We start from the raw sequence: 72,089 nt of genomic DNA, 5'->3' as shown, positions 1-72,089 counted from the left end.
AACAGCAGGTGGTGGAGAATTTTGGTGCTGTCCAGAAGTAGAAGTGCTGGCTTTGTCAGCAGCTGCACTTTTATTGGTAAGGTCAGCATCAAGAGCTGACTGGTTGATGAACTGCTCAGTGGAGAATGGAAGTGGTTGCTCGGTAGTCTTATTTACCTGCGTAGGGTCAGTTTGGAGTTGAGCAGAACTTTGAGGTGGAGGCAACTCAACACTGTCTTTAGCAGGTGGAGTTTCCTTTGCTAACTCTTTAAGTTGAGCAGCAGGAACTTCGAGCACTTGCTTAGTGGAAGGTTGAGCGGAAGTGTCGGAAGAAATTTGACCCTTAGTGGCTTGTTCCTCAGCTTGAGAGACAAAGGCTTATTTTTCCTTTACTTGTTCCGGAGTGGGCTCAATGATGGTGGTGAAGAATTAGAACTGGAGCCCAGTTAAGTCTGTAATGGGGTCCCTCAGTGGTGATTCATCCAGCAGATCTATTACGCTGGGCTTTTGAGCTTTGCGTTTAAAACGCTTGTCCGCACTGCCTTTTTGAGTTTTGGTTGGAGGAGAAGGGTCAGCGGCGGGTGAGTCTGGTGACTCAGAAGAGAAATTTAGTCCTAGGTCAGCGTAGAGAGTCTCTTCAACCTTGTCCTTTACTGGAGACTTAACTCCTTGCTCATCAGTCTGCTCAGCAGCAGCTGTTTTACTCGGCTCAGTAGAACCCGCCTTATTAGCTTGAGTCAGTTCCTCAGTACACCCTTGGTCTTCATCCTGATCACAAGGTGTCTTTTCCAAGTCAATTTCTTGGCTTCGTACAAAATGTGAGTCCGCTGAAATCACAAAGTTAAGTGGGTTAGCGTCTAACGGCTTCAACCTAGAGATTTTCTTCCTCTTAAGCGGTTGTTCAAGTGTCTCCTCACTTTCCTCAAGGTCAGCTCTCTTCTGTTTCTTCTCAGCTGACTCTGGCTTTTCTTGCACTGGCTCAGCAGGAGCAGCTTTCTTTCCACCAACTACCACCCTAATTTTCTTGGCAGTCTTGTTAATATCTTTGGCTAGTTGGGTTGAGGATTGGTCAGCTTTTCTCTTTCTTTCCTGCCTAGTGCGCTCAGCTGGTGCTGCTTCAACCACAACTTTCTTTCCTTTCTTTGACAACTCAGCAGCTGTCTCTTCAACAACATCATCCTCAGCAGGAGCTTCTTCGACTACAGCCCCTTTCCCTTTCTTAGGTTTGATAGGCTGACTGTGAGCTAAGCCGAGTAGGATGCCCGTAGTGGTTTCAGTCCCTATCGTATTGATTTCCCCCTTTAAGCTGACTTCGTGATCCTGTAGAATTTTGCTGATGAGAGAACCCATCCTAAGGATCCCGGTGTTGCATTAGAAGGCCTCAATGAGAAATACAGGCATGATGAGTGGTTTGTAGTTCAACATGTGCCAGATGAAGCACTGTTCGAAATTTGAGGCTAAGGAGGAGGCGTTGACCTTAGGAAATAGATAGTTGGTCAGGATGTAGTGTGCTTGTCTCTGAGGCTGACCCATGTTGGTACTGTAGATTTCACCGTTGTGGTTCTTGGGTTTACAGAACTCAGCTACGTACTTAACCCGCTTATAATCATTTGTGCAACGTAGTTCTGCACCTTCTGTTTTAAGCTTTAGCAGGATAGCAAGGTATGAGGGGGTGATGGTGATGTCCTTATTTTTAACCATGGTGACTAAATGGTCATCGTCGTCCTCAGCGACCTTTAGATTTGCGTAGAACTCCTTCACCAGTTGTGGGTAAGTAGTTCCAGGGAGAGAGAACAGGTCAGTCCATCCATTCTTTGATATCCAGTCGCAGAACAGTTTCTCAACTTCAACGAAGCTCTTAGAGAACCATCGGGAGTGGTCGATTTTTAGGCCTTTAATGCTGTTGAAGACCTGATAGAATTTCCTCTCTTTGGGTTTCTTGTTTTTCTTTTCCTTCTTCTTTTTCGACGGAGTTGTTTGGTCAGTGTTAGGATTTTCACCGAGGATGTTGACCTCAGTCATAGCTTGGTCATGCTGACCATGTAGTTGTTCTTGAGACTCTTATTCCTGCTCAGCAGGAGAGGCATGATTAATGTCTGAGCGGTTGTCGTTGTAGTTCTCGCCGGAGTTATTCTGGGAATCGCTCGACATGGTGTTCTTGAGAATTTGAGAAATGCAAAAGATTTGAGAATTGAGAGAGTGTGTGTGTGTGTGTGATATGTTTTAAGTGTAAAGAGAAGTTAGTGGGAAATCATCCACAATTTATAGCCGGTGCGTGTTGATCTGATAGGTCGGAATGGCGGTTCATTCTCGAATAGATCAACGACAGTTATCTCTGGCATTAATGACACATTCAGTGCATGGTTTTCTAATCATTACGCTTACGTCATCCTAGGTGGCTACTTAAATACGCGTGCAAGCATTAAATTTCGCAAGTTGTCTTACTCAGCATCTAGGATACTAAACGTTTTGTGTTCTGAGTGCTCAGTTTAGCGTAGAAGGGATTCATATCATGTGAAGTAACTCAGCATTTATTAATCACTCAATATATATAGCAACTCAGCATACAGTGATTTCATAGCATTCAGTTTTACTCAGTATATGATAGTTACTCAACATGTAATGATCACTCGGCATATTATAATCACTCAATATTCATTTAGCTCATAAATTTATTGAAGAGGATTAAACATACCGATAACTTCCCTTAGTATGCTGAACTGCTCACGAGCCAATGGCTTCGTGAAGATATCTGCAAGTTGTTCATCCGTTGGGACATAGGTCAGCTTGATCTCACCCTTGAGTACATGATCTCTGATGAAGTGATGTCTTATGCTAATATGCTTCATCCTGCTGTGTTGGATTGGATTCTTTGATAAGTCAATGACACTTTTGTTGTCACATTTGACTTCTATTGTTTTCGTTTGAACTCCATAATCATCCAGCTGTTGCTTGATCCATAGGACTTGTGCTACACAGCTTCCAGCAGCAATGTACTCAGCTTTAGTTGTTGACAGGGCAACTGACGACTGCTTCTTACTAAACCAAGACACTAGACAGCTTCCAAGGAAATGACATCCTCCTGAAGTGCTTTTCCGCTCAAGCTTGTCTCATCCATAGTCAGCATCAGTGTATCCAATGAGTGTGAAATCGTTTGTGTTTGGATACCATAAACCTGCATTCACTGAGCTTTGCAAATATCTGAGGATTCTTTTTACAGCTATGTAGTGAGATTCCTTAGGGTCAGCTTGATATCTTGCGCAGTAACATACTGAGTACTGAATATCTGGCCTACTTGCCGTTAGATAGAGTAGAGAGCCGATCATACCTCGATACAATTTGCTATCTACTTACTTACCTTTTTCATCAGCACAGAGCACCATGTCAGTACCCATTGGGGTAGATATTGGCTTACAACTTTCCATATCGAATTTCCTTAATATCTTCTTAGCATACTTAGTCTGACTAATGAAGATGCCATTTTTGCCTTGTTTGATTTGTAGTCCAAGGAAGAAGTTGAGTTCTCCCATCATTGACATTTCAAACTCAGTTTGCATCTATTTGCTAAATTCCTTACACATAGACTCATTAGTAGCACCAACAGGGTATCTTTACCCTTTTTATTAATGAATAAGGTTGTGTCAGCTTTTCCTCTGACATAGTTCCTAGTCAGCAGAAAACTGGTCAGCCTTTCGTACCAAGCACGTGGTGCTTGCTTCAGGCCGTACAGAGCCTTTTTGAGTTTATCAACATGGTTTGGGAACTTTGGATCCTCAAACCCTGGAGGCTGACTGATATAAACCTCTTCATTTATAACTCCATTAAGAAATGCACTTTTAACATCCATTTGGAACAATTTAAAATTCATAAATCTAGCATATGCACACAAGATTCTTATTGCTTCTAATCTAGCTACGTGTGCAAAGGTCTCACCATAGTCAATACCTTCCTGCTGACTGTAACCTTGAGCTACAACTCTGGCTTTGTTCCAGACTACGTTTCCTTGTTCATCTAGCTTATTATGAAATACCCATTTTGTTCCTGTTGGGGTTTAGTGTCCTATAGACAATTGTTCTAGGATATAAACTTAATGTAAATGAAGTGTTCTTTATATCATTTGTTTTAATGAGATATGGTTTCATAACTATATAAAGGCAACCTCTTTTAAGAACTAAATAAAGTCTAATAAAAGGAAATCCCTAAGTTTGTTTAAAGTGATTATAAAGTGTTCATACAAGCATGAAGTGAGACGACACTTTATAATAAACTAACAAACTTAAAACCACCCCAAGTCAAGTAATATGTTTAGGATTGACATATCACTGCTGAGACTTGCATGTAACAATGTCTTCTGTCGAGACAGAAAGCTGATCTCATAAGCTTCAGATATGCAGATATCTGGACAGTTACATGGATCCAATGAAAGGGAGTTCATTAGGATTGGGGACCCGACTTGAGATAACAGGATGGGTAGATTCATCATTGTCACCTGTTTATCTCATTGGTATTAATGGGTATAAGTAATCCTCAGACTCAAAGGAATGTTAATTGGTGATTCTGGATTATGGAATGTGATGCTTTGATCCTGTTGTAACACGATCCATAACAGAGATGACTCTGGGGTGTGAACGGCAGATGTTGGGTATCACAAGAAGTAATTGCAGGATAATTATAAATTGGATTGAGCATTTGTCACTCCCGATAAATGGGAGATACGTCCAAGGATCGCTTGTAGAAGACTTGACTCTAAATCCGTGCAAGGTGATAGCTTAAGACTTGAAATGCAGATTTCACTTAACCTATCTAATTGGAGTTAACTCGGCATGTACAAGTAAAACGAACGTCTCGCTATATGTGACTTGACATTATCCATAGTCATAAGATTCAGTTCAAGGATGTAGTTGATAAAGGATCGAATTATACTGTAACTAATACGGAAAGGTCAACGACAGAATCAACCTGTCTTCTTATAGCTCTGGGGGAATGTTTCGGATTTGCTAATCACATTTCGCGTACTCATTTCGTTATGCAAAGATTAAATATAATTCTGAGAAAATTAATTTAATAGTTGCATACGGCTAGAAGCAATAAGAACCTAATGGGTCACACATAAGACTTGGAGCCCAAAAGAGAAACAGATGTTAATTAATTGATGGAAGCTCAACTGAGTCCACCAAGGCCCAGTAAATAGAGATGGCGATTTTTATGTATTAAATGCATAAAGAAATTAATTTGATTTTAAGCAATCCTAATTAGATTATGATTGTGAATTAAATTAATTAAAAGATAAATAAGTTAGGAGGTTTAATGAGATTAAATTGCTCCTATTATTATCCTAAAAGGTTATTATTATTATCTTTATATTTAGATATAATTATAGATAATAAATAAGAATTATATTCCGAATTAAATTCTTATTCAGTAGCCTAATTCTATCTAACTATGGTTTAGATACAAGAGAGTATATATACCCCCTCTATATGTAAATTTCGGCCAACCCTAGTCTGCTGTAGAAAGAGAATTTCGACCCCATAGTTGAGGACGAGATCGTTCACCGCTTCCTCCCGATTCAATTGATTTTCATCTCTTTCTCTTATTCCTTGATCTTGTGTTGATTTATTAGAGGCAATCTATTCTTGATTGCTTTTACACGGTTGATATCTAACTTGATTTTGGATTGTGTTTTTATCTTGTGCTCGGGAACTCGGAGTAAGAGTTGTGGGCACTTCGATTGCAACGGTAGATAGAACTTCAAAAGGTATTTCCTTCTATCCCTCTTTATATGAAATAACGATTAACGGATCTTGGGTTAATGGAAAAAGGTTAAAATTTTTATATTTCCGCTGCCATACGTTAGCCTATTTTCCATCAGTTCCTATGGTATTTTGACTCTTTGGTTTAGACACTAAGTCCCATACTTCGTTTCTCTTGAATTGATCAAGTTTCTCTTGCATAGCGTTTATCCAGAATTCATCGTGCTTAGCTTCTGAGAAGTTTTTCGGTTCATGAACTGAGACGAACGCAACATTACTGAGATATCTCCTGAGTTGATTTCTGGTCATCAGGGTGTTCTCAGCAGCATCAAGAATGGACTTCTCTACGTGTCCTCTTGGAATCTTGATCTCTTTTGGAAGTGTTGAGTTTTCAGGAGTTAGTGTTTCAACAGTCCCTGCAGGATTATATTGGTCAGCAAAGATAATTTCAGGTTCGTTCTTACCTTTGGTCAGCCCTTGAGATTGTGACTCAGTGGCTCTATTTTGGTCAGCGGAAGCTGAGCATGGGTCATATTCGGTAGGCTGACTTATCTTCCCTGCAGGGTCAGTTTCATCGAACTCAATATGTACAGACTCTTCTACGACCTGAGTTCGTTTATTAAACACTCTATATGCTTTGTTGTTTGTTGAGTACCCTAAGAAGATAGCTTCATCAGCTTTTGAATCAAACTTAGCAAGGTTGTCTTTAGTATTTAAAATAAAACATTTACAACCAAAGGCACGAAAATATCCAATATTGGGTTTTCGTCCTTTCCAAAGCTCATAGGGGTTTTTCTTAAGTATAGGTCTAACTAAAGCTCTATTGAGTATGTAGCAAGCTGTGTTAACAGCTTCACCCCAGAAATACTTTGGAAGCCTATTCTCACTCAGCATTGTCATAGCTATTTCAACTAAGGTTCTGTTCTTCCTTTCAACTACCCCATTTTATTGAGGAGTGTTGAAACACCTTTCCACATGATTTTGATTTGACAAAATTATTTAAGTAATGCTAAAAATATTCTAATACATTAAATTTAAAATGCTTTGATTTATTACACTTATGTGTTTGTTCAATGTTGAGTTTAATTGTGTATAAGACATTGAGATTAAAAAGCCCAAAGGCCCATAAAGTGGAAGTCAATCCCAAGTCAACACATCAATACCATTCGGCCCAAGAGTTCAAAACGAAGCCGTATCAACTAAAACGACGACTCAGCAAGAGAAGGATCGAGAAGCCTTCGTGGCAAAAGCTTCAAGAAGAAGCTGCTGAGTTGGACGACAAAGCAGTCTGGACAGCGGCAGGCAATGTTCAACTTCTAGACAAAGTATTCCTACTTTGGGAAAATTTCAGAAGGCGCAGAAAGCTGTCTCTTGGACTTTTCCTTAAATGGCGAAACATTCTGCCGAAGACTGACGAAGACAGAAGATGCAAGAATCCTATTGGCCAACGACGCTGAGCACGCCTAGAGTGACAACGATAGGAAGCCGTTTCCCTCCAACGGTTATTTCGAAATTCGAAATGACCAGGTGCCTCAAGTGTCACTATATAAAGGCCATCCATTTGCTTCAATCTACACAGAACTTCAAGTTGTCGAAACGCTGACCAAATTCATACTCGAAGATTCTGTGAGAAAAGCAAAGCAAATACCTTACACCAATTTCCATATTATTGTGTAAAAGTCTAGAGTGATTTCTAATCATCTAAAGTGTCTTAGCAATCATTGTTTAGGACAAACACTTTATCATTTCTAGAAGAATAGAAAGGAGAGGCTGAGTACTCGGTTATAGTACTCAGCGTAGATATAGGAGTGAGTAGAGGTATAGAGGAAGGTACTCTTGTTATACTCAGCTTCTATTTGTAAAAGGTTTCGTGCTCTACCTTTAAAGAGCTCAGTAGAGAATTCAAAAAGCTCATTGTGCAAGGTTTAACTACCTTGAGCTGATCCCCACTATGGCTGAGAATAGCACTCGGTTTCTCCTAGGAAATCTGACAACTCAGATTCTGCCTGAGGGTCTGTCCATAACTCGGCCTCCTCTATTCTTCGGGTCTAACTATACCTTTTGGAAGAATAGAATGAAAAATTTCATTCAGGCAACAAACATGAGCGCATGGCTATCTATAGTCCAAGGCCCATTTGTTCCTGTTGAAACTATTGATGGCCAAACGGTTGTCAAAGCTAAGACTAGATGGACAGAGGATGATCTCAAGAAGCTACAAAATCATGCTTCGGCTATAAACATGCTTCACTATGCGTTAGATGCTGCAGAATACAACAAGATTTCAGGTTGTGAGTCAGCGCAGGAGATCTGGAAGAAGCTCGAGGTTACCTATGAAGGAACCAACAAGGTGAAGGAATCCAAATTCAACCAGCACATGAGGTTGTACGAGCTGTTCGAAATGAATGATGATGAAGGAATCTCTGACATGAACGCAAGGTTCACAAACATCATCAACGAGCTCAAGAGACTTGGAAAGATCTTCACTGAGGAAGAGCAAGTCAAGAAGATTCTTAGGAGTCTTCCTAAAAGCTAGCAAGCAAAGAAAACTGTTGTTGAGGAAGCTCAAGACTTAACCACCTACAAGTATGATGAACTCATTGGCTCACTACTGACCCATGAGATCTCAATGAAGAATTTCGAGGTGAAGGAAAAGTCTGAAGACAAGAAGCAAAAGTCTCTTGTCATGAAAGCTGACTCCACTGATGGGAGCTCAACAGATGATGAAGAAATGGCTATGTTCACTAGAAAGATGAAAAGGCTGTTCAAAAAGAATGACAAATATTCTAAGAAGCCTTACAAGAAGTTTGATAAGTACAAAGCCGACTCCAGCGACAGCAAGTATAAGAATGACAGCTCAAAGCCCATTACATGCTTTGAATGTCATCAAACTGGCCATATCAAGTCAAGCTGTCCCACGCTGAGGAAAGAAAGGAAGAATGGCAAGAAGGAAATGGTGGCAACCTGGAGTGATAGTGATGATTCATCATCATCTGAAGCTGATGCCACTGAGTCAGCAAAGATCTGCTTCATGGCAGATGAGCTTGCTGAGCCTTGTGTTTCTGAGCATGCTTACCCCTCCATTGCATCTGACGATGAGGAACACTCAACTGAGGTAATATCACTACCCTTGCTCAGAAATGAAATGGTTAATGCCCTGAGTGACCTTTATACACTTGTCAAAAAGTGTAATAAAAAGGTTAGAGCACTCAGCAGGCGATGTGACGAGGTTGAGGAGGTCAAACTGAGTGACCTTCGATATATTCTCCAGGACACTTCGATTTTGCATAGTAATGTAGAAATCATGCAAAAGTTTGTCACTGAGGTCCAATCAGATTCTAAGAAACTGAGGAAGGACGTCACATCAATTCAGAACCAAATTAAGGTTCCGAATAAAAGAAATAATCCTCTGAACACTGAGTACCGAAGTACTAGTTAGCAGAGATGGAATCCTCAGCGGAATGTCCAGTGTGACTTCTGTGGGAAGAAAGGACACACCACAAAGGTGTGCTAGCACGCTCAGCACTGGGGTGCTGACCAGTCAGTGAGACATCCTAAACGGAAGGTCAGCTGTGACTTCTGTGGAAAGAATGGACACACTGTCCAAGTGTGTCGTCATAAAATGAAATATGATGCTTTACCTGTTGAACCTAACAAGCAAGGACCCAAAAAGAATTGGGTACCTAAAAGCAACTAGCTATATTGCAGGTGAGCCTGAGGTGTGCTGAGAAGTCAAAGATGTGGTACATTGACAGCGCATGCTCGAGGCATATGACTGGTGATGAAACTCAGTTCATCACGTTTGTGCGTAAACGAGGAGGAAGTGTAAGTTTTGGAGACAACAAGAAGGGTAAGATAGTAGGGTCAAGAACCATTGGTGGCAATCCTACTATTGAGTCAGTCTCCCTAGTCAGCGGACTCAAATATAACTTACTCAGCGTAGCTCAGCTATGTGACCATGGGAGAAAAGTTATATTTGATGACACTGGATGTAAAATATTCGAGGGTAAAACAAATGAGTTAATTTTAACTGCCCCTCGTATTGATAATGTCTTTATGCTGAACTTGGAAAAGAAGTTTTCAAAAACTGTATGCTTAGTGTCAAAGGAAGAAAATTCCTGGCTATGGCACAGGAGACTTGGTCATGTAAGCATGGACCTCCTGGCCAAATTAGCAAGAAAACAATTGGTTGAGGGTCTGCCAGAACTTAAATTTGAAAAAGATCAACTATGCCACGCTTGCCAAGCTGGAAAACAAACCAAACAATCTTTTCATAGTAAAAACATTGTCTCAACTAAGCGTCCATTAGAGTTACTACACTTGGATCTCTTCAGTCCAGTCCAGCCGCTGAGCTTGGGTGGAAGAAGATTTTCCTTGGTCATTGTAGATGACTTTTCTCGGTACACTTGGATCATCTTGCTGAGTAGCAAGGATGAAACCTTTGAGATATTTTCAAATTTGGTAAGAAAACTTGAAAATGATAAAGACCTTAAGTTAGCTCACATCCGAAGTGATAATGGTGGAGAATTCAAGAACCAACAGTTTGTTGAATTCTGTGAAACCAACGGCATTGACCATAATTTCTCTGCTCCTAGAACGCCTCAACAAAATGGGGTTGTTGAAAGGAAAAACAGAACCTTGGTTGAAATAGCCAGGACAATGCTGAGTGAGCATAGGCTTCCAAAGTACTTTTGGGGAGAAGCTGTCAACACAGCGTGCTATATTCTTAATAGGGCTCTTGTTAGACCTATACTAAAGAAAACCCCCTACGAACTTTGGAAAGGACGAAAGCCCAACATTGGATACTTTCGTGCCTTTGGCTGTAAATGTTTTATCTTAAATACCAAAGATAGTCTAGCTAAGTTTGACTCAAAAGCTGATGAAACTATCTTTTTAGGCTACTCAACAAACATCAAAGCATACAGAGTTTTCAATAAACGAACTCAAGTCTTAGAAGAGTCAGTACATGTTGAGTTCGATGAAACTAACCCTGCAGGTAGATACCAGCCGCTGACCGAGGATGACCCACACTCATCACCCGCTGACCAAGAAACAGCCACTGAGTCATTTCCTCAAGGGCTAACCAAAGGTAAAAGTGAAACTCAAATTACTTTCACTGACCAATCTACACCTGCAGAGATTGTTGAAACACAACCAGAGCAAGACATCAATCTACCAAAGGAGATTAGGATACCAAGAGGTCACTCAGAGAGTGCCATTCTTGATGCCACTGAGAATACCCTGATGACGAGAAATCAACTCAGGAGATACCTCAGCAACGTAGCATTCGTCTCAATCCAGAAACCAAAAAATTTCGCTGAAGCTGAGTATGACGAATTCTGGATGAATGCAATGCAAGAAGAACTTGATCAGTTCAAACGAAATGAAGTATGTGATTTAGTGCCAAAACTAAGAAGCTAGAAGACCATAGGAACAAGATGGGTCTTCCGCAACAAGCTGGATGAACAAGGGAACGTGGTCAGAAACAAAGCAAGACTTGTAGCTCAGGGCTACAGTCAGCAAGAAGGTATTGACTACGGTGAGACCTTTGCCCCAGTGGCAAGGCTAGAGGCTATAAGAATTTTATGTGCATATGCAAGTTATATGAACTTTAAATTGTTTCAAATGGATGTTAAGAGTGCATTCCTTAATGGAGTTATAAATGAGGAAGTTTATGTTAATCAGCCTCCAGGATTTGAGGACCCCAAGTTCCCAAACTACGTTTATAAACTCAAAAAGGCTCTGTATGGCCTCAAGCAAGCACCACGTGCTTGGTATGAGAGGTTGACCAGTTTCCTGCTGACTAGAAATTATGTCAGAGGTAAAGCTGATACAACCTTATTCATTAAGAGGAAGGGTAAAGATACCCTGCTAGCTCAGATATATGTTGATGACATTATTTTTGGTGCCACTAACGAGTCAATGTGCAAAGAATTTAGCAAGCAGATGCAAACTGAGTTTGAAATGTCAATGATGGGAGAACTCAACTTCTTTCTTGGACTTCAAATCAAACAAGGGAAAAATGGAATCTTCATAAGTCAAACTAAGTACGTTAAGGAGATATTGAAGAAATATGAACTTGAAAATTGTAAGCCAATTTCTACCCCAATGGGCACTGACACTGTCCTCTGCGCTGATGAGAATGGTAAGTCAGTAGACAGCAGATTGTATCGAGGTATGATAGGCTCTCTAATTTACTTAACAGCGAGTAGACCGGACATTCAGTTCTCAGTATGTTATTGTTCTAGATATCAATCTAACCCTAAGGAATCTCATTACATAGCTGTAAAAAGAATCCTTAGATATTTGCAAGGCTCAGTGAATGCAGGTTTGTTGTATACTCATGACTTCACACTCATTGGATACACTGACTACGGACGAGACAAGCTTGAATGAAAAAGCACCTCAAGAGGATGCCACTTCCTTGGGAGCTGTCTTGTGTCCTGGTTCAGCAAGAAGCAGGCGTCAGTAGCCCTGTCAACCACTGAAGCTGAGTACATTGCTGCTGGAAGTTGTGTTGCTCAATTCCTATGGATTAAGCAACAGCTTGAAGATTATGGTGTTCAGACTAAAACAATTGAAGTCAAATGTGACAACAAAAGTGCAATTGATCTATCAAAGAACCCAATCTAGCACAGCAGGATGAAGCATGTCAGCATCAGACATCACTTCATTAGAGACCATGTACTCAAGGGTGAGATCAAGCTGACCTATGTCCCAACGGATGAGCAGCTTGCTGATATCTTCACAAAGCCACTGGCTCGTGAGCAATTCAACATACTTAGAGAAGCCATTGGTATGTTTAATCCTCTTCAATAAATTCCAAGTACAGTATGCATGCTGAGTGAATTTCCATGCTGAATGATTTGTGTTATTACATGTTGAGTAGATAAATATATATGCTGAGTATTTATCTCAAGCTGAGCTTCTACGCATAAGATCTATTCCTTTGCATAACACTGACTACTCAGAATTTTAAACGCTTGAAATTCTTAACACTGAGTAAAGAGCCGTTGCAAACTTTAATGCAAAGCACGCGAATTAAATAGCCACCTAGGATGACGTATAGGCTATAATTAGAAAACACATGCACCGCATGTGTCATAAATGCCAGAATCTTTGTCGATTGAGAATCTCGAGGCAAAACGGATTACTCAACGCCTTGGATTAACTCAACATCTCTATAAATAGTGGATGAATTCCCCACGTCTATTTCTTTACGCTTAGAAATCTTCAGCATTCATACTCTCTCTCTCAAAGTTCCCAAACCTCCTAAAAACTTATCTGAGAAAATGACTAAAATTTCTCTGAACATCTCCGGTGCCGGTCTCTCCCATAACCGCTCCGATGACAATCCCACTTCTCCTACTCAGCGTAATCTCGCTGGAGCTACTACGCCGAGCAAGAAAGCTCAAGCTGTCCAAGCAACCTCTTCCAAAGGGAAACAGCAGGAAAAGGACAAGGGTAAGAAAGTAGTACAACGCACCTACACTCAAGTCTTCGAGAGTGTGAGGGGGTGGAAGATTGACCACTCGCGGTGGTTCTCACAAGGATTCGTGGATGTCGAGTAGCCTTTCTGTGAGTGGATCAAGAACAATGGCTGGACCGAGCTGTTCTCAGTTCGGGATCCCACTTACCCTGAATTTTACGCCAACCTGAAAGTCGCCAATGATAACAGGAACTACCTAGCAACTCATGTTCGAGGAAAGAACATCTCCATCAACCCAGCATATCTAGCCTCACTGTTCAAGCTGAAAAACGAAGGAGCTATACTTCGTAAATCTGGTGACCATACCAAAACCAACTACGTTCAGACCTTCTGCAAACCTGAGGGTCATGTAGGTGAAATTTCAAGCACTTCCATGGGTCAGCATCAAAAGATGTTTCATATGGCACATGCTGACCTACACACCGATAAATATGCCTGTCTTCATAATCGGTGGGTTTCTACGAAGTACAGGAACCCTTAGGCTGGGCTCCTTCATCACTCGAATCCTCCAGGATCACAAAGTGGACACGGTTTCGGAAATCCAAGTTCATGGAACCGAAATTACAACTGCTGCCCTATTTGGTTTGGCATATGACCTACCAATTGTGGCGAAGGAAGGAAAAGGGGAAGTTGTCCAGAATGCTGAGGGGGCAGTGACTCGAAAGGGCAGAACACAAAGAAAGAGGAAAGATGTGCAAAGAACCTCTAAAGGAGCTGCCTCTACCCCAAAAAGGATCAAAGTTGTATGTAAAGGAACAAAGCCGCAAACTCAGCAAAGTCCGGGTGGATCTAGGTCAGCTGCGAAACGACCTAGGCAAGCTGAACCTGAGACAGAAGAAAGAGAGGTTGATGACCAACCATTAAATAATAAGAAGAAGAAGCTCAATTTTGAGTTGAGACCTATTGATGCCCAGCCAACAGATATCGTCGTTCCTCCTAACTCACACTATGCACAGAGTCAAGGGATTGACGCTGAGCAACAGGTTGAGGAAGAACAAGACCAAGACCAATTGGGTGGTTAGTTTGTTGAGGAAGAGTTGGATGATCAGTTAGAAGAAGAAGAACTGGATGATGAGTCTAAAGAAGAAGAAAGTGGTCAGGATGACACTGAGGAACCAACAGATGATGAGCATCTTGAACCAATCAACACTGAGTTGGTTGATGAAGAAGAAACTGAGAACCAAGAAAATGCTCCTGCTGTTCAAAGGGATACCTCACCCACTGACTCCATTGAGTCTATTCCGTGTGACCTTACTCCTCCGAAGCTTAGGAGACTGAGAAAGAAGAAAGCCTTCAAACCACCCGTCATTGACATCATGGGTGACTCACCGCTGAGGGATGAGATTCCCGATCTTACAGATGTCCAACTTAAATACTTCTCCAACCCACATGTGTCTCAACCATAGTCTCAAGAAAATCAAGCCTCTGTTTCTCCGAAGGAACAAGACGACTTAGATGCTTCTGCCAACCAAAGCAATGCCGAGCAAGTGCTCGAAGATTCCGCTCCTCAAACTGTTGAGCAAGCTAAGGAATTTCCTGCTCTGGTGGATGCTGAACTTCCTCAAATTCCATCACCTAGTCAACTGCAGCCTGACACTGAGCAAGCAACTCTTTTTGCTAATCCTCCACTTCCCCAATTCAATGAGCAGAATCAGATTCAGTCAGTTTCTACTGACAATCCAAATTCTAGGCCAGCTGCTGATAATGTTGGGCCTTCTAATGATGAGCAGAACCAGACACTGCCCTTATTCGGTTCTACTCCTCCTCCGACATCTGGGCCAACACAAGATGGATCCTTTAGCTACCTCATTGCCTCTGAGTCTGGTCGCAGAATTGTTGACTCAGCTCAAGCTCTCATCCAGGACCTCCATCAATCAAGTACCAATGCCGCTGAATCTAACACTGTTGAGACAACTCCATTCTCGTCTGTCACTCAGCTTCTCACTGAGATAAAAGGTATGAAGGATCTTCTGAGTGTCATGACTACACTACAATCTCAACAGCCCAGGCAGGACTCTATTATGAAGCTGGCCGAACTCCAGCTGACCATGGTCAACCATATAAACTCACTGCAAAGGGAGTTTCATCAACTGTCAACTGCGAACTCAGCATATGCCACTTCTGCCGAAGTACATCATCTCTTCAACCAGCTTCACACTGAGCAAGAGAAAACCAATCACCAGCTTTCCACCTCCTCTCAATGCTCCATTGAGCAAATTAGTGAGGTTGTGCGTCTGCTGAACTTAAACAGGCAAGAGATGGCCACTGACGAGCTTAAGACCAACGAGATTCTGAAGTATTCTCGAGCAACTTTCAGCAATGTGCGCCAAATCAACCAACAGCATGATTATTATGATTCCTCTTTTCTAAAGATGTTTCATCAATCTTTTGCCATGCTCACTGAAACCATGCACTGAATTGGCAAGTCTCAAGCCGCTGTTTTAAGTATGCTGAGTGTTGCATCTATCGGAATTCCTCGATCCATTGTGGATGATGGTGTTCCCATCTTCGATGGCATGAATGAAAGCACGAGAAAGCTAAAGGCTTTTTCTCAGCACCTCACTCAAGCTGCAATTGAAGCCACCTTCATTCCCAAACCTGATGATGGCAAAACGGGGGAGAAAGAACAAGCCCCAAGAACTCAGCAAGCTTCAGTTAGTCAGCAACACAAGGGCAAGGGCAAACAAAAGTTGCTTAACTTGTATTGTCTAGGATAGCTAGCTTTTGTTTTTGAACCTTTATATCTGTGTTCTTTTTTGTGAACCCTGTTGTGCTGACTTTAAAATCAAAACAAATTATATGCATCTCTATCTCTTTCATACTGACTACTCTTGTGCGATGCTTACTTAAGTGATTAATATAATTTGTTAAAACGCATCTTCATTAAATCAACTGTGATACACTGTCTATATTAATTGATGATATGTCTGTTGTGTTGATCATGCATGTTGACCACTTCTTATATGTCCACTTAAATAAAACTCATTGAACAAAGCATACTCAGCGCTCTCTGATATTTAAACCTTCCGCGTAAAACTGAGTTAAATAGAATATGTTCCATGAGCTGACCTATCTCTGAAAACTGACCTTAGACTTACTCAATTAAACCTTGAAATGTTTAGAGTAAAACTAAGTCAGTAGCTGATAGGGGTCAAAAACCCCTATCTTTGGGTACGGTTTTAGGACGGGTTTTAGCGTTTTTTAGTTAATAAGCGAGCAATTCTCGCATTTAAATGCTTTTGTGTGAGTTAGTTAGAAATTGGAAACGTTTTATTTACTTTTCATTGTTTAGGCTCGTTTTATGATCAATTTAGGCAAATACGGCCAAAATGGCATGCATATTATAATTCCGTTATCTTTTGAAGCTAAATTGACCCGCCAAATGTGGACGATAACCTGGACTTAAACCAGAAATTTATTACTTGATAACGACGGGGTACACTTATCCCTTAGTGAGGATTCTCCGGAATCCGCATCAAGTTTTTGGCGCCGTTGCCGGGGATTTATTTCTTCTGCAATATCGAACCAAAGGTCGATTTGTTAGTTTAGGCATTCATTGTGAATATCTTTGTTTATATCGTTTATACTTGTTGATATATGATTTCTTTATACTTTTCTATACTTGTTCATATCTGTATACTGTTACTTATCAACTTTTGTGCTAGAACTTCACTTTTCTCAGCATTCTCTGATCAATGAATTGGCAAGAAAAAGTCGAGTGGCAAGCTCAAAAGTTTACTATCCCATCAAGACAATACATTCATACCCTAGAGAATGAGGCTCCCAATCCCTCCATGGCCAACTTAAATGAGAAAATGGATATCTTGATGGCAAATCTGAGCCTCAACACCAATGAAAGTGTAAGTTTTGTGGGTAATCACCAAAGGTATAATTCTAACCCCAATTCTTACAGCTTTTATGGTAGTGATTGGAGGAGACCTCAACACTCAAATCTGTCCTACGGGAACCCTAACATGTTGAGGCCTCCAAATAGGTTTGTTAATGAGCACAGGGAAAACGAATTGGGAATGTTCCCTTACGAACAAGCAAGCCAAGTTCCTCCACAACCCTCTAGCTCACGAGATGAGGTGCTGTCCCTTTTGAAAGGAATATCAGCCCGACTTACAATCAATGAGGAGGTTTGCAAGGACTTGAGCAACCAATTGGCTCAAATAAACCAAGAGATGCAAAAGCAATCCCGAGATGCTCTCCCATGCATAAAGGAAAACATAGAAATTCCACAAAGGGAATCAGCTCAAGCCATCTCCTTGAGGAATGACAAAAAGGTAGAACCAAGTCCACTATCACATGCATCACTCGAGGTAAGTGAAGAACCGGAAGCGGTAAGCAACCCCGGTTCAAAATATGAAATTCTAAATCATGTGGTAGAGATAAAAGATCAAATCAAAACTTGTGTATCTCAATTACCTTTTCCTCAAAAATTAGAAAAGTTTAGGTTTGTTTCATGCTCAGAAGTTTTCATTCTCTTCGACCTACCAAGAGAATCCAAAAGGGAGCAAACCAAACTTTTTCATAATATGTTTAAATTCGGCCTCCTGCTTTCATTAAACTTATTAGAGGCTCTTAATCCGTTTTGTAGGTACGGATTATTTATTCAGGAATTTGAATTCCTAACGCGAGTAGAAGCATACACCTAGGCGGGAATTCTATGTCGAGCTCACTGACTATAACGTAGCGCTTCTTGGGAGGCAACCCAAGTTTTAATAAAACTTTTCAGGTTTGTTTTATTTAGATTATATATTGATCTTTTAGTTTAGTCTTTTTAGTTTTCTTTTACGTTTTTTTTTAAAGTGTTCGTTTAAAAAAAACAAAATAATAAAAAAAAATAAAAAAAAATAAATCATTAAATAAATAAATATTTTTTTTAGTTGTTTAGTTTTATTTTATTTTATTTTATTTTTATTTTTTATTTTAAAGTTTTCAGGTTTAAAATAAAATAAATAAAAAAAAAAATTGGCCCCAGGAGGCCCAGCTCGCCGAGCTGGGCACTGCCGCCCTGCTCGCCGCGCGCTGGGCGCTGGCGCCCAGCACGCCGCTGGGCACTGCGCCCAGCACGCCGCTGGGCACTGCCGCCCAACCCGCTGCTCGGCCGCGATAAGCAAACTGTTCGGGATTTTTTTTAAAATCCCGAACGGAGCTGAAAAATAATAATAATAAATAAATAAATAAATAAATAAAGAAAAAAATTGCACCGCAAATCATCAAATTTTTGGCGATTGCGATAAAATCCGTAAGTTTTCTTCTCCACCCTAACTTTTTGCACTTGTACTTTATGGTTTGTGATGCAATGTTGGAACTTATTGCATATTTTTAGTGTGAGGAGGAGGGGTAGACAAACTTACAAAAATTGTATAATTTTTAAATTTTTGTTGCGTCGTGTCTAGTTTAGTTTTGCGTTTTCGGGTTTTATTTAGGTTTTGCATGTTTAGGACCTAAAACCGTGAACCTCCTTCGAATCTAAACTTCGTTATTTGTCCTTGAGGATTGAGAACCGAATCTAAGATTGCATGACAACTAGTTTAGGTGTAGGACACAATCCCTGTATCTGTAAAAGCATGAGCTAAAGTTTGCATTTAGACCCTACTTTTGAAGAAATGCTAAAATCATTACTTAGGTAGATAACTTAAGAATTGAAGGCATGTGATGTTGAACTTGAGTTTGGGAAAAACTAGTAAACACAAAATTGAAACCCAAAGAATTGTGAGTTGAATTTGAGCCTAAGAGCGAACATCAAAAAGCTCTTTTTCTTGACATTTTTGTGTGAATGCTTTGACTTGTGGAAAGATTACAGATTTTGCACCTAATACTGTGTTGAACCTACATGCAATAATTTGAGATGATAAACGATGAATCAGCCTCACTAGAATTAACCATTTTCTTTACCTTATTTTCTCTTTTTCATCCACTCTAGGAAGCCCCTTTGAGCCTGTATTTTTGTAGTTTATAGATTTTTCTTTCGTTCTAACCTAATTTTTGCAAGCCATCACTTGGTTTGTTACTTAACCCTAAGTTTTTGCAAAGCTCACATCGAGCCTTTGTTTTCCTCTAGCGCTTTGTCTTTGTTTATGGCATCATAGTAGCAAGCCAAAAGGCTAAGAAGTGATTGAGCATCACTATCCAAAAAGAAAAAAAAGAGAAAAACAAAAAAAGAAAAGAAAAGAGACGAACAAAAAGGAGAACTTCATTCCTCAGTTCTTAAAATCAAAATGTCTCAAGAAAAAAAAAAGAAGAAAGAAATAATGAATAAAAAGCTCAATCACTTCATATTTGCTAAAGCCACTTGAACTTTGTTTTTCTAGCGCTAGAACTATTAACCTTTATTGTACCTTTAACCCTCTAACCACATTACAACCCCAATTCGATGTTGTTTTTGATATCATCGGAGTCATATAGCATAGTAGAAGAACTCGGATGAACGTGCAAAATCAACGTAATCCTAAGCAAGAACATAAGCCGAGAGTAAACACTTTAGCCACCGAAAATTGTGTGAAATGAGTGAACTATCTATGGTGAGGTGTTTTACTTAGCGATCCCCTCAAGCTCGTTTAATTGAACATGTGTCCTTTTTCTTAAAACATATGACTGATGATAATTGAAATGCGGCTTTTGAATATCGTGTCTCTACTTTGTATTTCCGAATGCATGTAATTACAGATGCTCGAAATTGTGTCAAGCACCTAGTCAAACCGGGAGGTTTTCTAGCTTGCTTGTGATTGCGGGTTTAGTTTTTTAGTTTACTTGGGGACAAGTAAAGTTTTAAGTGCGAGGAGGTTTGATAGGGGTCAAAAACCCCTATCTTTGGGTACGGTTTTAGGACGGGTTTTAGCGTTTTTTAGTTAATAAGCGAGCAATTCTCGCATTTAAATGCTTTTGTGTGAGTTAGTTAGAAATTAGAAACGTTTTATTTACTTTTCGTTGTTTAGGCTCGTTTTATGATCAATTTAGGCAAATACGGCCAAAATGGCATGCATATTATAATTCTGTTATCTTTTGAAGCTAATTGATCCGTCAAAAGTCGCACCAAACGAAGCGTTTGCTCAAATAAGCGATTGGCGGGTCAATTTAGCCCTTGGACTAATGTTGTTTGGAGTTTATGTGCGTGTGCAGGTTAAAACATGATCAATTTCAGGCAAAAATCGAGTCTCGGGGACCCCCGGTAGTCGCTCGGCGAATTGAGCATCGGCGCGCAGCCCGGGCGCTGCTCGGCGAGCAGCCCAGGCATTGTGCCTGCTCGGCGAGCAGGCCGCCAGAGGCCTACTCGCCGAGCAGGGCGCTGCTCGTCGCGAGTAGCCCTGCTCGGCGAGCGGACCTGCGGGAATTGGTCAAAAAGACCAATTCCGCCCCCACGAAGCCACGATGGACCCCACGACTTCCTACATCAATGAGGACACGAAAATAGGTCAAAAAGAGGGCCGAGACGCGTCTATAAATAGGATTTTTCCATTGTAATTTAGATATCTTTCGTTTTTGTAAATTATTTTAGCTTTCCCCTTGTAATTCCTCTCCATCTTCTCCATCTTCCTCAACCTCCATTGAAGCTCCTTCAAAGCTTTCTACCGAGGAATTACCAAGGTCCGTCCTGAAGATTAAGTCGCCGGCTGCAGAGTAAACAGGTTCCCTGAAAGGGATTTTTGTATCTCCTTTTTATCTTTCCATGTTTGTACTCTTTGATACAGTTGCCGAACTTGACTTATTGTATCTTGTGACAATTATCTTCGCCTTTAATAATAATTTAGCTCTTGTTTTGTTCTATGATTATTTGTCTAATCTCTGTCTTACGCTTTATTCAATTGGTTTAACTCATTCAAAAGCCCCAAAATCTAGTAGGCACATATTGCGAGCTGAATCTGACCTAGTCAGAGCCTAGGAGATTGACGACCTCTTAGTTGATTAAGCGCCAATTTACTGAGCCTTAGACCTAGTTTCGGCCTTAGGGAATCACGCGCTAGGAACCTTAGGAGGGTAAGTAGGGTTAATCGCCTTGAATACAAGTGACTCAGATTAGGTTTTTATTCAATAGACTTGATAATCTATCTTTATTATTATCGTTCATACCATGTTCATTCGAATAGTTTCATTAATGAAAGATCAATTAGGGGTAGAGTAACTTAGTTAGGCGTAGAATAACTTAGATAATTTAGTTAGAATTAGATAACTTAGCTAGGATTAGTATAATTCAACCTAGGAGTAGATTAATTAAACAAACCAAACTCAAAACCCCCTAAGCCTAGATAACATCCGAGACCAAGTAGCTTGATACTTGCAGAAATAAATCCTGTGGACGATAACCTGGACTTAAACCAGAAATTTATTACTTGATAACGACGGGGTACACTTATCCCTTAGTGAGGATTCTCCAGAATCCGCATCAGTAGCTCAACCCTTACGGGGGAGTTACTTGATAAAATAAGGTCAACTATCATGGGGGGAGCTCAACACTGAGTTCTTCGACTGAATATTTTTGCCAACATCAAAATGGGGGAGTTTGTTGAAACATCTTTCCACATGATTTTGATTTGACAAAATTATTTAAGTAATGCTAAAAATATTCTAACACATTAAATTTAAAATGCTTTGATTTAGTACACTAATGTGTTTGTTCAATGTTGATTTTAATTGTGTATATAAGACATTGAGATTAAAAAGCCCAAAGGCCCATAAAGTGGAAGTCAAGCCCAAGTCAACACATCAATACCATTCGGCCCAAGAGTTGAAAACGAAGTCGTATCAACTAAAACGAGAGAAGGATCGAGAAGCCTTCGTGGAAAAAACTTCAAGAAGAAGCTGCTGAGTTGGAAGACAAAGCAGTCTGGACAGCGGCAGGCAATGTTCAACTTCTAGACAAAGTATTCCTACTCTGGGAAAAAGTTCAGAAGGTGCAGAAAGCTGTCTCGTGGACTTTTCCTTAAATGGCGAAACATTCTGCCGAAGACTGACGAAGACAGAAGATGCAAGAATCCTATTGGCCAACGACGCTGAGCACGCCCAGAGTGACAACGACAGGAAGCCGTTTCCCTCCAACGGTTATTTCGAAATTCGAAATGACCAGGTGCCTCAAGTGTCACTATATAAAGGCCATCCATTTGCTCCAATCTACACAGAACTTCAAGTTGTCGAAACGCTGACCAAATTCATACTCGAAGATTCTGTGAGAAAAGCAAAGAAAATACCTTACACCAATTTCCATATTATTGTGTAAAAGTCTAGAGTGATTTCCAATCATCTAAAGTGTATTAGCAATCATTGTTTAGGACAAACACTTTATCATTTCTAGAAGAATAGAAAGGAGAGGCTGAGTACTCGGTTATAGTACTCAGCGTAGATATAGGAGTGAGTAGAGGTATAGAGGAAGATACTCTTGTTATACTCAGCTTCTATTTGTAAAAGGTTTCGTGCTCTACCTTTAAAGAGCTCAGTAGAGAATTCAAAAAGCTCGGAACGAGTTCCGGGGACTGGACATAGGCGGAGAGGCCGAACCAGGATAAGTCTGCTGAGTAATATCTTTCTAACCCTTAAACTCCTTTAATATATATTGCTTGCTGTGAAAACCGACTAAGTAAAGAACTCACGCTGAGTTAAGTTTACTAAGAAGCTGAGTTCAGGAATAGACTCTAAGTGCTATTTTCTGACTCAAGTAAAGAATCAGACTTAGTCACAAGTTGACTAAGCTTGTGTCTTGAATCTACTTAGTGACGCTGTGTAATCCTTTTTGTAGAAAAAGAAGTCAGCCTTAACAGACAATTTTTTTAAATAGTTCCTATCCCCCCCCTTGGAACTAACTTGTCACGGTATAAGGGACCAACAAGGAGTTCTAGGAGCAGAAAAATTATGGTCAATGCCGCTGACTTCACAGAATTCATCAAACTGTTGATTTTTTAATTCTCCGTCATTATCACTTCGAATGTGAGCTAATTTTAGGTCTTTTTCATTTTCAAGTTTTATAATTAGTGTTGAGAACATCTCAAAGGCTTCATCCTTGCTACTCAGCAGGATAACCCAAGTATACCGAGAAAAGTCATCTACAATGACCAAGGAAAATCTCTTACCACCTAAGCTCAGCGGCTGGACTGGTCCAAAAGATCCAAGTGTAGTAACTCTAATGGGCGCTTGGTTGAGACTACATTTTTACTTTGAAAAGACTTTTTGGTTTGTTTACCTTGCTGACAAGCATTGCATAATTGATCCTTCTCAAATCTGAGTTTGGGTAAACCCTCAACTAATTGCTTTCTTGCTAGTTTGGCTAGGAGGTCCATGCTTACATGACCAAGTCTCCTATGCCATAGCCAGGAATTATCTTCCTTTGACACTAAGCATATATTTTTTTAAAACTTCTTTTCTAAGTTTAGCATGAAAACATTTTCAACACGAGGGGCAGTTAAAATCAATTCATTTGTAGTTTGGCTAGGAGGTCCATGCTTACATGACCAAGTCTCCTATGCCATAGCCAGGAATTATCTTCCTTTCACACTAAGCATATATTTTTTTTAAACTTCTTTTCTAAGTTTAGCATGAAAACATTTTCAACACGAGGGGCAGTTAAAATCAATTCATTCGTTTTTCCCTCGAGTATTCTACACTCAGTGGCATCAAATACAACCTTTCTACCGTTGTCACACAGTTGAGCTACGCTCAGTAGGTTATATTTAAGACCCCTGACTAGGGAGACTGACTCAATAGTAGGATTACCACCAACGGTACCTGACTCTACTATCTTACCCTTTTTGTTGTCTCCAAAACTTACATTTCCTCCTCGTTTATGCACAAGTGTGATGAACTGAGTTTCATCACCAGTCATATGCCTTGAGCATGCGCTGTCAATGTACCATAGCTTTGACTTCTCAGCACACCTCAGGCTCGCCTTCAATTGAACTAGTTATCTTTAGGTACCCAATTCTTTTTGGGTCCTCATTTGTTAGAGTCAGTAGGTGATGCATCATATTTGATTTTGTGATGGCATACATTTATGGTGTGGCCATCTTTCCCACAAAAGTCACAATAAGCTACCCTTTGAGGGTATTTCCATTTTTGGTAAGCACGATTGTGCTGAGCATGCCAGCATACCTTTGTGGTATGTCCTTTCTTTCCACAGAAGTCACATTGGACATTCTGCTGAGTATTCCACCTTTGCTGACTGGTACCTGAGTACTCAGCTTTTGGATGGAACCTCTTCTTAGCCGATGTATTCAGTTGGTTCTATATTGATGTGATATCCTTCCTCAGTTTCTTAGAATCTGATTGGACTTTAGAGATAAACCTGTGCATGATTTTTAGATTTTCATCTTGCCTAGTGTTGTCCTGAAGGAGACGTCGAAGGTCACTGAGTTTGACCTCCTCAATCTCATCACATCGCCTGCTGAGTGCTTTTACTTTCTTATTACACTTTTTGATCAGTGTATAGAGATCACTTAGGGCATTAATCATTTCATCTCTAAACAAGGGTAGAGACATTACCTCAGTTGTATGTTCCTCATGATCAGATTCGTCAGAGAGGTCAGCTTGCTCAGATAGATAGTGGTCAGCAGTTTCGTCAGCCATGAAACAGATGTTAGCTGACTCGGTGGCATCAGCTTCTGACGAGGTTGACTCATCACTATCACTCCATGTGGCCAACATTGCCTTTCTGCTTGCCTTCTTATCTTTCTTTAAGGTGGGACAGCTTGATTTGATGTGCCCAGCTTGATGGCATTCAAAGCAGGTGACTGGCTTTGAGCTGTCCTTTTTGTGTCTGATGTCGCTAGACTCAGCTTTGTATTTGTCACTTCTTTTGAATGGCCTTTTGCTGTATTTATCATTTTTCTTAAACAGCCTTTTTGTGTCTGCTGTCGCTAGACTCATCTTTCTTGTAAACATGGCCATCTCCTCATCGTCTAATGAGTCAGCTTCTGTTGAGTCAGCTTTTATGACAAGAGATTTTTGCTTCTTGTCATCAGTTTTTTCTTTGGCCTCAAAATTCTTCATGGAGAACTCGTGGGTCAGCAGAGATCCGATAAGCTCATCATATTTGTACGTGGTCATGTCCTGAGCTTCTTCAACATCTGTCTTCTTAGCTTGCCAACTCTTAGGGAGACTTCTCAAGATTTTCTTCACTTGTTCTACTTTTGTGAAGTTCTTGCCGAGTCTCTTAAGCTCATTTATGATGTTAGTGAATCTTGCATTCATCTCGGAGATGTCTTCATTATCATTCATCTCGAACAGCTCGTAGAGCCGCATATGCTGATTCACTTTGGACTCCTTGACCTTGCTAGTTCCTTCATAGGTCATTTCTAGCTTCTTCCAGATTTCTTGTGCTGACTCGCAACCTGAAATCTTATTATACTCTGCAGCATCTAACGCACAGTGAAGCATATTGATAGCCGAAGCATTATTTTGTAATTTTGTAAGGTCATCCTCTGACCACTTAGACTCACTCTTGACAGTTTTTACACCGTCAATGGTTTCATAGGGAACAAACGGGCCTTGGACTATAGCTAGCCATACACTTATGTTTGTTGCCTGAATGAATTTTTTCATTCTGTTCTTCCAAAATGTATAATTAGATCCAAAGAACATATGAGGCCGACTAATAGATAATCCCTCAGGGAGTATTTGTGTTGTTTGATTTCCTGGAAGGAAACGAGTGCTGTTCTCAGCCATTTACAAGGATCAGCTCAAGATAGTTTTATCTTGAATAGTGAGCTACTATGCTCTGATACCACTTGTTGGTCCCGTGTAACGTAGTAGGATTAGTTCCAAAGGGGGGGGTTAGGAACTAATGTAACTTTTTCGCTTAATAATGCTGACTTAATTAAATGTTTGACGATTTAACTCAGCTTTAGGTCAGTAAGGCTGAGTGAGGTGTGAGACAGCTTTAATCAGGTACTGACTATAGCTGTTTCAATTGTGAGTTGGGGAAGTAACACTTTAGGTCAGCTTCCAACTCAGCACTCTGATTACTCAGCGTCGGCTTGTACAAATTATTTACTGAGAAATTTAAGCAAGCAACACATACATAAACATATATATCAAGAGAAATGGTTAGAGATTACTCAGCAGACTTATCCTGGTTCGGCCTCACCGCCTACGTCCAGTCCCCAGAATCCCTCCGGGCTTTTTCAATCCACTATTGAGCTCTTTAAAGGTAGAGCACAAACCGTTTACAATAGCAACTGAGTATGCAAGAGTACCGTCTACCACTGAACACTATAACCGAGTATTCAGATTTTCTCTACCACTGAGTACTATAACCGAGTACTCAGCTTCACTCTTCTAACCTTTACAATTGATATAAGATTGTTCTCACAAAACGAAGAACACTTTAGATGAATAAAATTGACTATGGACATTTACACAATGATAGGAATTGGGTGTAAGAACTTGCTTTTTCTATTCAGACAGCTTCTCTTTTGGATTTTTGACTTAGTGAAGATTTTGCTTGTCTGTATCTTTCTTGTATGTGTGCGGCCATGATCCAAGTGATGAACTTGTCCATTTATAGTGAATTCTGAAGCTTCAATGATTTGAATTCAGATATATCCGTTGAGAGTAAACGGTCTTCTTTCGTCATTGATTGTTCAGTTTCCAGAATTGCAGGCCAATCCTGTCGTCTATTTTTAGCAGGAGCCAGATTGCCAGTTTCGTCTTCTTGCGCCAGGTTCATCTTCTAGCGCCAGATTTGTCTTCTTGCCAAACGTCAGATGGTCCATGTGTCTCGAAAATGTCCTTGAAACGGATTTTCGAGGCTTCTGAAATGTGTCAGACTTTGTCTCACAATTTGATGGATAATTGGACACTGACTTGATTATCACTCAGCTTGACTTAGCGATACTTGAATATTGCTCAGCTTGACTTTGCAGCTTCGCCTTCAAGCTTTTCTGAAGAAGACGTTTCTTTTGTAAAGCTGAGTTGCATTCTACTCAGCTCTGCTGTGTGACTTGCTCATGCTGACTTTGTTTTGTCTTTCTTTTAGAGACTTTTAGTTCATGTTCTCGTTAGTTAATATACTCAACATTGAACAAACACATTAGTACAATTAAATCAAAGCACTTAAATTTAATTGTTTTAATCATGGGATTAACTTGAATAATTTTGTCAAATCAAAATCATGTGGAAAGGTGTTTCAACAGTATGGAGCTTACCCAATAGGGTGGGGGTATACAAGGCAGCTTGAGATCATTTGAAGGATGTGAAGCGTGATATAAGTAATTAGAGACAAAAAAAAAAGAGATTAAGTGGGCGTTGAAGAGTTCAGGAAGAGCCAATGGTGCATTTCAAAATGCTGGGAACCTTGGAGATTTTTTAGAAGCAACGTGCTAAGGCTTATTTGTTGAAGGAAGAGGATGCGAATACCAAGCATTTCCACTCTTTTGCAACTGGAAGGAAGAAGCAAAATAGAATTGAGAGATTGTGATGGTGTGTGGAGGGATTAGGAAGGGGGTTTAAGTGAAACAATGTGCATTTATTTTCAAGAGTTGCTGACTTCCTCTTATTCTTGCTCTGTGGATGTGCTAGATTGTATTGATCCTGTTATTTCTTCATATCAAACTTAGGAGCTTATTACTGTTGTGACAGAGGAGGAAGTAAGAGCTGTTATTTCAAGTATGCGTCATGTTAAAGCTCTCGGACCGGATGGGATGAATCCCGCTTTTTATCAAACTTTTTGGCCTCTTATTGGGGCAGATGTGGTGAACGTTTTTAGAGATTTTTTTGTTACTAGTATTTTTCCTCAAGATTTTAACAATACAAATATTTTCTCATTCTAAAAAGGAACATCTTATAGCGATGATGGATTTTCGGTCAACTTCTCTTTGCAATGTTTTATATAAAATCATTGCTAAGATCATTTCCAATATATTGAAGCCACTTTTACATGGTATGATTTCTGACTCCCGATGTGCTTTTATTCTGGGTAGACTTATTACAGATAATATTTTAATTGCTTTTGAGATTACTCACCATCTGAAAAGGAAGAATCGTAACATTAATGGTACTACTGCACTCAAGTTTGATATGGGTAAGGCTTAAGATCGTTTGGAGTGGGGTTATGTGCGAAATATGCTTTCTAAATTTGGTTTCACTGCTCATCGGATTAATGTGATCCTTACTTGTATATCTTCAGTCAAATATCACATTGTTTTCGAGGGTCATGAAAATCGGTCCAATTGTGCCTTACATTGTAGTGAGACAAGGTGATCCATTGTCTCCGCTTATGTGGAAAACGTAACATCTGCAGAATTCCTAATTGGAGAAGGCCATAACCGGCGAATCGCACCCCGAGTAGACCCTGCCCCACCTGGAACAACCTGGGCACAAACATTCATCCCCTTTGATTGAGCATTCTTCCACTCCTTCAACCCAATACATGCTAGACGAAAACAAACATCTGTAGAATTCCTTGAATTATTCCAAAAAGAATTGTTTTTATTCAGCCACATATTCCACACAATCATAGCCCAAAAACATCAATTCTCCCCCTCATTTAGAACATCTTCTTTCCTTCTACGTTTTACTTCCATAACCACAACATATGCTCTCGACTTATGTGACCCATGATTTACGCCTCCTTCATAATCAACTACCTTACTAAATATTCCATCAATGTCTCCATTAATCCCACAATTAATACCACTAAAAATGAGAGTTTGTTCAACAATTTCGGTATTTTACATTGGAGTATCGCTCTTGGCCCGCTTGATGTGGTTGTTGTGGTGCTATATTTTGCCTTGGTGGTGGTGAACGTGGTGGCGTGGGTTGCCTTTAGGGTTTTTGGAATCTCCTCATTCCTCCGATGAGGACCTCTAGTGGGTTGTTCTCAAAATATAGGTAGAAAATATTGCTCTCAAAGACAAATATATTTTTTTGGATAAATTTCAAATAAAACCCATGTGGTTTCACTAATGTTCAGATAAAGGACTGTGGTTTACTTTTTGTCAAAACGAGGATTAATGTTTCACACCTTTAAGGAAACATGGACCTTTTGGATTAATGCTACTAAAACCATCTTTAACGATCTGAAAATGAAAATTTTCAAGAATTAAAGTTGTTCAATGTCATATTTTCTATGGAACTAAATTTTCAATTTTCGAAAATTATCTTTTTACGAACTTTCTCTCTCTAAACATTAACTTTCTCTCTCTTTACCAAACATCATCTAAATAATCTCAAAATAAAAAAGTTGAAGAATTAAAGTTGCTTAGAATATTAGTAGTTCTTAAAATATGTCATTTTTGAAGTCGTCAATGGTGATTTTAACAATATCAATCGAAAAAGTCCTTATTTTGCTAAAGTTGAAAACCTCAGTCCTTACTTTGAAAAAAAAGTAAATCACAATACTTTATCTGAAAATTAGTGAAACCACAGAAATTTTATTTGTAATTCACCCTATTTTTATTGACAAAAATTAAGCATCCTTACAAAACTTGGGTTTAAATATCTTCCCTAAAACAAAGACCAAAGATATCAAAGTCCTCATTACGGTTACAATTCTCAACTAACCAAATAGGGATAAGATGGAGATAATGGCAAAGCAGTAATTAAGCTTTATTCACAAGACGGTAATTACATAGTGGAAAACAGTAAATAGAATGAAGCAAGATTTATGGCACATTTTCTTCTTGGTGAAGAAGTAATCTCACACGCCGTGTGGTCTGTTTTGCCACGATGTGTGGCTAATAAACTCAAGCAGCTCACACAGCCTCAAGAGGTCTTCCTTGATGGTCTTTCCAAAATGGTCATAGGACGTGTTGACCTCTTCCCATCTCCTCCTTACTTCAGTACCATGCTCACACGACGTGTCTGTGTGGTTTATGTGACCCATCGTGTGAGCAAACAAAGAGATGCTCAATGAGATGCTCTCATCGGTGGGGTTGATAAAGAGTAAGATGGTGTATGGCTTGAGCAAACAAATCTCTCAATTCAGGATTCTGGGATACCAGAGGACGAGCTGCTCCTTCTATGGCATTTAAAGCCCTTGCTTGTTCAAGAGCTTTACTATTCCCAGCATTTAGTGCTAGATGACATAGTAATATCACACCATACATCTCAGCTGCATCACCATTTCTTACCAATCTCACCAAATGTGGAACTCCATCAAACTCTATTATTGCTTTGGAATGTACAGAGCAATTGAAATTCTCTGGACTTACAAATTTCCCCAAAGCAATTGCTGCTTCTGTTGCCACTTTCACATTCCTGTCGCCGAGTCGACCCACCAAAGGCCCTAGTATCCTCGTCTCTCTTGCGGGAAATGTTCTTGCCAAACACCCTATTGATCTAATTCCAGCAATTTCCAAATTTGTATCACTTTCTTCTTCAATTACTCTTATAAGCTGATCCACAATTGCCATGGCAGTAGGACAATTGTTCCTGAAAGCTGCACGTCGGAGTTCTGTGTTAGACTCTGCCATTGCTGTAATCTCCATAACCGTCATCAAGCAATTGAATTGAAGTTCCCCCTTTTCTTTCTCTATTAACTTTGCCAAACAAAGCAGCCCTTTCGTCTCCGTAATTTTCTTGCTATTTGAAAGACTCGCTTTAGATAATTTCCATAGTGCATCTGCGCAACTAATCTTAAGCTTCAGCTTCATCTCAGGTGGCTCCGTTTCATGATTGAATCTCGTGTTTTTATGAGCTAAGTCTCGTTTTGAGTGAATACTAGTTTTACCAGACTGGATATTAGTACCAATTGCAGAATCCAAAACCAAGTCAGCGGATAATAGAGATATCAATGGCCGCGTCACGTTCTCCGCCGCGAACTCCTCCTGTGTACGGGAGTCTAATTCCACCATGGTAGCCACCAAACTGACCACATGAATCTGAACTTTCATCGGAGAATCTCTTAAAACTCCCACAATTACGGGTATCCCGAGCGATTCCACTATCAATTGAACTCTCAGCTGGTTAGTGGCGATGTTGAATAGAGCTATTGCAGCGGCAAATTGAGCCTCTTGAGATTGACCTTCCTTGAGCAATTTCAGTAACGGCAAAATCCCTCCTTCTTCGGCTATCACCTTCTTGTTCCTATCGTTATCCCGCGCTAGAGAGGCGAGTTCGTTAGCAGCATCAGTGCGGTCGCTAACAGTTTCGGCCATTTGGACTGTGGATATAAAAGCCCATACCCAAGCGAGAATTGGATCGTTGCTACAAATTGGAGGAAGGGTGAGATTTACGCCCTCACCGGAGCCGAAGATTGACAAGAGCCATTTCATGTCGGCGATTGACGAGTCCAGAAGATTAGAGACTTTCCGGAAATCAGCGGGGGAGGCGATGGAGAAGACCTGGCGGAGAACGCCGCTGTGTTTGCACTTGCGAACAAGGGTGAAGGTACGGTCAAGGGTCTTGGTGACGTCAGCAGCTATAAAGCGGATAGGACGGTCGTAGAGGTAAGGAGTAGAGGCGGAGAGACGGACGACGGATCGCATCATCTGAGAGAGACGGTCGACTTGTTTAGCTAATTCGGAGCAGTCTTGCTTGGAGGATTCGGTTTCTAGAGCAGATTTGATGACTCGATCGGCAAGTAAAATTAAGAGACTGAGCTCGTCGTGGAGAGTCTTCTCGTCGTCACGGGAAGTCACTGTAGCAGCAGCCATTTCCTTTTCTGCGTTACTATGAAATTCGAAATTCTAAAGAAAAATATAAACATGAATTTGTTGAGAAATTTACAAATTTACGGTTAGTAACAGAGCTGACCTGCCCAAGCCAACTCTCCGTGTTTATTGCTTTTAGGCTAAATAATTTATTATTTAGTCTTTTTATTGAAAAATACATTATATGGTTTCAATATTTTATCAATATTAACTCTTCGGTCTTCGGTCTTTTTATCTATTTTTCTATTTTTTTAGAATTTTAACCGAACATATCTTAACTTTCAGAACATGACTGCTATTTTCTATCTATCTGTTTATGTCAAATATAATAATTAAAAATTTATAAAAATAGACAAAATTACCAAAAGGTTAATATTGTCAAAAGATAAGGACTTTATAATGTGTTTTTTAGAAGGGTCAAATACATGAATATCATAATTAAGTACAAAATTACAACTAAGTCATATTATCAAACTTAATTCTTAATATGTCATTATTCTCTATATATTATGATTTTACACTACAGTTTAAAAATTCTAGACTCCAATTCATAAATCATAAACCCTAAAAAATATATTCTATACTTCTAATTTATAAATTCCAATCCGTAAGGTATATTAAAAGTACTGATTTTACTAGTTTGACATAATCAAAAATTATAATTTGACATAGTTGTAAATAGTTTTTCAAATATGAATTTCTGTGTAATTTTCCATTTTTAGAATAGAGGATTAAACAGTGTGTTAGGTAAAAATTGAAGGAGTAATAAATTATTTACCTTGCTTTTATGGGATTTATATACATTTGGAGTTTTTTTTCTTAAATTAATGTAATTAAATATGTGACATGATTTTGATATTAATAAAAAAATATTGAAATTTCAAGCATTTACAAATATATAATGTAAAATAGGGTTAATTTACATACATCAAGCAAATTCAACTAATATTGTTAGGTCCTTTTGGTTTAAGCGTTGTTGTTATTGTTTATTGTTAGAAAAATCTGTTTTTCCAAAAAGTAGAGATTTTCTATTTTTGAAAAAAAAAACTATTTTTCATGTAAAAAAAACAAATAGTTTCTAACTAAATATCTAAAACTTATATTTTTTAATATGAAAAATTCAACACGGGAAAAAAATGAGTAAACAAACACTAGTTAAATTTAAAGCCCTAAAATGTTGTTTATAGCCTAGGTTGCACTAGTTTTCATCTATTGCGTAGTTAGGATTTCTAACCGATTGTCGGCTGTTTTGTCGGACTGCAATGAGTTCCGCTCATAGAGGAGGAGGGATGGATGGTGGTATAGAAAAAGCTTGGAGGCGTTTTAAGCTAATGGAGTAAGAGAATATAAGTTTTGCCTTTATAAATTTTGAACTAATTCTGCTTTAAAAAAAAAAAAAAACTATTCGTTTTGCCTCGGTTGAGCTATTCTGGAGTAGAATTAGCCAAAGCAATTCCCATAAAGTTTCAGAAGTCCTATGCTAAAACTCTGCAAATTTCTTGAAATTAAGATTACTTGTGAAGTTGGAACACATGGATGCTCAAGCTACGAGCTCTTCCTTCTCTGTTCCTCATGGTATCAATGTGCCTTCTAGAGATGGAACTTTAGAAATTGATTTAGCATTGCTAATGTGAATTGGGTTCGGATGTTTGTAGTCATTATGAAGAAATTGTGTTGGTAGCAGTTGTAGGCTAATGGATTAATGATTAATTTATTTGTATAAAATATTAGGTTAATGGATAATTTATTTGTACTTGTAAACAATGTTTCAAATGTACATGAGAGTATTTGTCATGTTTGGGGTTTACTGATGGCTTTTTTGTGTCATGTTTGGGAGAAGCTTGTTTTCATATGGTACTATAATTTTTCAATTACCTTATCTTCATGTTTGACTTGCTTTATAATCCAAATCTCAGTGGATATCTATCTCAAGTCATTAAGCTATTTTTACTATAAGTGGATGTTGTTTTGTGGAGTTAATACCCTCTTCAATTGATAATCTTACCAAGCTTAACTACTTGGATCATTTTTATGACAACTACTTCTCAGGAAGATCCCTTCGTCCTTCGTCCTCCATCTTTTATATCTGCTTCAACTCACATATATGTCACTTTCACACAATAATTTCAGCTCTGGCACCTTGCATTGGTAGAGACCTACTCAAATGGAGCCAACCCTTCTTCATTTCAAAACATGATCCAACTCCGAGCATTGTGGCTTAATAATAATACACTAACTGGTCAAATTCCTCTTCAATTGGTAACCTTACCAAGCTGGAGTTATCAGCTCCAAATCTTTCTCAGCTCCAGTTATCAGACAATAATTTATCCCTTGTTAGTAACCTATATAATGAATCTTGGACTCAAGCACCTGCTTATTGTCATTGTGGATAACTTTTAAGAAATGGGTTAGTATAAACGTTCAGCTAAAAATAATGTACTAACTCTAGGGTTAGTATATTGTCGACTGCAATCATGACTTGGGACGAAAGTCCTCATCATAAAACCATCGTGATCACTATCTTTAGCAGCATACACTTTAAAGGAACAAGTATGCACAATGGTACCTTACTCGTTGTTTATCGCTCTTGATAACCTTCAATGGACATCCCTCTTGAATTGAATATTTGGTGACAGTAAGTCGAAAAGCCTTAGCATTTGCAAACATTTGACCAAGTTGGAAGGTTAATTTCTTATTTAAAATTTGCCATTTGATAACTTCTTCATTTGCATTCAGAGATTTTATAACATCATCTTCATCAAACTGGTGCTCTTCATTATCATCACCGTCTTCAAGATCATCACCGTTTTCATTTTCATTGTTATCCTCATTTGCACCATGTCCTTCAAATGCTTCTACTATCTCAACTAAATGCAATTTTCCTCTAGATTCAATAAGGCTTTCAATATTTTCATCCAGCTGATTTGGTTCACTTGCATTTAGTGCTTCTAATACAGTAGTTGCACTTGTTTGTGTAAAAATTTCAACAATTCCATTGCTCATTCTATAATTATCATTTGACTGCACATAATTGTTGATCTGACTGTTTTTCTTATGCTCATAAAAGGGCATATCATTCACCTCGAAAGGGTAAATATGTACTTCGGATCCTTTGCCTTCTGTAACATGAGCCATAATTGATAATATGTCCTTATCACCTTCAATTAACATTAAACCATCAGTTTAAGTCTTTCCCATCTCTAAGTAATATAGATGTTGAATGTTCTTACACCCCAAATCATCGATATATCTGTCTCTAATGTCTTTATAGTTGAGGAAATTTATGTCAAATTTCAAGTCAATATCCACATCACCACCAAGGTAGTGTCTTTCAGGAACAATATCCACTTGCCACCAAAGTGCAAGTATAAATCACAATAAGTTATCATTCTGCAAATATAATACATGTCATATTAAACAACTAAAAGTGATAGTAAACAAAATCAAGCAATGGCACTAAACAAAACCAACTTGTAATTCCAAAAATATAGTATATATGATATTAAACCACAAAAAGTGATAGTAAACAAAATATAATATGTCATATTATACTTGTCATTGTCCTCTTCGAAGTTCATTGATTCCAAAACAAAAATTTCGTTCTAATTTCTAACAATTCAACTAACTATAAGCAATAACTTCTTTTTATATTCATATTTGGGAAAATAATCATTTGGTCAAAGATCCCAGTGATAAAAACTTGTAAATAAACAAAGAAAAAGATTGAGGTGGATCTCACAATTTGCATAATTTGCTTAGGGCAGAACAATTAACAATTTAGAGCTAGAAAAAGGATATAAATGTAATTTCAAGTGAACTAAATAGGTTTGTATGTAATAATTCCCATGAAGCCACTTTCTATATTTATAGGCATAAGACTATTAACTAATTACAAGTAAAAGCAAAAGTAAGTAAAGTAACTCAATCTCTTTTTATTCATATTCAGCCATGTATACACATCTCATTAAAGTAGTGAGTTGCTAAATACCGCATTTAAATTACTATCACCGCCTCCATTTGGACTTTTTTGCCCTTCTCATAATTTTGATCAAAAACTAAAAATTCTCTTTCCAAAATCATAAACCCGAAAAACAATAATTGAAATTATGAAAATAATTGATGTGTAACAACCTGAACCACGAAAATGGACGATTACGAGTCTGAAACATTAAAATTTACGTTTTTTTTATCAAAGAACTCATGAAAATAATACATATTTTTCACGACGATTTTGTATTTTTGTCACAAAAAATTGGGGAATTTTGCATTTTTCGTCATAAAAAATTGAACGATTTAGTATTTTTCGTCACTAAAAATTTTACGATTTTGCACATTCAAAATTTGGCCTAAACGGATGCGGCATCCGTTCGGCCCATGGTGGGGGCGGACGTGGCACTCCGCCCCACCAATGGTGAGAACGGATGGCGCATCCGCCCGACCCATGGTGGGGGCGGATGCGCCATCCGTTCTCGCCATGGGTCGGTCGGAGTGCCGCGTCCGCCCCCACCATGGGCCGAACGGATGCCGCATCCGTTTAGGCCAAATTTTAAAATTTTCTCTCAAAATTTTTTTCTCAAATTTTGAAACAAAAATTATGCAAAGGGTAAAATTGTCAAAAGGAGGCGGTAGTAAGGAATTTAGGGACGGTAAATAGCAATACCCTTAAAGTATTAGCCTTAGCCACATACTAAATAAAGGACTCACTCACATACTAACCTCCACATTCATGTATATTAGACCCAAAAAATATCATTATTCTATTCAACCAAAATCTCAAAGAAGTATGTACACATATAAATTAGTTAGAATGTTACCTCTATCAATAGAGGAATGGCCGCAGATGATGAATCAATGAGAAATAAACCTAGGAAGGGATTTCAGACTCTTTGAAGGAGAGAAAGAAGATAACTTCAAGGGCTTGGCAAGATGAAAGATATAACCGATTGCTCATCGATTTCATAATTTTTGTTTTAGGGTTTGTTAGATTGAAGTTGTAGATGAAATCAAAGTAAGAGTTGTCGATCTCGTTACTTCTGTTTCAGGTTCAAAATATATGGAAACTGAAGAGACTGGGTTAGTGGTTTTTGTTAATTGATGATCCTGGGTTTTTCTTTTGAAGTTCAACTTGTTTTTTTAATGAATTTCAGATTCTTAGAGTTTTATTTTTTCAATCGCATGACTCAAACAGAAAACATAACTGAGTAAACAATTCTGTTAAGGATGCCTAAATTGGTTTTAGTTGTAAACCTTGAGCCTTTAATTGTGTTATTTTTAATATTGGAGTAATATTGCTCCTGCTTGTCAATATTAGGGGCATTTTTACACCTTATCCCTATCTATTTTATGTGGTAATTGTATATATGTAACTATTGAATTTATAATTTATTAATTAATAATAGATTAAATAAAATATAATTTAAATAGTCATTAATATTTTTTGTCATCTAATTAGTAAAATCAAATTTTATAAAATAATTAATTAATTTTAATATATACTATTTTAGTAAAAAAATAATTTTTTATAATTTACCTGATTACTCTATTCGGGGTTCGCCACACACCCTATAAGTGAATTCTCTTCCAATTACGTGCACTAGGACTCAAATCCAAGATTTCTAATTTAAACGATTTGAAATTTTTATAACTCAATTCAACATTAATTAGTTTAGAAAAATAGTAGAAAATTAGTTAAATATTATATTATTGTTTTTTTTAAAAAGTTACATTATTGACTTTTTAATATATTAATTCTCAAACATTTTGAAACATTATATTTATCATATTTTTTATAATTATCTATTAAAATAGTCTTTTTAATATATATATATATATATATATATATATATATATTACATAAATTAGGAACACCATTATTATATGAAAAATAGATTTCTTATTATTTAAATTAAAGTATTATGTTATTCTAAATACAATTATATATTTTTAATTAAAAATACACTAAATAATCTTTTAAAAAATACATTAAATAATAGTATAATGTTATTATTAATATTAAGTTTTATACTTGAATTTTTTTTTTTAAATTTTGCGCAATGCGCTTACATTAAAGAAGAAAGAAAAATCCCCACCAGACCCGGATGTGATTCGAACCCATGACCTCCCAAGGCATAGGTAAGCTCTCAACCACTAGACTAAGAGCTTCACCACTAGTATAAATAACAAGTTTTATACTTGAATTGCTATAATAAAAAAATTTATATAAAACTTAACTAAAGAACATCTGTAATAAATGGTAAAAGGATAAACTTGTTATTTATATAAAATTTATGAATGAGTAATTAGTTTTATCAAAACTAAATAACTTTAAATTGTGTTTTTTAAAACGGCTTAATATATCATTTATCTTCTGAACTTGTCCAAAAAGATTGATTGGCCCCCTGAACTTTCAAAGTGTCCTGACAGCCCCTGAAGTTGCATAAAATGTTCAGTTAGCCTCCTGAACTTACATAAAATGTAATCAATTGATCACTCGGTTGTAAAAAAGTAAGTTAAACGCGGAAAATGTATTACACGCGTCTTAAAAAAAGTAAAATAATATCAGATATGAGGTTGTAATATTAGAGAATACAAAGTTGATAGCTGAGCAAGTAATAACTTCATTTTTAATCTATTCTTGAATTATGGAATAACATTCTAAGACACGTGGAATGTATTTTCCACATTTAACTTATTTTTTCCCAACCGAGTAATCAATTGATTACATTTTACTCAAGTTCAGAAGGCTAACTGAACATTTTATGCAAATTCAAAGGGCTATCGAAACACATTGAAAGTTCATGGGGTAAATGATGTATTAAGTCTTTTTAAAAGAGATAAACTAACTAGTTAGTGTAATATGTAAAACTCAATGATTAATAAATTATTCAAGTGGTATTATAATTTATAAGAACTTCAATTTATTTATTTAGTGATTCCGGCTTACCATTGAGCCAACCCAGCCCATGGTCACCTGAGTTGCTGACAGCACACACAGGGATACATGGGTCCCCAGATGGTAATGGCTATTCAACCGCACATGCGTCGGCTGATGGTGATGCCATGCTACTTTGCCAAAATCAATGTCATGCTCATGAATAAAGCCAACCAGCCAAAAGGTCTTAGTAATAATAATGGTAGGGGAATAAATAATTACTAATTATTAGGGAAACAAACATTCTTATTCATTGTCAATCATCAACTAACCATGCATTCAAATCCACAGTATATCAACATTAATACAAAGTATCAAACAATCAGCATAGCCATCGCCAACACTGGATGGATAAAAATCCTAAGCTTCTTCTAGAGCTGCAAAAACAACAAAGTTGGGAGTAACTTTAGAGCTTTGCCAGCAACCCATTTTGCAGAGGCTTAACTATGGTATTCTCTTTCACATCATTGTCCTTTGTTTCCATTTCACATGAGCTGGGTGGGACGTCCACTGCTGGAGAGCAGTTGAAGAATCCATGCGGCTGCATTTACAGACGTCAATAAGTTCAGATTTATACCAGAGCATCTGAGGGGTGCCACCCCAAGTTATTCATTTTTTAAATGATGAACATAAAATGTTAAATATGTAGGAGAAGTAAATACCATAAGCATAAAACCAATCCGCTCTACTGGCATTACTGGCCAGTCTTCCAGCCTAGGGACGTGTGTGATCCCAAATACATACCTGCATCAAATAGAACCAAAAACACATATTGGTGAAACTCACACACAAACTGTAAATGTCATATGCTAATAATAGTGACAAAGAACAAAAACATGAAAGAATATTAAGTCACTCTCTCATGGTAATTACTGCAGACAGATCCGTGGAATCCAACCAGTGTTTTAGTTTTCAAGCTCATTAATCCCTCACTATGTTTCATTTCACCATTGTATTTGAAAGTATAGGACCCCCCTTGATGCAGCAGTGGAACGCTGACACCATTTAGGTACTTTTTCAAGGGCTAAATGCATGTAAAGGCCCAAAACTTAGAATAATATGCAGTGGGATACTTCAAGCTCTATCAAGTACCATAAAGAAGAGAAAGAAAGTTGAGAGAAATATGTAAACCATGATCTGAACAACGTTAAAATCAAGAATCATTCACAATAAATATTTAGCATAGTTTCCAACATTCACTGACTTTCATATTTAACATGTCATGCATGGTCCTCAGAAGTTGGGATGTAAAAACGATGAACCAAGATCAGTGGTTTAAAAGCACACTATTTCCATTTCCAAGATAAAAGCATAGTTACCAGAATCAACATGTTTAAATATTTGTGTAGAAGTTTACATATTTAGCATATGATAGAGAGAAAAGGCAACAATCGACTTAGCCAAACAAAAACTACTACAGTTCATATATGAATATAAATTTATGTATGTATGTATGAGTGAAATTAGATAAAATGGAAAATCAACTAACCAAAGAACTACATCAGTTTCTTCCAGGGACCGATTCTGCTTTACCCATGTAGCCAGTCCTTCCCCAACACGTGGATTTTGATTAGGGAACTCTCCTCCAGGAAACATTTGGTCTTTTGAGAAAGGTGTAACCCAAAGATTGTGCTTCAGAAAAGCTGCTCTCCTCAAAAACTTGGCCTCGGGACCAGCTAAGGGCAAACAGTTTGAACCAGGTACCAGCTTGTACCCTGTTAATTGTCCTGTCCTATTGACAGTTCTAGTGTTTCTCACCTGCAAAATGGACATGAGTTCACAAGATTAATAAATTGAAAATTGAAAAAAATGGCAAAGAGGTCATTGTGTGAGGAGACATGTATCAATGCTCAATATTGGTATTGCATCTAGATATCGAAGTTTACAAGATGAGGCTGGACAACATTATAACCAATGAATGTAATGTCAAATACCTTGACTATATTTGGACTGATGAAAATATGAACATGGAAGAAAGTGCATAGCAAAGTAGCTCTATACAACTAAGCAATCAGTTCAGAAGCCCTTCTAAAAGAATCCGACTTCCCATTATAATTAGGGTAAACACTAGCATTTAGATAATAATTCAAGGATCAACTATCTTCAACTGCCACTCCCCAATTATGGGAGCAGTTAACAACTACACCATGTCAATGGAATAATTCTGGTCTGCAACTTGAGTACTGCTTTCAGAGTGCTCCCTTTACAATGGACTCGTTTAAAATCATGCCAAATGAGACTGAAATCACAGTTCCATGCAACATCTTTGTAGAACCATACGTTGATCAGGAAAAGAAACTATAGCATAAGGCATTTGAAAGAGCAAATGCTACAAACAAATGCTACAAACCACACACAGTATGACAATAATGACCCAAAAAAACAGCTCTGCAACTGGAGGAAGCCTTACAATCCAATGGCGGGCTGTAAGAGGATTACAGTCCCGCCTTGCCTGCAATTCTGATCCGAGTAGTGCCTCTTCAGCATAAAATGCATTGTTGTGGATATTGTTCTCCCCAGGTTTCTCAACTTTAACATCCACTTCAACAACCTACAAAAGTGAGAAAAATAGTAAATACAAAACCTAATATCAACATTACATCAATATATAATACTGAAAATAATAATGCAATTTGTTCATATATCCAATATCTTAATTAAAAAAAATATTATTTCAGTAATTCAAAATTAAGTATTCAGAGATGCATATGCTAGTCACACTATTATACAGCTTGCCAAGACACAGCCTTATGGTATTTGAGAAATCCTGCAAACTTTAGAAAATCTTCTTAGTTAATTGCCCCACAATATGAACAAGGATATAAATAGACTTATTATAAATATGAAATGAACACAACGCAGAGGGTCAATATATATATAGGATAAATTTCAATCTTATAACATACATCTTCAAAATGGAACGGTACATACACATGAAAGTATACTGCATTAGGCTTTTCAAAAGGAATTCCAATTTTACCATGCATAGGAACGAAAATCATGGTTCCTATTATTTCCTTGCTGAACATTATTTTGCAACCATCTTTAACTTGTGTGAATCTATGGAAGAAGTCATCAAGAGAAACATGATCCCCAAAATTCAACATATTATATCTTGAATGACTATGGTGATGATAACAATTTTTTGTATTTTCTGCACATCATCTGCAATTGAGCACTTGTGATTATACAGGTTCTATAGCAAGGAAGAATTTACTTAATTATGTTGGTGATGGAACAACTAAAAGTTTAAAGAAGAGAAGTTAAAAAAAAATTCAAACACATATCATTTCCAAACACTACAAGGACCTGGGTAATCTTAACACTTGCAAATTGGGAACATAAATTAAAAGTTTCAAAATTCAGGAGTTTACCTGATTTAAAGCTTCACCAGGTTTGCAATCAACAGCCATGTTCATACGAGCAACAAAAAAATGTTGATGCACTGGTGCATATAAACCCGGAGCGATGGTTGTCCCATATTTTCTGGTCTCTCCAGGTTGCAGTGCTCCTAAGCTAAGGATTCCTGTAAGTTTAACTTCAGCTTCAATTTTCCCGTCCTGTAATAACCACAAAAATATATTACGTCACATCATCATTATATTACTAGAGCATGCAATCTTATCCAAAAGAGTCGCAACTTCAAAGATAGCCAAGTTCTCTAGGGTTAGGCTTAAATCATCATTTCGGGAAATTAGTGCAACCAACGACGAATTTTATCACAAAATCCCATGCTTAGAACCCAACTTGAACCTTTTTCGTTGTTGCACAAATTAAACTGTCAACTGGAGCATATAATCCTATGTTCTGTTGAGTTTATTATTTCCAATAAAAGATCTTCAAATTCACAAAATACAAGGGAAAAAGCTCCAACAAATGGCAAAGGCTAGGCATAATCAGAAATAACACACAATGAAGAATATAGTTTTAACTTCCAACTTGCCTGATAGAAGTGCCAGAAGAATCCATACTCATAATTAGCAACCGTACATATAAAAGACACTGTTAGTCGTCTAGACCTTCGTACTTCTGCTAAGCCAGTTCTCCAGTCTTGATGCTTCCATAAAATTCCATGATCCTCTTCATGCAGGCATACACAATTTTCAATAGTTTCAACACCGCCTGTGAAGTTTGTAAAGTGGGCATCAAAGTATTTGATGAAACCCAAACAATCACAACCCTGCAATGGTAATCTTAGTTATCACACTGCGACAAATCATAAATTACAGTGCAAAGTTTTTAAGCTTTTTTTTTTTTTTTTTGCAGACCTTCTTAAGAGAATGTGCATTTTTACCAAGCCCATCTTCCCCTGCATCAAATGCATTTTTCCTGTAATGTGGGTCATTTGGATCGCCATAAGGAACAACCATCTCCACAAAACTTAACCTGTGGGCAACAGGTCTTCTCCCCCTACTACCATCTACATATGCAACAGAATGTATCACCAGACCCTCTCTGGGAGTGAATCCAATACGAAAATTCCACTGCCATCCAATAAGAACAAATGAGACTTGTGAGTATAATCTTCTTAACTTATTAAAAAAAAATAACATTTACAGATCTGCATGCACCTTTTGCCATTCAACAAAGTGGCCATTGACACGAAAGCTTGGACCTTCAGGCTGAATAATTTGTAAAGGTTTTATATCACTTCGATCGACACCACCCCTTGTTTCACCAGGTGTATAATTCCTCAATGGATCAGCTGGAGGCAAGGGAACAAGTTTGCGATCTTCAAACTCAATCACCTTCATGTTCTGCATATCAACAAGAATATAGATGCCCTCAACTGGTCGTGCATAACCATTCTCCATTGGGCAATCGCTCTCAGTTCTACAGAATATAAGGGGCTTTGCAAGTCTTTTGCTTGGAGCATCAGCATCACTGTGATAACCTACACACCTGCAGCATAAAGAAGAATCGCAATACATCAACAAAAGAAAAACATATGAGAGCACCATCCATCACAACTGTAAAGAAATCACACTTATCTGGCTGCTTACCAGGCATCAACCATTACGAGTTCCATGTCTTCAATACCTCTTTTCTTCATTGCTTCTCTAAATGGAGGGAAATCTTTTACAACTGCTTCACATTCAGCATATTCAACAGCATCCTGACAGCAAAGAAAGAAAGAAAGAAAAAGGGAAAAACAAGTGTCAAAACCCAACTGATAATATCAGACAGCAATTGATACTCGGGATATAAATAGATAACCACATCATAGAGACATGAAAACAAATGGGATTAGGCTTAATACATTATTTGCCCAATGAATTTGTCCAAAAAGCTTGATTGGCCTCCTAAACTTTCAAAGTGTCCCGATAGCCCCCTCTCAACTTGCATAAAATGTCCAAATCGCCCCCTCAACTTGCTAAAATGTAATCAATTAATCACTCGGTTGCTAAACAGTAAGCTACATGTGGAAGACGTGTTGCACGCGCCTTAGAATGTTATTACATAATTTACAGAATAGATTAAAACATATTAAAAAAATGAAGTTTTTACTTGCTCAACTGTAACACTTGTCTTCTCTAATATTAGAATGGCATACCCCGACCTTGGCCGTTTTACTTTTCCAAGATGCGTGCAACACACCTTTTATATGTAACTTACTTTTTTGCAGCCGAGTGATTAATTTATTACGGTTTACGCTTGTTGAGGAGGCTATCTGAACATTTTATACAAGTTGAGGAGGCTATCGGTATACTTTGAAAGTTCAAGGGGCCAATTAACCTTTTTGGACAAGTTCAAGGGGCAAGTGATGTATTAAGCCAATGGGATTACAACAAACTTCACTTTTTACAATTAAAAATGTTTGTGTTTGCAAAATAGGGGCATAATTCTTCCAAGATTCGTTTTCAATCATACAACATCTACAACCAGAATCATTTTGTGCTTATTGAGAACTCAAGCCTGGTCTTATTGGAAAGGTAACAAGTGAACATCACTCTTCATTATGTCTTAAATTGTCTTAAATGCAACAAGAAAATAAAAAATAGGAAGAAATGGCAAGAGGTTAGGAAAAAACCATTGGAGGCTGAACATCTGGAACAACTTCTGATGAAATTACTTTTCCCCTGTGATGTCCACCTCTTGTTACTGCATGGACTTCTGATAGCTCCACGATCCATACACTTGTGTCATTAGACCTTTTATTGAAAACAACCAGTCTAGCTCTTCTTGGAGGCAATTTAGTAGGAATTACAGGGCCACCACCTTTTAATCTAGGCAGCAACGAGGGCTGGAAAGGTGGGAAAAAGTATGCATCTGCCAATGCAACAACATTTTTTTCTGGTTCCAAAAGAACCACCTCCATGAAGCGCATGCTATCTCTGACCTGAAAGATTGAATGTTAATCAGCTCATAATCTTGAAAGTACAAAAATCAGCAAGATATTCAGAAAAACCAACAGGGGTCATAGTATATTTCACAACCTCAGGAGTGGCTCCAGCAGCCCGCACAGTTGCTACTGCTACAGATATTTCAGCAGCAGTCAAAGGATCCAAAGGATGACTGGTTTGAGCCCTCAACATGACTGGGATGCTCGCTGGACAATGGAACAAAAAAGATCCATCTTAGTTAAAGCCATTGCAACAATGTTATCAAACTTTCATGAAATTTTTTAACAGAATAGATATCATCTTATTGCGCATTAAAATAAATTGAATATTAATTGGTTGACATGAAAGTTATAAAAAGACATAGCTGACTCTAAAAGTCAAAGCAGACTTGTATACTTGGATGAAAGGTCATCTCAGAAGTCAAAAGAGGCAGTGTTAGGTGAATGTTAGGTCTACCTCACATCATCTCCGTGAACAATCTTTATCCACAATTTGCACAGCCACCGTGAAATGGTAGCTCACATAGCATTTCAAATTCATCAAGGCTATAAGCCTAACTGAAATCTTGAATATAGTTTATTACAAATCCACTTAGCAACTGAAAGCCGCACGAATATTCTTATTTATATTTTTTTTTTTTTAAGCATGCACCAGATGCTCTCTATCGACAAGAAATTTCACAATTAAAAATCAAAGGAAAAAAACACGATCAGCGATTTTGCTCGACACTTCAAATTTACACAATCTGTTTATCGAGTAGAATGATTCATTTTTACAGAGTACTTAAACGAATGGACCGACGTAATTACGACTGCCTCAATCTCACTATCTCAGTCAGTCACCACATAAGCACTCATGTATTACTAAAAATATCCGCAAAAGGGAAGAGAAAATACCTTTGGTGGTGGCGTTAGTGGAAGGTTCGGGAAGCGAATCAACAGGACGAATCAAGGACGCGATGGCAGCTTTCTTGCCAAGTTGATCCTGGGATGGACGATCGGTCCAATCCTGAACGGCATTCGCGACGACAGCTGACGGCGCTGAAGCCGCCTCTCGGCGAACGGAAGCCGAGTCACTCTGAGCGAAGCAACAAGAAGGAGACGTCGTTTTTTGCGTAGTTGAGGCCATTGTAGAGGGTTCGCGAGTTCGCCAATTCCACCAAGATAAGTCTCTATACAATCTACTGACATACAGCAATTCTCTTCTTCACCTCTTTCCACCTCTCTCCCTCTCTTTACCCCCTTTAACTGTACCACTGCCCTCTTTCCGATCAAAATACCACTACTTCACTAAACAAGAAAAGATCAAAAGCTTCCAGAAACCGCAAAATCAGTCGAATCAATATTGAATCAATGCAAAATATAGAGAGAGAAAACAGAGAGTGATTTGGAGGTTATAGACAGGTAGAGAGAGAAATAGCTATGGAGGAGAGGGGGAGGGAGAGAGTAGGAAGCGAAGAGGGGTTATATATAACAGGGGGCGAACCACGTGCATTGATACAACTTGACGCTTGTTTATTAGTACTAGTAATTTTTTTAATTTTTATTTTCTTTTGGTTGATGAATTTATTTCAGTACTAGAGTACAAATAGTAAAATTCAAGTCTCAAGAAGATAAAGAGAGAGAGAGGGGGGGGTACTTTTATAAAATTTGAGGGCCTTATCAATGGGACCCTACATAATAAGATAAGCAGTAGGGGTGATAAGGAGGATGTGCATGTGCTAATGGACATACATTAGGGTCCAAAACTGATTTTTCATATTTGCTTGATAAGGCCAATTTATCATTTTATTTTTGTATAAGGACCTTTAGTTTACTATATTTTGTGACTTTTACTAGTGTAATATCAATTCAGAAAAGAAAGGAAAGCAATATCTGTATCTATACTATATATATATATAATAGCGGAAATAGAGAGAATTTACAAGAAGTGTTTTAAAGTCTTTTTTGCTTAGTTGGTATCGTAGAAGAAAAAAAAAATAAGTTTTTTTATAAAAAAAATAATAAATGAGTTAATGAGAGCAGATAGAATTTACAAGAAGTGTTTTAAAGTTTTTTTTGCTTAGTTGGCATCGTATGAGCAAAAAAAAATAAATAAGTTTTTTTAAAAAAAAAAGAATAAATGAGTTAATTAGAGCAGAGAGAATTTACAAGAAGTGTTTTAAAGTCTTTTTTGCTTAGTTGGCATCGTAGGAGCAAAAAAAATAAATAAGTTTTTTTAAAAAATTAAAAAGAATAAATGAGTTAATGAGCTTTTATTATCTTTATATCATAAGTACTATATTAATACAGTATTTATTGTCAATTATTAGCCCATTAATTAAAGTAATAAAAGAAAGTATGAGTTACAAGAAGATGAAAAAATATTGAGCGAAAGAAATCCAAAAGTCACGAATAAACCTATATATAAAGCATGATATATAGTATTTCATAATTGTATTAATTGGTCACCGAAAATCAAAGATCTCCTTTAATTTTGATTATGTATTAGTTTTGTTCTTAATCTTATAATTTTGTTTTTCACCCCATATTGTAGGGTGGATCTCGAAAGATATGAAAGACCTCCCTCCAAGCCGTACATACGACTTTCATCGAATACGGCTTTCCACAGAATTCTATATGTATCTATGAGATCGAGTATGGAATTCTATTTACTCACTTTAAATTCGGGAAACACAAAAGTGTCAAAAATTACAAGAAATTCTTATGTTTCTCAAGGTAATTATTTAATTTTTTCATATGTTGTAGTTATTTTTATTCTCAATTGTGTTGTTGTTTTATTTTTATTATAGTTTCGTCTTCCAGAGATGAAATTCCATTTCTGTCGTTACTCAGGTTCCACACCTCTCGCTACCTTATCCATGTTTTTTTTATTTGTCTTTTTTTCCAAATGACTAAAATAAAGATTTTGTATATTTGCATTCTTTTTTAGTATATGTTGCTAGGTGTTATCGTTTCGATTGTTAACTCTAACTAAAATTTAGATTTTTGACTTTATATGAACTCAATTTTTAGCTTTAATTGAAGTTAGATTAATTTTTCTAATTCGGAACGAGTTGAAATCCATTCATTTTTCTAGTTTGAGTTTATCTAACTGATATCGATTGTATTTTTTATTTTTATGCATTTTGGTACAAATAGATATAAAGTTTCACACAGTAGTTGTTCATTGAAGTTTGAGACATATTGAATAAAATATTGAAAAGGTATTGAATTACAATAAAGTTTATTTCAATTATAAATTATGTTAATTATCATTATTATTATTATTATTATTATTATTATTATTATCAACAAGTTATTTTTTCTGAGTTTTCTAGACAAAGAGATTGTAAGCGTCTAATACACTTGGTAAGATGTTTATTCTTGAAGAATTTGGATTATGCTAGATACGAATTCAAAATAAATGTAAATAAAAAAAATGATGCTCAAAATCCTAAAAATGTACATTAATTATGGGACATTGAGATAATTGCTTTTGCAACATTGGTTTATATAGTTTTTAACTATTATATTGTGGTTTGTACAAAATTGTTAGTATTTCAAGAGTTTTTAACATATGAAAATGAAACATGATCATAGGACAAGTTGTTGCAAAATATTAATTAAAAAATATTATTATTTGAATCTCTTCAAATTCTCAAATGTTGGAGCATAATGATTCTAATTAATAGAATTAATTTCACATATTAATTATAAAACGTTTATTTTGTACTAAGTGGTTACAATTGCGATTTAATTCTGTTTAACTAAAATTAATTTATGAACTTAATACTTCATTAAGAAAAACTAAATTTTTTAATTAATGGGCAAAAAATATTTCCACTCTCCTCTTTATATACTTATAGCTTGACATTCTCTCTTATTTTTGAAAAAAAAACGAGAGGAAGATAGTTCTCTCCTAATTATCTTTTTTGTCCCTTCATTTTTGTTTTTTATTCTTTTGTTTGTTTTTCTTGCTTACGAAATTCAAGAATATATAATTATTAGAAAATATTGATAAAGTCAAATAAGTGATATCTGCGAGCGTGACTGATATTCTATACAGTAAAAGAATGAAGAATAAATTGATTGAATGTCATGATGAGATATTACGAGATGAAAATAGGAGAAATCATCACCTTAAGCTGATTCAATTGGATATATTGGGTTATTGTAGCAGAATGAATAATTGAATTCGAATACTTGGTGATCATGAAATTTCATCAAGCAAAATGATTATCATCAAGATGAATTTGTGACCAATTCTTATGAATTTTATTTTTTCATATGTAACATATTGAATTGATAAAACTTCTTCATGTGCAACATTAGAAAAGTATTGATTGTAATAGTTTATAGCATAATATATTAATGTTGCCTCCATTTTAACATAGATTGTAATTCTTTTGTATCGTAAATATAATATTCATTTTTATTGTAGTTTAATTCAAGTTTTGTTTTTTTATTAAAGATTGGTTAGCGAGGAAGGGTAAGCGGCAAACATCCCAGCTATGCTGGCATCCCCACCACAGACCCAAAAAAGTATTAATTCAATTTTTGTTTAACATAGATTGTAATTCTTTTGTATCGTAAATATATATTCAATTTTAATTGTAGTTTAATTCAATTTTTGATTTTTCATTATATTCTAACATATTTCTTAATTTATCTTCTATTTTATTATTATTGTTTCACAGAATTTCAGTTATAAAAAAATATGAAAATGTATTAAAATTACTAAAAAGTACAAATCATTGAATTTTGTAAAAATAAATAAATCATTCACCTTTAATTAAAATTCTATAAAAAAAAAGTAATCAATTATTTTCAAAATTAATTTAATTTAATTTGAATTATCAATAAAATATATATATATTAATTTCAAATATACATTATATAAAAAAAATTCATAGCATGATATAAAAATTATAAAAATTATATCTAACCTAATATATATTTAATAGATATAATAAAATAACTTACAAAATATCTCAATGAAACAAATTATATGAGAATAAAAAATCTGTAAGAATACGTTCAAATTCCATTCATTTAACTTTAATAAATAGCATTAAAACCAATATTATTGAAAAAATTATATTTATATTTAATAGATATAATAAAATAAGGGGTTGTCAAGTTGAATACGGATGGCTCCTGCCTTAGTAATGGCAGAATTGCTGCTGGTGGAGTTCTTCGGGATGCTGGTGGCGCCTGGCTGGCTGGGTTTACCCATAACTTAGGTACGGGCTCCTCCTTTACTGCAGAGCTCTGGGGGATCTTGTCTGGCATTAAACTCGCCATTCGCATGGGTGTTAAAAGACTTTCGGTGGAGTCTGACAATTTGGAGGCTATCAACAGGATTTCGGATAGACAGGCTGTTTGTCTTAAGAGTCAGAATCTCATTAAAGCCATCTTGAGGCTTCGTCCTGCCTTCGATTCTCTTACCTTATCCCATATTTATAGGGAGCAAAACCGCGTGGCGGATCGCTTGGCAGCTGCTGGGCATGGGGGAATGTTAGGTGTTTCTACCCTTTCCGTTCCTCCTTCTTTTCTGTTACCTTCTCTTCTTGAGGATAGGATTGGGGTCAGTCTTCCTAGACTGATCCCGGGTTAGGTTTTTGTTTGTTTGTTTTTTTTCTTCCCTTCTTACCAAAAAAAAAAAAAATAACTTACAAAATATCACAACAAAAAAATTAAATAACGACAAAAAATATGTAAGGATCCATTCAAAATCCATTTATTTAACTTCAATAAATAGCATTAAAATCAATATAACCGTATTTTTTTATGACGCACTAGCAAAAAAATATGTAAGATCAATCAAATTCCATTCATTTAATTTTAATAAATAGCATTAAAAGTAATTGAAAAAAATTATATTTATATTTAATAGATATAATAAACTCACTTACAAAATATTGCAATGAAAACAAATTATATAACGATAAAAAATATTAAATGATCTATTCAAATTTCATTCATTTAACTTTAATAAATAGCACTATAACCAATAGAGATAAAAAAAATTATAATACATTTAATTTTTTATTATAATAATTAACACAATATTTAAACCTCCAAACTACTATATAAACTAATTTTTTTTTTAAAAAAATACATGCTTATTTCAAAATCATGGATTTATCAAAGATTCTTGAAAACACGATAAAAAGAATTTTGAGGAGAGCTAGAATTTGATTGAAAAAACATCACCACAAAGTGTAGTAAATATTTTAAAATTGCAAGTAAGAACCCTTGCAAACATGTCAACATGACCAATAGATTATGACTTCAACAACTTCCAAAACTTATTATCAAGCAATTATAAAGATATATATGTTAATTTATTTACAATTTGTAAATTTAAATTATTTCAAAACAAAATATTAATATCACTACATGTAAATGATATAAATTTAAAAAAAAATGAAAATGTTGTAAAAAAAAATTATCCACCCATGCAACGCGCGGGCACAATACTAGTTGATTAGTAATATGATATTACAAGAATACAAAACAAAATTGCATAACGTCCTTAAACTTTCAGATTAACAAAAAATCGGATAAAAGAGAAAGTTGAGGCTTGTACTGGACACCAACTTAAGAAAAGTAGATTTTATTATTGTTGGTAATCGTTTTCTAAGATACAATAGATACGTTCGTCGAACTCTATCCATGAGTAATGAATTTCCATCAGAATAATAAGAACAAACGAACATAAGGAACAAAGGAGAACAGATAAAATTAGAGGAGAAACGAATTGCAAAACTGTCTGCTAATATTTTATGTTCAGTAATTCGAAAAAATGAAGGATAACCATTCAAATAGGGGGACTCAAGAAAACTTTTAGAATTAATAGTAAAAAGTAAAAAAAAAATTAAATTATTGCTCTCCCCTTAGGTTTTCCAGAGGAACGACACCCCCCTCTCCAAGGGGCGGATGTAGGGGGGTCAAAAGGGGCAATAAAAAAAATTTAGTCCAAAACGACGACGTTTTTCCTTGTGGGTTTTTGATATAAAAAGAAGGGGTAATGTGCAAAAATACCCCTAACGTTTTGGGTCAGGAGCAATTTTACCCCTACCATTTAAAATGGTGCAATTTTATCCCTAATGTTGGAAGCCAAGAGCAATTTTACCCCCAACGTTGATAAATTGGGTCAATTTGAGAAATAATTCATCAAAGTGTCTTCTCGGTCATGAATCTTGTCATCTACACTTCACACATGCGTTATTTTATCAGTAACAAATCACAAACATATGTTGGGATGTGAAAAAAATAAGAAAAAAATATTAAAAATATACTGTCTTTTGTACGAATTAGACAAAAAAAAATCAAAAAATTCACCGAATTTATACATATTAATCTCTAATTTTATTATTAAATTACAAAAAACATTATATCCTTTTTTAGAACAAATTGATATGCAATTGGTGCAAAATAAAGAAAAAAATGATTGTATTTTATAATAGTGTCTGAAATTGATCAAATTTATCAACGTTAGGGGTAAAATTGCTACTAACTACAAACATTAGGGGTAAATTTGCACCATTTTAGACGTTAGGGGTAAAATTGCTCCTGACCCAAAACGTTAGGGGTATTTTTGCACCTTAACCCTAAAAAGAAGCAGTATAGGTAGAGGCAGCAGATCGTTTTCAAGCTATGACAGATCATAGATGTCAATTGTCACATCGTAATCGTCGATCTACTTAGCATTACAAGTTTTTTTTATTTTAAGACATTTTGTATCGAATAGCAATTATGTACTAAAGTATATTTTTTTTCAATTAATGCTATTTTGTCTAAAAAAGTTTTTACAAAGAGTTTTGCTCCCCCCCTTCAAATCCGGGATCTGCCACTGCCCTCTCCCCTTCTTCTTCACCAAATCCATATCGTCGTTTCTTCAACAGATGATACTCTGGTCGTGTACCTCAGCAACGTCTTCTCCTTCTCAATCTTCTTGTTGTTTTAGAGTCTCTTCTCTTTCGAGTTATTATTATCTGGTTGAGGAGGAGGAAGGAACTTGTCTTCCTTCTTCCTTCTCCTACCATTCTGTTTTCTAGTTTTTTTTATTTTACTTTATTCATTAAGTTTATTTTAGTATTGGATCTCATATATTTTAATCTGTTTGAACTGGATTTGTTGTCTATCATATTTGTTTTTGTAACCTTTTCTGATTTAACAAGAGCAGAAATAGTAGATCTTATCCGTAAATAACTGGATCTACGTGGTTGCAAAAGAAAGGTCTTAGATCTGAAGGTTCGAAATGGTTCAGATGGTGAAGATTGAATTTCAACTGCTCCTCTGTGAATTAGGAGTTATGAGAAATATGTCTTATCTGTTATTTATGTTAGTTGTATCTTTAATGGCTTTTTCTGCTTTTTGTAGTCTTTTTTTATGCCTTAGTGGATCATCTATTAGGCATAGGCTATATGTATGTGAGGTTTTATTCCTTACTACTTTCATGTTGTATTTGCGATCTTCTTATTTAATGAAACATTAGTATTTTAAAAAAAAATCATTCTGTTAATGATAATTAATTTGTCAATGTGACCATTTAAAATGTTTCAAATTACTAGTGAACGGAAAAAGAATCATGAGCCAAGTCAAAAATGAGATTGGCCTGAGAGGGTCTATTTCGATTTGACATTTGTGTCGCTCTCAAAGTGCGAGTGCGCCCCCAAGCTCGGTAGGGCTTGATTTACACTCTCCTACGTGTGAGACAACCTTCTGATTGGTTATTAGTTAAGACATTGTCAAAGGCATTAGCTTATAAATACTTTGAAACTATCATAAGAAGGGGACATGGGATTGGTTTTCTTATTTCTCAACTAAACCAGTCAATGTGGCTTACTTTGAGCATATATTTTCCATTCATTATTTTTTTATCCCATTTGAGCTTATAATACCTTGTTGGAAAGATCTCATTCGAAACTCCATCCATTAATTATATTTTTAAGCCTTAAATTGACAAATAATCACAACTATAAATGTCATGTTTCCAACAATTTCCTCTATGAATGTAATTGGAGGCGAAAATAATTTGATGTGGTGAAAATGTTATGTAGTCGATATTTGCATATGATAAGTAGCAACAACTCTCGAACCTTCCATTGTGAAAGTACATTTACTTTACTGACTGACCAGTAGACATGATGTCCTTGAACTATTCTTCCCGTTTTTGTAAACAATTATATACCTCACACAAATATCAACATAACATAGTTTTGGTTCTCATGGTTATGTTCGGTATGGTCATGAACATATCTTGACTTTGCTAGAGTTTTAGAGAACTAACCTCATTAGTCTCATTTGAAGAGACCTCATTTTACTCTCATATAGGTAATTACTTTTGCTTAGACTTCTAACGCAAAAGAATCACCAAAAGTAAAGATAACCTTTTCTGAGTTCGACCTTATAGTGGCCTCACAAGGTTTATACAATTAGGTGGTCCCTTTCAACCTAGATTTTGGGGTCTTCAATTAACAATGTTGGTTTTCCTTCCTGTATAACCTTATATTCTAATAAGATTTAGCCCCATTCCTTATAATGTCTTTTCAAATTGATCTTATTTTAACCCTTTAGTTAGTACGCCTGCAATATTATCTTTTCACCTTACAAAATCAATAGAGATAACTCATGTTGAGATCAGTTGTCTAACAGCATTATGTCGATGATGATGTGTTGATTTTCAACGTTATACATCATGTTTTATATGTTCTATTAATCGTTGCTTGATTATCACAATGTATACAATTTGTGGGCACATACTTTGGCCATTTTGGAATATCCTTTCTTAGCTGTTTGGCTTCTTCTATGGTTTTATTTAAGGTTGCACACTTTGACTCCATTATGGATCTAGTTATGATCGTTTATCTTGAGGATTTATAGGAACATCACTCCTTCTACTAGAGTGAACACATATCCACTTGTACTTTTGGAATCTTTTTTGTAAGATGTCCAATTGTCTTCAAAGAATCCTTCTAACGCAGTAAGATCTCTCATATAGTAAAACTTATAATCACAAGTATACTATAAATACTTAAGTATTCTTACAGTAGCTCTCTAGTGGTGCCACCCTGAATTACTCATGTATCTACTAAATTGCTTACATTGAAAGTGATACCAGTTCTTGCACAACTTATGAGATACATCAGACCTTTTATAAACCTTGTGTATTTCACTTGATCTACGCTTTCACCTTTATTTTTAAACAAATACTGGCTAGTGTCTATCAAAGTCATGGCTTTACCAAAATCATCCTTACTAAAATTTTGAAGTATTTTGTACATGTAGTGTCAAGATGATACCATTAGGTGAATGTTTAATTTGGATAACCAAAATTACATCGGAATGTCCCATGTCTTTCATATCAAACCTTAAGTTTAACATGTCATTAGTTCTCTTTACCATCTTGTCATTACTTCCTATAGTGAATATTTCATCAATACACAAACAAAGAATAAATATCCTTTGTTTATAGTTTTGATATATATATATATGCATTTGTCACACTCGATTATTTTATAGTCGTTTTCCATCATGACATCATAAAAAATTTTGTGCCATTTTTTGTGCTTGCATTAATCTATATAAAAACTTCACCAATTTACAAAACTTTCTTTCTTGACCAAGAGATACACAACCTGCAGGTTGTTCTATGTATATATCTCTTCATCAAGGTCTCCATTTAGGAAAGTTGTCGTAACGCCCATTTGATGTACTTCAAGATCCCGAATAGCGGAGATTGCTAGTATCATCCTAATGGAATTTATTATCAACACAAGAGAATGTGGACTGAATTAATCAAGGCATTCCTTTTGTCTATAACCTTTTATAACCAAACCGGCCTTATATTTATTAATTGTTTCTTATGCTTTCATTTTCTGTTTAAAAAAATACATTTAGAACTTAGTGGTTTCATTCCCAAAAGAAGGTCCACTAATTCCCACATATGGTTATTCATAATGGAATCAATTTCAGCTCATTATAGCCTTTTTCCAAAAAGTGCTTCCTGTTGAACATACAGCTTCTCTATAATTCTAAGGTTTAACCTCTATCATATAGGTTAGAAAATTCGGTTCAATTTTTTTTCACCATTTCTATTTTGCTCCTTCTAGGCTTTGCCTTTTCCTCTACTTTAACCTCTACTTCTTATTGAAGGTCTTGACTATTTTCATTAATAGTTTCTAGAGTCTGTTTGGGTCTTGATCTAACCTCATTTATCTTGCATGGAAATACATTTTCAAAAAAAATGAGGTATTCTTTGATTTCATGGTCATTTTTCTAGTGACTCTCGAGATTTAGATTCATACACCATAAACTGATATGTGTTACTATGAATGCATAACTAATAAAAATAAAATCCACCATCTTTGGACTAATTTTCGTTTTCTTTAGCAATAAAGCCATTAGCTTAGCAACCCCCCCCCCCCCCCCCCATACACACACACACTTTCAAATAGTTATAAAAAGGTTTTCTTCCTTCCCATAATTGATGTGGAATTTTCTCTTATTTCTTATGGGGCACTTTATTTAAAAGGTGATTAGATTATAAAATAGATCCCCCCCCCCCCCCACATGTGAGCAACTCAGAATTGTTTAACATTATGTTCATCATTTTGTTTGAAGTACGATTCTTATGTTATTCTGCTCCATTGGATTGAGGAGAATAGGGTGGTGTTACCTCATGAATAATTCCATGTTGGGAGCAGTACTCGCCAAATGACTCAATATATTCACCACCACGATCAATTCTTACCACTTTAATCTTTCTTTTAAGTTGGTTTTCTAGTCCTTGCTTATAGAGAACAAACTTCTTTAAAGCCTCATCTTTGATTTTAATCAAGTACATCTAGCAATAGTTTGTGTTACTATCAATGAAAATAAGAAAATATTCATTACCTCATTTAGTTTGTATAAACTTTATGTCAGAAACATCACTATGTATCAGATCAAGTGGTTTTGTATTTCTTTTCAATGTATAGGATGAAGATCTTGTTAATTTTATCTCTACACAAACTTCACATTTATTTGGAATGAAGAATTAATTAATCTATGCAAAGCGTCATAATTCACATGTCCTAGTCTACCATGTCATAAATTAAAGTCCCAATAATATAAAAATAAGAAATGTTATTTTTATTAATACTCATTGTTATCAACTTCAAGAAATTGCATTAAATTTCCATATCTCATTGGATACATAAGCTTTGCCGATATAAATTCCACCATTTGACAAATCAAAATTTTCAGCTTCAAAAACCATCTTAAACCCATAAGCGCTTAAGAGGCTACAAGACATTCTACAACTCCACTTCTTTTCCTGACGTCATCTTTAAAATCACAATATCAGTTACCTTGATCTTTGAAGAAGTAGAATTGCCCATATAATGCTTCTCCCTAATCTTCGGAGCTAATTCATCAAATGAGTCTTTATCACAATAGATGTGACGCGTGGCACCAATATCAAGCCACCATTCCCTTATGTTGGAATCTACCATATTAACTTCAGAAACAAGACACAGATTGAGATCAAACACATCTTGTGTAATGGCTTCCACTACATTAACTTCATTTGATTTGACCCTATTTGGTAGCCTATAATCTGATGCCTTATGGACCATGTTGTTGCAATTGTAGCATTTCCCATTTAACACTATTTTCTTAGAATGCCACCTTTTGGACTTAACTTTGACCCATGAGGCTATTTGCATATCTTGGAGTCTTTCTTAACCTCCACCATATTGGCCTTAGCCACAATTTGGTTGGAAATGTTAGAGACTTTCTTCTCCGAGCCTTTGTTGTCTTCCTCAATATGGAGTTTGATAATAAGCTCTTAAAATATCATTTCCTTTTGTTTATGCTTTAGGTAATTTTTGAAGGCTTTCCATCCATGTGGTAATTTTTCTATTATTGCAGCCACTTGGAAAGATTCACTAATCACCATCCATTCATCATGAATTTCATGGATAATAAGTTGAAGCTTTTGCACCTAACTTACAATTTTCTTAGAATTTACCATGGTAAAAAAAATCAAGAATTTCCCAACTAAGAATTTATTAGCACTTGCATCCTCTGATTTATACTTATCGTTCAGAGATTCCCAAAGTTTCTTTACTGCCTTCTTGACTCGATAAACATTGTAAAGTGTATTAGTCAGGTCATTTAAAATGTAATTTTGGTAAAGGAAGTTAGGACGTGTCCATGCCCCAACTACATTGAAGGTGGTAGTCGTATATACTATATATGATTATTCTTAAAAATTGCCAGATTGAGAATGGTTAAATAAAAGAGCATTTTCTATTACCACGTTTTGAATTTACACTAGTGAATTTCTTTAGCTTTTCATTGTGGCTCATAGGCGTTGCCACTAGGCGCGATGATTGAGGAGTGATTGTGTTCTCAGTTTGTGGACTAGACCCATTCTTACAACCGACTCCATCTCTATTCAGAATCTCACCCAATTCTAGAAAAAATCATATTAAGTTAGTACTAAAAAATATAATCTATTAAAGAAACATAAAAAACGATAACCAAATTTTTGTTTTTAATTTGTTCAATTCATGCATAATATTCCCTAATTAAGTAATCCAATCAAGGTATCCATGTCCTCCTCTTATAGGAAAGATAAAGGAGTATGTTTTAATATTATTAGCAATATAATATCAATCCAAAAAATAAATGAGCATAAATAAAATAATATAAGCAATATTTATTACTAATATGAAATTACAAGAATACAAAACAAAATTGCATAGTATCCTTAAATGTTCGGATTAACAGAATTCGGATAAATGAGAAAGTTGAGTCTTTCCCTAGAGAGCAATTTCCTTAAGATAAATTTTACCGTTATTGTCAACCGTCTCCTAAGATACAACATATATGTTGGTCAAACTATATCCGTGAGCAAAGAATTATCACCAGAACATAGAAAATAGATGAACAAAAACATATAGAATTTCAGACGATGCATGAATTACAAAATTATCTGGTAATATTTTCTTTTCACTAATTTGAAAAACTGAAAGAGAGCAATTCAAATAGGGAGAGTAAGGCAAATGTTCGAAATTAATAATAAAAATTAATTCCATTAATCTATCAATGTAACCACTAAAACATTTCAGAATGAAATTAAAAATGTTTTGACTGTTGAGAGGAAAAAGAATTACGGACTGGGCTAAAAGGAGGTTGGCCCGATAGGGAAATTTTTGATCTGGCATTCTCTTACCCCATGACGTCGAGTGTGCCTCCAAGCCCATTGGAGCTTGATTTACACCCTATGAGCGTGAGAGAGCTTTCTGGTTGGCTGTTAGTTTAGGCATTGTAAAAGTTGTAAAAGGTCTTAGCCTGTAAACCCTTTGAAACTCTCATAAGAAATAAATGTGATGATGGTCTTCCTATATATTTCTCAACAAAACCTACCGTGTGGCTTACTTTTATTATCCATTTTTTATTCATTATTTATCTGTTTTGAGCTTATATTATAATGTTAGAAATATCTCATAGAGTAGAATATAATGACATATTACATGTTATTCAAAACTCCGTTTATTCATTATATTTTTAAGTCGCAATTTGACAAATAATCACAATTATAAATACTATTTTTTTAAATAGTGACATTAACTTAAAAATCCAAGGAGTGTTTATTTCCATTTTTTGGAGATTTTTTATCTTTTTATTCTAACTAGTATAGATATTTATTTGATTTTGATAAAATTTTATTTTTTCTATTTCCACAAAACGTATTTCTTCTTGAAAGTTATTTTGATCTCTACTACATCATTGCCGAAGGAACAAGATTTTTCTCTGCTCGATAAGATATATATGTCTATTTATAAATTTATTATTTAGTAAATACAACCTTTCTTGTTTAAATCAAGTTCTCATTTGTGCTATATGACTCCTCTAAAAAATTATGGCTTGGAGGATTGTTTGATTGAGACTGATACAGCAACAGTGGTTGAGCATCTGAGTATGGCCTATTTTAGAGTAATGTAAATCTTTACTTCTCCTTTTAATGACATTAGTGTCAAGTTTGTTGATCATCCGGTGAATGATGTGGCTTATAAACAAGTTAGAGGCTGCTATGTCACAACTTATGGAATGATTGCATAGACCACCATATATTATTTGTCCAACTTTATACTTTGATTTGTATTAATATGTCAATTTTCCTTAAAAAATAGTTTCAATGATATTGTACAATTGAATGAAAATTATGGGGAAACTAAAGAAACTCAAATGAATTATTAAGAGATAAAATTGCTTTTAATGAATATGAAATTATTTTTTAAAAGTGACAAAAAAAGCTAAAGGTTTTTTTATATATTTGTGTAAACTTTGAAAAAAGAATCATATATAAATATTTATGAAAAAATAAAGTTACTATTAATTTTTTTTTATTTTTTAAATTGTTTTTTTTTATTTTTTATATTACATTTTTTACTTTTACAATTTATTTGTTTCTCATTTCGTTTCACATTATATGTTTTTCTAGAGAGTTGTATAAGAATTAAAGAGTATTAGCAAAAAAGACTTCGATACCCCTATTTATTGAGTCCACAAATGTAATTATCCAGACAAAACCCACGTTTATTCATTTGTGCGGCTAAACTGTATAATTGTGTAATTCATCTTCCTTTCAATTTCATCTTCCTCCCGCCCAAAAATAATTTCACGACCTAATCTCCAGTCAACACCTTCTCACTGCTCAAAACCTGTGTTTATTCTTGGTGACTCAAGAAAATCTCTCTACTCAAGACTTCTTCGACTCAAGACATTCTCTCTACTCAAGGCTTCTTCTTCTCTGCTGAGAACCAGTTTATACTAATATGCCTAGAAGGATGCCTCTCACAGAAATTGATTTGAATTTCCAATACACTAATGTTGAGCAACCAATAAATTCTGACCTCAATATCATTCCAAACTCACCATTTTCAGATGCAATCAAGGGTTCAACTCATACTCAAGAATCAACAAATTTGGATTTTGGTATGTTATTTTCCATATGTTCTTTGTTGTTGTCATCCTCAATTATTTTAATTCTTCCATGGTAGGATCAAAATGTGCAACTAAACTCACTACTTCCTTTGTTACTCGAAGTGCAACAAAAGAGTTAACCTAGTTCTCTTATTTTGATTCTAGTAAATAAATGAAAGTTATTGGTTGAAGGAGTATTTTTTTGCAATATCATGAATAACCTGCAAATATAAGATTTTGGTGTATCCATAATGTTGATTTTTACACTTGAATCCAACTATTGAGTTTTAATGTTGATAAAATAATGATGTTGCAGGTAGGGGTGAGCAAAATAACCGGTAACCGATTACCAAACCGATAACCGAACCGAAATTTTAGTTTGGTTCGGTTATTTTAACATTCTGGTTCGGTTCGGTTTTAATTTTAGCTTTATTTGGTAATCGGTTATCGGTTCGGTTATTGAAAAAAAAATATCGGTGTAACCGATAACTGAACCGAACTTCATATATACATATTTAAAATATAATTTTATCTTTATATATATATATATAAATAAAAAGTTTAACCCTAAAAAATACACTTTTATCTTTGTATACATATATTTTGGTTTCGTAGCCTTTAATTTATTCAATTGTAACTTTTACACAAGGATATTATTTGAAAACTAATTAAATAAAAATGTACAAAAAATTAAATATTTTGAGTTTTTGGTTATTCGGTCGGTAACCGAACCGAACCGAAAATTTTCGGTTAAATCAAATTCGGTTACCAAACTTATTCGGTTCGGTTATGAAAATAGAACAAATTTTGGTTCGGTTCGGTTAACCGACAGTTTGGTTCGGTTAGTAACCGAACCGAACCGATGCTCACCCCTAGTTGCAGGTGATGGTTGTTGTGTTTCTAGGGGAATGCATATTTTGCATTTCTTCTAGATTTGATTTTAATGTTAATTGTTGCATATTTTTAGAGCTTATTAGACTAATGCATATCCACCATTTAGGATTTTTTTTGTCGTGTTTATTAGCATATGAAATCAACAGAGTATCAAGTCGCTAGAGTTAGTAGTGATACGAATGAGCTTGAAACGCCTATGCATTGACTTAAGGCCCGAATCTAGCAGTTGGACCTAAGTTTGTCAAACCCATAAAGAGTTGAAGTGAAGAGATTCAATATCGAAGAATGCTTCTTTGGGAACTGCCTAGACAAACAAGTGGACTAATAACTGTCTCGGATCCCAAAGGCACGCTCCCAGCTCCCACTTAATGTGGAACAAGAGGGAAGATAGGGTCTGAACCCAATAAGGAGTTGACACATGTAAAGAGCACAAACTCTGTGTAAGTAACTATTTTCCTATAAATATCTTGGGAATCAGGGCCTCGGGTACGTAATTCTTAATATTCTCTCTCTTATTCCATGCTTTCAAGCTCATTTCATACTTCCTCAAGTACCATTATGACTTAGGCATCAAAGAGGATTCGTCGGAACTCTGACCCTCTTTTTTGATCATTTGTTGTCATCTCATATCACCGAAGACAGTTAGGAAGCAAAATTCAGTAACAAAGACATCAAGTAGATTAGATAATACAAAAGAAATTCTCACCAATTGGGTTTACAATGATTGAATTGGGTTTATAAGGACCTTCTTTCAACATTAGTTTTTATTTTGCATACCAACTTCATACAATATATGTTTCACAATGACTAATTTGAGGGGTAAATTTCATCAATGGTGTACAACCTTTGTCCCGTTTCACACTTTAGTGTACAACCTTCATTTTGTCTCACTAATATGTACGACCTTATAGGTGACCTCCCACTTTGGTGTATAGCATGTAAAAATGACCGGTCAACGCATGGTCAACGCGCCACCTCATCCTTTTTGTTCAAATAATTAATAAAAGTGGGACCCACAAATTATAAAAAAAAAATTAATTCTTACCTTTCTCTCTTTTACCCTTATCCCTCCATCTCTTCATCTTCTCCCCTACATTTCTTTCTCTCTCTCTCTTCATATTTCTTTCTCTCTCTAACATCTTTCTCTTCATATTTCTTTCTCTCTCTAACATCTCTCTTTTCAAATTTCTTTCTCTCTCTAAAAAAATTCTTTACTTTGTTTACATACAACTAAATTAAAATAATAAAACAATTAATAAAACGATCAAAGCCAAATCAGTTGCGTTCTTGACAATCAATAAAACAATCAAAACAAACCCCATTATTTATTGCATTCAGTACACTAAACAGCTCAATGTAATCATATATAAACATGAATTTATTTTATAAGAACAAGTTTGTTTGGGTTATGAGAATTAAGTTTTTTATAAGAATTTTTTTATATATAGACAGGATTCTATAAAAATCGAAGTCTCCAAATCTTATATTTTATATTGTTTGCACCCATTATTCAATTTTATAACCATTGAAGATTTAATTTTATAAATATACATTTTTTGGTCACAGCAGCTAACAGTTAGTTCAAACATGAAAGACAAAAGCATATGGTATGGTCATATTATTAATTATGATTCCTTCAGTTTAATTAAATTAACCTTTTTTAACTAATGAAAAATATTGTTATCGGTCAAAGGAGCAGACAATCAATTTAACCCACACAGAGTGATGGATAGATAGAATGGTCTAAACAGATGTTAATTATTAGCTTACTACTTATTTAACTCAAAGTAAAATATATTTAAGGTAACCTGAGGTGCCTTACAAAAAGGTAAAAAAAATAGAGTAAAAGAACATAGGAAGGAGGAAGAGTAACAAGTGGTTACCTAGTTAGAGAGAGAAATAAATTTGAAAAGAGAGATGAGTTAGAGAGAGAAAGAAATTTGAAGAGAAAGATTAGAGAGAGAAAGATATTTGAAGAAAGAGAAAGGAATAGAGGGAAGAAGATGAAGAAATGGAGAGATGAGGGTAAAAGAGAGAAATGTAAAAATTAATTTTTTTATAATTTGTGGGCCCCACTTTTACTAATTATTTGAATAAATATGATGAGGTGGCGTGTTGACTAGAGTTGACCGGTCATTTTTACCTGTTGTACACCAAAATGGGAGGTCACTTATAAGTTCGTACATATTAGTGAGACAAAATGAAGGTTGTACACCAAAGTGTGAAACGAGACAAATGTTGTACACCATTGATGAAATTTACCCCTAATTTGAGTTTATAATGATTAATGAAGGTAAATTATTAAATTGAACAATGATTGGATTAGGTTTATAATTGATTCATGTTATTTTTGTTTAACTGGCATGAATGAAGGTGATGAAAATATGGACACATCATCAACTCATAATAGAACAAAAATGATATAAAGTAATGAAAAACATCAAGTTGTTTACGAAATGTTACTACAAAAGAGTGTCGATGGAAAATTATTGAGACTATAACAGTGATGGTTGCATCATCATTTGGCGTCTCAACACGTACTGTTCAATGTATATAGAAACAAGAAAAAGATTATGGTACAAATGTTGATGTTGTTGAAACACAATTTCCACACTGATTTTGATTTGACAAATCTATTTAAATTAGAATTAAATCTCTAAGATAAATTCTCAAGACATTAAATATAAAAGCTTTGATTTATTATCACTAATGTGTTTGTTGAGTGTTTTTTGAATGATTAAATTATAAGTGCAAAAGAAATTTGAGATAAAGCCCAAGTCTAATAAGCTAAGTCAAGGCCCAAAGAAAGCCAAGTAGAAAGTCAAACGGATCAAAGGCTTTTGATCCACTCAGCCCAGCAGAAAGAAGGATCCAGAAGTAAAGCCAATTCCTTCAGCACGAAGCTGCTGAGTTCGAATGGCAAGCAAACAAGGCGAAAGTTGATATCTTAACTTGCAGACAAAGGCTATCTAATTGAGGAAAGATTCAGACGCAACAGGCGAGCTATCATTGTGCTATCTAGGAATTCTTGCCAAAAATGGAGAGACAATCTGAAGCTTACTAAGTAAAGCAACTGAAGCACTGATCAACGATACAGAGAAGACTTCGTTCTTATTGGCCGTGGCACTGAGCGTTGAGGATGAAAGGGACAGTAGAGCCGTTTCCCTCCAACGGTCATTTCAAAATTTGAAATGACCGATGCCTTGAAGTGTCACAATAAAGGCCTGCCATTTGCTTAATTGGAACTTGATCTTCAACAAGCCAAAACTCTAAGCAAATTCATACTTGAAGTTCCCTCTGAAAGCAAAGCAAAGACATTTACACAAACTCTTATTCTTCTGTGTAAACAATATATTAGATCATTCAAGTGTTCTTTGTTATAGAACAAAACTTTATCAATCACTAAATTTAGTTAGGAGACTCTGAGTTTCTCGGTATTTAGCACTCAGAGTTAGATAGTGTTGAGTATAGGTTTATAGAGGACGGTACTCTGTAACTGCTGGCTGACTATTGTAAGGGGTTTGTGCTCTACCCAAAAGAGCTCAGTAGTGGATTAAAGCTCGGAAAAGGAATTCTGGAGACTGGATGTAGGCAGGAGGCCGAACCAGGATAAATTGCTGAGTAGTATCTCTATCTCTTATCTCCTATACTTGCTTGCTTTTATATTTGCTAAGAAAAGACATAATCGGCGCATGTGTTTTCTAATTATTGCACTTACATCATCCTAGGTGGATGTTTAATACGTGTGCTAGCATTAATTGTGCAACGGATCTTTTACTCAGTGTCTAGAATTCTAAACGTTTGATATTTTCAGTAGTCAGTTTCGTTACGTTTAACTTGAGCTGCTGAGTTGCTTGATCTAGTGCTGTGTTCAGGAATAGACTACCAAGTGCTATTTTCTGAACCAACCTCAGAAACAACTTTAGTTGCTGACCAGAACTAAAGTTGTCTCTGTCTACGCTCAGTATCATTGTGCTACTTAAATTTGTGAAGATAAAAACAGCCTAAATACTTAAAAAATTTAAATAGTTCCTTTAACCCCCCCCCTAGGAACTTATTCTCATAACACAAAGGACCAACAGATGTCTCGTATCGGAAGACAAAAAAATCATGGTTGGAAGAGAATAAAAATTGATTTTGATCAGATTCAGAATGTTCTTTTGCATAAATGAATAACTCTTTGATCTTTGCCTTCTTTTATCTACATAAGCACGTCTACATTGGCTAGGCATCTGAAATTCGGGGAGATACAATGTCATCCGAATGATATAAAGCCCATTTTTAAGGAATAAAACAAAAGATCAAGATTGCGATTTTGTTTATCGATGCTTGAAGTAAATACCATACCACATGAACCAATTTCCAAGGATGAAAAATGGTTCATATAGATGAAAAATGGTTTTATATGACCAAATAATTAGAAAATTATTACTTGTTGTCATAAAGATCCATTGTGTACATGTAAAAGTAAGAGCTTCATCGGAAACGATATGTTTTTTTATTGTTATAGCTCGACCAAGGTTTGATATAGAAAGAAATGTGATTTTCTCAAGGAAAATTGGGGTGTTCCTTTTTGTCAATCAAGTGCATGCTAAAAGAAATAGTGTTAATAGATATGTAGAGGCTATGGAAACAAAGCCAATGACTTCAATTAATAAACAACGTATAAAGTCGTTTTTGCTTGAAAATGTACTACTAGTTATCAAGGAAAAATGGACCAAACATCATTTGAATTATCCAATTTTTATTTGGTAAGATAATGCGAAACTCACATTGATGTCGATTTTAATCGAGCAGCTATAGAAGGTGAATTTGACATTCATTTGATCGAGCAACCTATTTTATATCTTGGAGTTTTTTGTTTCCATTCAGTTATTGAAAGATAAAGAAGAACATAAATTATTGACAATCTCATTAGTCCTATTGTGAAGTCATTTGAAGCCTTTCCTTGTGCAAAATCATATTACATATTTTTTACCTTATAATTATGCATGGTAGAAATCATGAAGGAAAAAGGTTCCCAACAATATAAAATTCAGCATATACAAATTGATGTTAGAAAGTAGAAGTGAACTCACATCTCAAATCAAATGTAATGTTGTCTTGGTACAAGAAGTAATTCAATATTTACAGCAAGAAGTTTAATTAGTTGTTGCCTCTATGACTCTTGAAATGGTAATATTGCTTATCATTATTTCTGATTTTATATAATTTTTTGCTTTTGTATCTATATTGGTCTTAATGCTTGCTTATATGATTGTTGAAATAGTAACATTATATACTATGCAGGCTACATTCAACTTCCTGCTCACCATTCTAAGAGTACAATGACCTATTGGGGAAACCAAAAAAGTCTTAATTGAATATATTGAGATAATTGATGCTTTATGAGGTTGCTATATATGAAAATTTAGCATTAAGATTTTGGTTTTTTTTATTAGGTTGTAGGTTACCATAATGACTTTTTGTTCTTACAAGTTTTCAGATGGTGTAATGAATTTTTGTTCTTTCGATCAATATGGAATTGCATGAAAGTTGTTGATGGTTAAAGATAAAAGAGAATGAATGAGAAAACGGTTGACTTCCAAACCAACAAACAAACATTTACGGTACAATAGTGTGCATAATATGATTATAGTACTTTATAACCAATAAAAATGTGTGGCATAATATTATGCATGATAAGAGTGTAGATGAGTTAGTTATAGTTTCAACAATACAAAACAACAACATATCAATTGATAAGGGATCAGACATGCAGGAGATCGTATGCATGTAAAAATGACATAGTGAAACCATGTTTTGAGGAAAACCATAAATTGCACAAGGTTATTAGAAAAATAAGTGCAACAATGACGAAAATGAAGGTAAAATGAGAAATTAGAACATGTAATTGACAACAATGAAGGTAAAATAAGTGCAAGATATTTGATATATAGTATGAACGATCGTGTATCGATATGGAGGTGAAAGTACGTACTAGTTACCAATAGACCGCTGAGTTTATTTTACTTAAATGCAGTTGGACCCTAATTAACTAAATTGATAAGTTTAATCATAGTACGATGTTATATGATTGTTGCTAATATGATAGAATTTTTGGGTAAGTTTGTAGGTATGTTATGTTGTGTGAGAGGGGGTTACAAAACACCCACATATGCACTAGATGTTATCATCATTGAGACGCTCTCTCTTAGAGCATTCATAGTGGGTGTTATTTTTATGTTACCAATTTTTACTGGTAAAACAACTAACCACTAGAACCTTTATTACTAATACTGGTTTTTTTTACCAATATAAGTAACAAGTTTTGGTGGGTCTTCTATTTATAGTTCCATTTTTTACGAGATTTTATTTTTGATTATATTGTAGTTTTATAGTCTAAATCCTTCAAGTTAATATATTTTTTCATTTCAATACTTTTTTCATACTATTTTTTATTTTTAGTATTCCAATCTTTTTTTTTTCATACTAGTTTGTTGGATAAATAATTTTTAGAAAATTAATAATATGTATTGAATTAATTATTTTGTTATATAAATATTTTTTGTGAAATTAAAAATAAGTATAATTGAGTGGATGCACGGACGGATCCAGAATTTGTAGATAGTGGGGACGAATTATATATGCGGTAATTTTTTTTTTATCCAAATTGGATTATATAAAATTGGACTAGTTAAATACTAAATTGGAAATCCTAAAACTAAATTGGAAATCCAACTTTTGCTAAAATGTTGAATTCAAAATACTAAATAGCTAAATTACAATTAATTACAACACTTTACAAATACAAACATCATCAAATAAAAAAAAAGTATACAAACTAGGAGCAATTTAGTGATAGAAAAAAAACGCCAAATTAACAAACCATATAATACAGCAATAAAAAAAATTAAAGAACCCTAATTACCCAAATTAGATTCATTACAAATAAGAATTAAGTGACAAAGAAAACCCAAATTAGCAAACCATACAATACACAAGAACTAAAGAACAAATTAACGAATTAATAATAACAATCAAGAATTAAAGAAAAGCAGTCATGAATTAAAGAACAAATTAACAGTTTATATAGAAGCAACCTTCTTCTCTTTGTTCGCAAAGTGAGAGAGAGAAGAGAAGAACCAGAACAGAACGTTCATTCGTTCTGTTGCGGCTGGTTCGTTCGAATCGAATTGAGAGAGAACTCCTCATTCTCTTAGTATGTTGGACTGGACTAGACTGGTAAGGGATGAGAGAGAATGAGAGAGAGAGAGATGTTGGTCCCTTATGAGATATAATCTAGTTCCAAGGTGTGTGGGTGTGGGGGGTGAATGGAACTATTGGGTAAATTTTAACCCTTAATAAATTTCTCACAAATTTAGTTCAATAGCACAAGACAATTCTGAATCAGAGGCAAGCTTCATTTGCTGCGTTAAGCAGAGACAAGGCTTGATTCTGCTTCTGAACATTTTGCAAAGAGGCCAACTTAACTGAAAGAGCCTCTGTGTGACTTAAGATTAAATGATCTATTGAGCACAATAGTTGATGTAAGATCCGTCTAGTGGTCGTATTTCTTACGAAAAAATATATATATATGATAAGTGCGCTATGACTATGGATGTGGTCTTTCTAAGTGCTTTGAATCTACTAGACGTCACTACTTAGGGGCAAGTGTACCCCGTCGTATCAAGTAATAATCCGGTTAAGACCGGGTATCGAATCCACGGGATTTATAACTGCAAGTATTAAACGACTCGGTTTTATACGTTATTTAAGCGGTGAATACTTTGAGGTTGGTGTGAGACACAACTACAAACTACTCCTAACCTATTGGTGAGACAGATTTATGTAACGGAAAACTCCAAGGAATGATATGGGTGACGATAAGTTATAAATATAATATGCAATAACTCCGAATATATTTGGTTGACAATTTACTCTTGCAAAGACGACTACGTGTAGTTCGATCGACCCGTGAAGTACTTAGACTACGTGGTTCCTAGTCAAGGCGTGTCTAATGCTGGGGATCAGAGACTAGGGCCCGTAAGTTCCGTGGTGTGTCAATTCCTACGGTTTCCGGTTTGTCACTTCCGGTAAGGCAACACCTATATGAATCCCTAAAGATAGCCCGAATGGCGTCGGAAATCGCATTCCCCTACACAATAATCAATTACGAGTATCAAAACAAGAAATAAACATCAACACGTATATAGAAACGGAAATTGCAAATCATGAATTATAAATATGGAGAATAAAAATATAGAATACAACCAAGCCTAGTACATAGGAAGAGTGCAAGCTAATTAGCAAGTCAAGAGGGAAGAATCGGCCCTCGGAACTAGCTAACCAGACTCAAGGCCGTCTCTTAGGTCTTGGAGGTGGAACTCTCGAGCTTGGTGGACGAGGATGGAATGGAACTTTGACGGAGTGACGGATCAAATGAACAAGCCCTCAAAGTGGTAGAGTTTTATTACATACAAACTAAATATAAAACTAAAATAACAAGAATTCTATCAAAAAAAAAGTAAAATGTAGCTATGTACAAGGTGTCTAAATGAGTGCTAGTCACTCTTATTTATACATCAAGCTAGGGGCAAAATTGTAAGTTCACAAGGTATAAGTATGGAGCAACATTAATTTTTGAAGAATTCCCATAATATGCCTTGCGTATGGTAGGGTACGCCCCGCGTACTAGCCCATGCCTTCAATAATTTCCTGCATGTGGACCTAAATCGGATCTTGCTGTCCCAAGTACGCCCTGCGTACTTTGACATACGCCGCGCGTGTTTGAGCTCCTGGCTAAAAAGAGCTTGAATTACACCAACTACGCCCTGCGTATGATAGTTGACTTAGGAGACAATGCAGTCTGACATTTATGATTGGACCAATTATTGCTTTCTACGCCCTGCGTAAGTTGGGTACGCCTTGCGTATTATGCGTTGGATCCACGTGGTGTCTACGGATAAGGCAATTATTTCTGACTCAATGTTTCACGCCCTGCGTATGGAGTGATACGCCTCGCGTACTGTCATGAATTTTGCTCCTTGCTCGTACCTGAAATACAATTCTCGAGAGCCGAGTTAGCTTGACGTTTTATTTCATAAATTCAACCAAAAACGAAGATAATTAACTAACACTACGAATTTTATTCTTACTACGTTATTTTATTAAAACACTCTATTTTTGTAATTAAACTTATTTATTTAGTCTTAAATTAAACCGTAAATCACGCTAAAAGATAGGGGTAAAATACCCCTATCAAACCTCCTCGGACTTTAATGTTTTACTTGTCCTCAAGTAAAAGAAATCGAAAGACAAGAGATTGAGATTATTAAGAAACAAACCGACGGTTGGTTTTACTAAGTGCGTGATTTCGAAGTTAAAGTTTTATGCAAAGTTTTTGGTAAGCACCTACGCAAACAATCGAGTGACCAAAACTTGTTTGAAACCTCCATAATCAAAATTAATAGGCAATATTAATGGGGGTCGATTATCTTTTGAGAACCCGATAGTACCTCACCAATGGATTTCACTCTTACGCTCAAACTTTGGTGGGTCGGTGTTTTAGCACTCTTCTTTGCACTTACTCGAGATCACTTTGAATTTGTATTTTTATCCGGGTTTTTCCTCCTATGTTATGGCTTAGGCGATATTAAAAATGAACCCGGAGGGGGGTTGTAATGTGGGTGGCTTTTTTAGTGGTTATTTTTTTGGAAACTCGAGTTTAAATACCATTTTGGCGATCGCACCGTATTTTTATTTTGGCCTTGGCGAGTTCGTAAAACATGACTCGAAATTGCTCGGGTGGAGCTTGAGAATGCCTTTTGCTCTTTATTGTATTTTTTTATTTTTCGTTTGAGAGCGGCAAAAAAACGATTTCGAAAGCTTTTGGTGCTTACTTGTCAAGGCCTTTGGCTTATTTCGGATAATTTTGGTGCGATTTGATCTTGTTGGTATTTAAACAAGAGGAAAAAGGGTTAAATGTTAAAAAGGGTATTAACAACAAAAAGTCGGTTAATAGGCTCGAGGGGGTTTCCTAGAGGTTAATGAAAGCGAGAAAAATAATTTAAGAAAAGAATTAGCCTAAGTGGGTTCGTTTTATCATCTATTGCCATTTATACCAAAATAAGTGTACTAAACCCGGTATTAGGTGCAAACTCTATGAGTCGAGTGA

At 35.8% G+C, this 72,089-nt stretch overlaps 1 protein-coding gene across 1 annotated transcript; it reads right to left on the bottom strand.

The window, feature by feature from the left end:
* Positions 1–38,921: 38,921 nt before the first annotated feature.
* LOC136229964 (amine oxidase [copper-containing] zeta, peroxisomal-like) lies at positions 38,922–46,531 on the bottom strand. The gene is made up of 12 exons (XM_066018850.1): positions 45,971–46,531; positions 45,168–45,280; positions 44,762–45,070; positions 43,734–43,846; positions 43,302–43,632; positions 42,999–43,214; positions 42,674–42,910; positions 42,105–42,290; positions 41,141–41,281; positions 40,220–40,488; positions 39,393–39,474; positions 38,922–39,271 (listed from the first exon to the last, which is right to left on the bottom strand). Exons 1-12 carry the CDS (start codon positions 46,200–46,202, stop codon positions 39,137–39,139), a joined length of 2,364 nt encoding a protein of 787 aa, XP_065874922.1. The 5' UTR covers positions 46,203–46,531; the 3' UTR covers positions 38,922–39,136.
* Positions 46,532–72,089: the final 25,558 nt, after the last annotated feature.

This window comes from Euphorbia lathyris, chromosome 1, assembly GCF_963576675.1.
Source record: "Euphorbia lathyris chromosome 1, ddEupLath1.1, whole genome shotgun sequence".
NCBI lineage: Eukaryota > Viridiplantae > Streptophyta > Magnoliopsida > Malpighiales > Euphorbiaceae > Euphorbia > Euphorbia lathyris.
This window is presented reverse-complemented; position numbering and strand designations above follow the sequence as displayed.

Bases quoted from the DNA above. Each gene is read 5' to 3' on its own strand.
- LOC136229964 (XM_066018850.1), bottom strand. From the start codon at position 46,202: ATGGCCTCAACTACGCAAAAAACGACGTCTCCTTCTTGTTGCTTCGCT. The intron at 42,291-42,673 runs GCAAGTTGGAAG...TGGTTATTACAG, and splicing joins TCTTCTGGCACTTCTATCAG to GACGGGAAAATTGAAGCTGA. The intron at 41,282-42,104 runs GTAAACTCCTGA...TCACTTTTGTAG, and splicing joins CTGGTGAAGCTTTAAATCAG to GTTGTTGAAGTGGATGTTAA.